Source organism: Mauremys mutica, chromosome 5 (assembly GCF_020497125.1).
Source record: "Mauremys mutica isolate MM-2020 ecotype Southern chromosome 5, ASM2049712v1, whole genome shotgun sequence".
Taxonomy (NCBI): Eukaryota; Metazoa; Chordata; order Testudines; family Geoemydidae; genus Mauremys; species Mauremys mutica.
In genome coordinates, this window is record NC_059076.1 from 65,416,306 (window position 1) to 65,488,394 (window position 72,089).

A 72,089-nucleotide genomic window follows, 5' to 3' on the forward strand; every position below is an offset into this window, starting at 1 on the left:
CTTTATTTGTAAAGACTTTAAAGTTGCTTGATTTGAGAGCTTATATCTTCCATTACCACACACCCAGGGTATGAAAATGTGTTAGTTCACAGGGGCAAGAGCAGCTGACGGCACCAGAGAGTTGTCATGAGTTATCAGAGGCAGACTCTGATGCTTAGGGGAGTGGCTGAAGTGTTTGCAATAAAACAGAACATTGATAATGTTTCTCTTGAAAATCCTGGCAACTTGGGGGCACAGAGGAGAAAGAGCCATATCTCAGCTACTCCAACATGTGTGTCCGTTACTCCATTGTGGTTAAGCTGATGATTAAACAGAACTGAGTAACCATTGTCAACAAATATGAATGGGATTTTTTCATGGGAATATAGTTCAAGAGTTAAGAAACCCTAGTATATGTAAACCCCTGGGAAGTTATCTGCCCTATGAGAATTTACATGGATATTTATTAATAAAATAATTGTTTTGCTTTTAATTGGCGTGACTGTGTAAGTAATCTTTAAAAAAAAAATTTTTAAAGTTAATTCCAGAAGGGCTTCAGGCCACCTTTGGGATATAGTCCGTCTCTGCCCAATACAGACTTCACTCATTTTTCATCAAAAGTGCCTTGAAATTTTGACTTTAGGGTTTAAAGATTACAATCCTGTTTCAGTAATCCATGAGATTCAATATTTAGAGCCATATTCTGCCCTTGACTCATGCACAGAATTCCCATTGATTTTTTTTTATTTGTATTAGCTTTGATCCCAGAGTATGTGCCTCCCTGAAAATGACCAAGGTCAGAAGAACTTTAGTGAAAGCTGCTCACAGTATGTGACATTTGACCAACGTGAGCATTGCAACTCTTCTTGTTTTGGGTGACTTAACTAACTGAACAGCCAATAAAACAAATACTTACTGAGATTTGTGTCTGGGTAGCTTCTGTAATTATTACTGAATGATGGTGATTGGCAGATGGAATAGCAGGGGATTGGCCTGTACACTAAGGTCAGGTTACATAAAAGGCAGCTGCAGCAGGTTTGTGAATGTTAGTAGAATATATCCCTGGGGAACATCACTCAGCGAGTTACTGGATTCTGGAGCCATGAGTGGGTGCCCATTTTGGGGGAACAAATATCAGTGAGTATATTTCTCTATTTACTGAATAATGTCAGTTAACATGATAGATACAATGTGAATGTTAAGAGTAAAATTCAAAAGGAGGATATTAAGTAACTACCAAGGTTTAAATAACTATATAGACAACATTAATGAAGGGAGCTGGACTAAGAACTCTTTTGAGCATTGGCTATTGGGATATACTAGATATGAAAGGACCTAGATACTATAGTGATATGTGTGCTATAAAGGTTGAACATAGATACATGCTGTTTATTTTGCTCATCACATATATTCATGAAACTGAGCCACCAAAGCAGATCAATGCTTGAATTTTAGGCACAATTACTGCGCTGACATTTTTAGCTCTGTTATTTTCTTTAGTAATTTTCTTTTATTCCTAGATTTAATTTTAATAAACTGTCTTTGGAGGATGAGGAAGAAAACAAGTCACAAGAGGGGCTGAATAAAGCCAGCAAAGGTGGACTTATCTATGGCGACTATCTACATGTAAGTGTGAAGATTAGATTATGTTACTGCCCTGATGCCTGTTACAATTTGAGATGTTGACATATGGCACTTTCCTTTCCCTCCCTCTGCCAGCGAAGGCCAACAATCAAGGCAAGTCCTTCTGATCCCTGTTCCACTCCCAGCTTTCAGGATGTATCCACAGGCAACTATATCTCTTGTCATTTGAGTTAAACAAGCTCCCACCCCAGATTCCATGACAGCTCACATACCTGTTAATGTTAATGGGATGCTTGATTATTTTTTAACTTGTTGAGAAAACAAATTGGATTTTGTTGTTTAGACAGGAATTATTTTTAATCCTGCAACTAAATTGTGAATGGAGAAGGGTTGAAGTAGAGAGTTACACTGAGATGCATATAACCTATCACCTTGATAAATCACAGCAAAGCAGAAGATTCATTGTTTTGGCAGATGGTTAACCAGAGCAAACTCTCAGTATGCTCAGCAGGGGCTCTGCAGTTCTCATTAGCCATTGTGATTAAATCCCTGTGCTGTAATCTGAAAAAAAAAAACATCTAAGTGTCTATAAAATGTTGTAAATTTAGCTCATGGACCCAGTTCTTTCATCAGTTGCACTGATGTAAACTGAAATAAGTTAAGTTACTCTAGACTTATACAGAATTTGTCCTAATATTTGCATAATTACTTAATTACATTTAAAAAACAACCTTCATTAAAAGAACAATGTCAGGCACTCAGAATTTAGGAAATGCCAGTAATAAGATTCCCAGGCAACTTTGATTCAGCACGCTTGTGTGTGTCTGCATACAATACAGTCTTTAATAAGATGATCACCAGAGCATTTTTTCTACAGGACTTCTGCCTCACTAAAAATGAATTTCATTCACATATGATTTATAGACTATATTAGCTATTTTCCTTTCCCATCCCTTCCTTATCTTCTTTAATAAAAAGCAAATGAAAAAGCTTTTCAAATGGCTTTCTGAACTATACTGCCTGAAAGAACACACAAATATCTAACAGTCAATAGATGGCTAGATTTTGCCATTTTTCTTCATGTTAGAGATTAACAGATTTTAAAACCACAAGCAACCTTTGTGATCATCTAATCTGGCCTCCTCCACACAAACAATTTCTCTGAATTAATTCCTGCTTCAAGTTCAATAGTAGTGGTTGAACTAGAGCATATCTTTTAGAAAAACCGCCTATCTTGATTTTAAAACTTCTAGTGATGGAGAAAACATCACAACCCTTGGTAATTTGTTCCAATGATTTAATTGTCCTCACTGTTGAAAAATTGTGTCTTATTTCTCATATGAATTTGTTGAGCTTTAACTTCCAGACATTGTATCTTCTTATAGTTTTGTCTGCAGGACTGAAGAGCCCTGTACCAAATTTCTGTTCTCTATGTAGATATTTAGAGTGTGATCAAATCACCCCTTAACATTCTCTTTGATAAACTAAATAGACTGAGCATCTAGACTTCCAGTATCTCATATTTAGGGCCCTATCAAATTCATGGTCCATTTTGGTCAATTTCACAAGCATAGGATTTAAAAAATAATAAATGTCATGTCATGATTTCAGCTATTTAAATATGAAATTTCATGGTGTTGTAATTGTAGGGGTCCCAACCCAAAAAGGAGTTGAGGAGGTCACAAGGTTATTGTGTATGTGTGTGGGGGGCTTTGCAATACTGCTACCCTTACTTCTGTGCTGTTGCTGACAGCAATGCTCTGCTTTCAGAGCTGGGCAGCTGGAGAGCGGCAGCTGCTGGCCAGGAGCCACCCTTGCTTATGCACTGCTGCTGGCAGAACACAGTCTTAAGAGCTGGGTGCCTGGCTAACAGGCACTGCTGTCTGGCCACCCAGCTCTGAAGGCAGTGCAGAAATAAGGGTGGCAATACCAGGGGCGGCTCCAGGCACCAGCGCAGCAAACACGTGCTTGTGGTGGCAAGCCACGGGGGGCGGCCTGCTGGTCGCCATGATGGCAGCAGTCAGGCTACCTTCGGCGGCATGCCTGCGGGAGGTCCGCCGGTCCCATGGCTTCGGCGGCAATTTGGCGGCAGGTATGCCGAAGGCACAGGGCCAGTGGACCTCCCGCAGGCATGCCGCTGAAAGCCGCCTGACTGCCATGCTTGGGGTGGCAAAATACATAGAGCCGCCCCTGGGCAACACCGTGACCCCCCCCCTTAAATAACCTTGTGATCCCCCCTTCAACTGCCTTTTGGGTCAGGACCCCCAATTTGAAAAACGCTGGTCTCCCCCATGAAATCTGTATAGTGTAAGGCAGGGGTAGGCAACCTATGGCACATGTGCCGAAGGCGGCACGCAAGCTGATTTTCAGTGGCATTCACACTGACTGGGTCCTGGCCACCAGTCCGGGAGGCTTTGCATTTTAATTTAATTTTAAATGAAGCTTCTTCTACATTTTAAAAACCTTATTTACTTTACATACAACAATAGTTTATTTATATATTATAGACTTATAGAAAGAGACCTTCTAAAAACGTTAAAATATATTACTGGTACGTGAAACCTTAAATTAGGCTTGGCACACTACTTCTGAAAGGTTGCCAACCCCTGGTATAAGGTAAAAGCACATAAAAGAACAGATTTCAGGGAGGAGACCAGATATCACAGTCCGTGATGCATTTTTCATGACCATGAATTTGGTAGGGCCCTTCTCATAAGGTATATTTTCCAAATAGTACTTTACTCCAAATAGCCCTACTGAAGGTGGGAGAATCATATTTCTTTCATCTACTTCCAGATATAAACAACAGAAAAAAATCAATGGATTGGCTTACTATTAAAAAGAAGAATAAATAAAATGCAACTAAAGACTTGTTGGGTTTTTTTGTTTGGTTGGTTGGTGTTTTTTTTTTTTTTTTTGTAATATTCACATAAGTTCCCATCAGGATCATTTTGACCAAAACCAACAGTGGAGTTTGAGATTATTACAAAAATTCTTTCTTTTAAAGCTGGACAAAATATTGAATGCTCAAGAGCTGCAGAGTGAAAAAAAAGGAAACAAGATCCATGATGAGCATCTTTTCATTGTGACCCATCAAGGTAAGCTGCAAGACAGAAAAAGGTGGTTGTTTGGTGCAATCACACCATTTGTTTGTTTGGAGCTAAAACATGCAGTACAGAAATTGTTTTGAATTACATGAATACCAGCTTTCTCTTCCATTCCCATGCCAACACAGTATTTGTGTGTGTGAGTCCATAATCCATATCTGAAGAGTTTTAGTAGAGAATGTGAATACCCCTCAACATAATTAATTGTATATATCAGAGTCAGGGGCGGCTCCAGGCACCAGCGCAGCAAGCATGTGCCTCGGGCGGCAAGTCACGGGGGGTGGCGTGCTGATTGCTGTGAGGGTGGCCTTCAGGCTGCCTTTGGCGGCATGCCTGCGGGGGGTCCACCGGTCCCGTGGTTTCAGCAGTAATTCGGCGGTGGGTAAACCAAAGGCACGGGACCGGCGGACCTCCCGCAGGCATGCTGCTGAAAGTCGCCTGACTGCCATGCTTGGGGCGGCAAAATACATAGAGCCGCCCCTGATAAGAATGGAGATGGCTTAGTGACCTAAGTCTCAGGTTTAGAACACCTAGACTCCTCAGAACTGTAGGTTCAGTTGTGGTGGAGCAGATTCAGCCATCTAAAATAGTAGAATGAGTACTATGCTGTTTACTGTATTTGGGTCTTTTTTAGACTACATCCTAAAACTGAGGTTCCATCTTATCTGTTTGGACATTACACATCCCATGGTGCTTTGTGTAAGAGGACTGGTTTGTCTTGGTAGCCTGGCCAGGTTTTCCCCTCTGCCCAACTGTTGTTAATATATGCCACCCTAGAGTTCTAAAAGTGAATATATTGTAATTAGGTCTGTTAACAGTCTCAGGTGCTAAATTATTCCATGCAACAATGGTCTGAAGAAGGGAAAGATTCTTTAAACAGCAGGCACATTTGTAAATTAGTATTTCTTACACCCCAATCACATGGAAATAGAACATTAATTTTAAATTAAGGTTTAACAATAAATTTGGAAATTAACCTCCTAATCTACTTGCCTAACTTCTTTCTACATACCAGCAATGCCAATGAAATTAACATTAGCAATGCCTTTCTTATTGCAGCTTATGAACTTTGGTTTAAGCAGATTCTGTGGGAACTGGACTCAGTTCGGGTGATCTTTCAGAATGGTCGTGTAAGTTATGTGCAAATATTTATTGTATGAAAACCCAAGCCTCTTTCGGAAAGTTTGATTTTTACCAAATCAACACATACCCCCAAAATGAGATTTAAGGCTGAAATTCAGCTCTTTAGTGACACCACTTTGCCATTATGATAGTCCACATATTTTGATCTATAAAATCATGCACTGTTCTGAGGACTATATCCTCTAAAGTAACTGACCCACACAGCTCACTCTTCAGGAGCAATTGCTTTGGCCAAACTTCTCAAAAGCTCTGATGATGGTTATCTGTGTGGGGTTGCAAATACTAACCTAGAATTATTTTACTGCCAAAAAAGGATGGCTAGGAGAAAATTATATATAATATACTAGAGGATTTTTTCCTGGTTTATAGACCAGCAATTTATACACTGATGGATAAAAAAAAACACATTACTTATTTTGCATAAGTGGACCAGAAAATTCAGAGATAAGGGACACTTTCAATATACAAATAATAATTTTAAATAATTTACATTTTAAAAAAATCAGTGTGTTTATAGGCCATCTATCTGCCTATATTTTTTTAAAAATATAAATTATTTAAAATTATTATTTGTATGTTGAAAGTGTCCCTTACCTCTGAATTTTCTGGTCCAATTATGCAAAATAAGTAATGTGGTTTTTTTATCCATCAGTGTATAAATTGCTGGTAAATAAAGTAGGAAAAAATTCTCTAGTATTTGGATGTGATTTGATGAAACTGGTGAAGAATTATCAAATCAACAGCAGATGCTTACATGATGAAACCTGAAAAAAAAAAAAGATGAATATTTTGAAGATTTATTAACACTGGCCCAAAGTGAAATTCTTTATACACTTATGAATTGTAATGACAAACTCTTAAGTTTCCTCTGATGTGTTGTCAATCAGAGATGGCTGGCTGTATGTGATTTTAATAATAAACCTGATAGTTGTAAATGAAAATCCAGCACTTGTGGATATTATAAAGATACGTAGCATTGTTTGGAAGTAGACCTGGTAGTAAAATGTGGTAAAAAAGATGCAAAAAGTTTCATGAAAAATTCCCTTTTTTTCCCCTGAAATTTAGTATGTTGATTATTTTTTGTTGAAATCTGAAATTCAGCAAAATTCCAACCACCTCTAAAATGGGATTCATTTCTCCATGAAAGTAATATTTTTACTGCAATGTAATTTAAAATGTTGAAAAATTGGAATTCAGAAACCAGTGGGAGGATTATGAAAAGGATTAAAATGTAGCATTTTCATCTGTCCTTTGATATTTCTTGGTTGTGCTCATTGACTGCCTGAGCAATCTCAAGTGGAATCCTGAAGACAATGGACGTGTTGACACAGAGTTGGCTTGGGAACTGCTCTGCAGTTCCTTCCCCACTCACTTCTCCTGCTTCTTCCTTTATTCCCCCCTTCTGCTTGCTAGCAAGCATCTTCTCAGCTGTGCCACACCACGTTATCTCTCTTGCTTCCTCTGGCCTGCTTCTCCATTGACTCTAATTGAATTACACTGAATGACTTTGGCCTAGAATTTCAACTCTTTCAGTTTTCAGAGTGGTAGCCATGTTAGTCTGTAACAGCAAAAACAACGAGGAGTCATTGTGGCACCTTATAGCTTAACACATTTATTTGGGCATAAGATTTTGTGGGCTAAAACCCACTTTATCAGATGTATGGAGTGGAAAATACAATAGGAAGATATATATAGCAGTACATGAAAAGATGGGAGTTGTCTTACACAGTGCGGGAGTTGAGACAAATCAATTAAAGTGGGCTAGTATCAACAGGATGAAAAATCACTTTTGTAGTGGTAATCAGAGTGTCTCATTTCAAACAGTTAACAAGAAGGTGAGAGAACAGTAGGGGCAAATTAGTATGGGGAGATTAATTTTTTTTTTAGTTCTTGTAGTGACTCATCCACTCCCAGTCTTTATTCAGGCCTAATTTGATGGTGTCCAGTTTGCAAATTAATTCCAGTTCTTCAGTTTCTCATTGGAGTCTGTTTTTGAAGTGTATTTTTTTTGAAGACTTGCCATTTTTAAGTCTGTTATTGAGTGTCCAGGGAGGTTGAAGTGTTCTACTGGGTTTTTGAATGTATAATTATTGATATCTGATCTGTGTACTGTTATATATATATCTTCCTACTGTATTTTCCACTCCATGCATCTGATGAAGTGGGTTTTAGCCCATGAAAACTTATGCCCAAGTAAATGTGTTAGTCTATAAGGTGCCACAACTCTTTCAGTAACTTTTTGAGCTAAAAACATGGGAAAAATAACTCCTTTATAACTGACCCAGTTAGAATGAGTAAGCAGAAAGAGCAAAAAGCCCTCACAGTTGATCTTTTAAGTATATTTAAAGCCTAAAAATATTATTTTAGTTATATGCATGAGTCTACATTAAATACAAAACTTTGCTATTGATTTTTACATGGAATGCACTGAGATACTGCAGTGATGGGTGAATAACACCCTAAAAGAGATTGATGCGTAGAACACACAGGTATAAATGGCATATCGGCTCATCATTCTCAATATGGTGTGACAGACCCAGACCAATGGGGTACAGGAGTCTGGTAGAGGGCAAATATACTGGTCACTGGATGAGTAGTTTTCTGTTCCCTGAGTGACCAGAGCAGGGGCTGCACTAGAGTAATCAGGAACCTGCTAGAACCAATTAAGGCAGGTAGGCTGATTAGATCACCTGCAGCCAATCAAGGCAGGCTAATCAGGGCACCTGGGTTTAAGAAGGAGCTCACTCCAGTCAGGCGAGGAGGAGCAAGAGGAGAGGAAGTGCGTGTGAGGAGCTGGGAGCAAGAGGCACAAGGAGCTGAGAGTGAGAGGGTGTGCTGCTGGAGGACTAAGGAGTACAAGCATTATCAGACATCAGGAGGAAGGTCCTGTGGTGAGGATAAAGAAGGTGTTTGGAGGAGGCCATGGGGAAGTAGCCCAAGGAGTTGTAGCTGTCATGCAGCTGTTACAAGAGGCACTATAGACAGCTGCAATCCACAGGGCCATGGGCTGGAACCCGGAGTAGAGGGCGGGCCCGGGTTCCCCCCAAACCTCCCAACTCCTGATCAGACACAGGAGGAGTTGATCCAGACTGTGGGGAAGATCACTGAGGTGAGCAAATCTGCCAATAAGCGCAGGACCCACTAAGGTAGAGGAGGAACTTTGTCACAAAGGTCATAAATATTTCTTTTCTAATAAGGTGAGAGATGAGAGAAACATGCTCAAGGTTGTTGCTCGAATGCACAGAATTTCAATGATCCTTAAATTACTTGTGGAGCAATTTTCAATTCTAGAAACTATGACTGCATTGGACTTCTTTGATTTCAGGTAAATATTATGTGTTATTGATTAACATCAATGTTTATGTAAATGTCCTCGCTAGAGCTAACAGTGTGGTTTGAATCCAGGACTTTCAGAACTGAAAGCGTGAGCCTCTACCACTCAGCTGAAGGACTAAATCAATTTGCTCAGCACAATGAGCGTGTATTTGGAAGAGAAGTAGCTGTACTAATAAAAGATAAAGGTCAATAATGGTCTCTAACTTGATTGCAAGTCCAATGTATTCTGAGGTTTTTTAAACAGATGTTTGTCTTAATTATTTGTATGTGACTTTGCTAGCTGAGATCACCATTACAAAACTAAAATAACAGTATGTAAATAATCAAAATGTGCTGTGATTTGGTAATGCCAAGTTAAGACTTAGCAATTTCTTTACACTATTCACAGCCACATGTTCTCTGCAACATTTTATGTCAATTCATAAACTTGTGTGGGTGAGAGAAACCTACACTCCACATCTAGAGCATGAGCTAGATGTTTTAATCCATTGGTTCTGGGGCTTCACACATCTAAATTTCATAAGGTTTGCAGTGGTCCTGGATCACTGAAATATAATGTTCCCAAAGCCTGTGGAAAGCAGCATGTTGCTACCAGGTTTTTGCCACCAACCCTCCATCTCTCTTCACTTCCCTGTTTCCCCATCAGGAATTTCTCCTCTCCATCTACTGACAGAAGCAGACAGTATTGCCTGGAAGCTTGTATACTTCTTTCTGGCTGTTGGCCTGGCTTCTGAGATCCATCTGCCTGTCTCGCTTCCAGGAAAGAACTCCTAATTCTTTCATGCCCAAGCTCCACTATTGCTCCATACACCCCCATTCCTAACTTTCCTGTGGTTTCCACTTGGGTCACCAGTGGTCATGTCATCCAGCTCCCATCCCTTCATGGATCCTTTTGGCAACCTATATATTTGCCTTCTAATTCTCCCTAATTCTCTTCATAATACCCCAGAAAACATCACTCATGGTCCTTAAAGGTTGCCATAATCCTTTTCTCCCATTTTTAAATAAAAAAAAACAAACAAACCAGAGAGAGAGAGAAAATAAGTGGATTAAGCATCTATTTTGAGAGATCCTCAACTGAAATTTTCAGAAATGCATTATTGTATAATAGGCAATTATACAACCAAGTCAATGACTTTCAATTCCATTATTATAACCACAGTATCCCTTATTTTTGAACCACTAAATTTGCCAGGGAATGGGACTCATGGCTATCCTTATTAATTAGTTCTTCCAACTTACCAACATGGTTTAATTTTACATCAGTCCCACATAACAAAAACTAGCCATGGTGACACCAACACCTTATCTTTTTGTCCAGAAAAAAACCCAGAAAAAAATTGTTCTGATCTATGGAATAATTTAAACACCAATAAACATATTATAGCTTATTTTAACTTTAATGACTCAAGATATCTTTCTTAATACCTGTTTGGCTATGTATGTTTAGAAATAAATTAATATTCATATTAAATTTCCTTCTGAACATGTTTTTTTAAAATATTGATTTCAATATATAATTTGTTATTTTCTTAAAAATAAAGAAATCAGATTTTCATTGTGATATCTGGGTTGCAACAAAGGAAATGTCAATGTTGTGGTATATCAGAGCTTCTGTTTGATATGCTTTTAATGTTAGAAATGTGTGTGTATATATAATATATATATATTAGCTATGGATAGGAAAACCACAATATACCCTTATTTTTTAAATAATATGTCATTACTCTATCTTTTTCCATACCCAAAGAGATTACTTAAGCCCAGCATCAGGTTTTCAGAGCCTGCAGTTTCGCCTATTAGAGAATAAAATTGGTGTCCCACAGAGCCTGAGAGTCCCTTATAACAGAAGGCATTACCGTGATAACTTCAAGGGGCATGAGAATGAACTGCTGCTTAAATCAGAGCAGGAGCCAACACTTCTGCAGTTAGTGGAGGTAAGTGTTTAAGTGTAGACCTGCCCTATTTTAAATTCGTATTCTTACCCAATTTTTGGAAGGAGAAATTGATTGAGAGATAAATTCCCAGTTTCTCAAAGGTATTTAGGCATTTTATTTAAATCAATGGGAGTGAGATGCCTATTCACTTTTTGGGCTGAAGTTAGATGGGATTAGAAGTGGGGAGTTTGTCTTCCAACTATAGGATCATTTAAGAGTAACTCATGATCTGTATCACCTATTTGCTTTGTTATTTTATCTTTAAGGCATGGCTGGAAAGAACACCAGGACTAGAACCAGAAGGATTTAATTTCTGGGGAAAATTTGAAGTGAATGTGTTAAAAAGTCTAGAAGAAGAACTGGCAATGGTTCAGGTAAATTATGTGTCCTTAGTCTATCAATAAGCATAAGATATGTGATAAAAGAAGATCCTGCCATTTTAGTTAACATTTTAACCCAATCACTGTTCCTTTCCCTTGGTTCATTCAGTCTTAAACAAACTTTGTTTTTAAGGAGCAATGGAACTATGCACTTGTTTCAGGCATATATGGACCAGTTTATAATCTGACTTCTAAAACGTGTGCTATTTGAGTGATTTTTTGTTTGCAAAAAACAGGGTTGAAATCCTGACTCCAGTGAAGTCAATAAGAGTTTTGCCATGACTTCACTGGGGCCAGAATTTCACCCCAGGCACTTGAGTTTGAAGATCAAAGTGCAACTCTTATAAGAACAAGCCCATGGGAATCTCTATGGAAGGAAGTGTTTGCATACACCATTGTGAGGTGGAACTGTGCTGTTTCACATAGCTTTACTAAATGGTACATATGGGTTTGACAAGAAGGGATTTCCGCATACTGATATTGAACTTATTGAACTATATATGAATATTAGCATGAGAAGAATGTTCTGCTTTTAAAAACAAATCTTTTAGTTGCTCAAGATGATAAAAAATATCTAGATGTGAGTGATTATGTATCTAACAAAATGCTCTCATGAATTTTGAGGATTCATTTTTGGAATTGAATTTCTTTAGGTCAAATCACATATTTAATGAAAAAAATAATTCTATATTCAAAATCTGGGAATTTTTGACCAGCTCTAAGATTAATATCTTTCTAAATGTTGGGTTTCTTTTTCTTTCTTCATGCAAATGAAGAAACTATAAAATCAGACTTCTAAGAACTTAAGGACAGATTTTTTGTAAAAAAATAATTAATTATGTAATTGTGTTCCCGTCTTGTGCATGCATTGATCTCAACTAGGTATGAAAACTGGCTAACTGATGTGGTGATTTAGGTACATTTGTGCATGCACTGGTTGTAATAATTGTGTTTTGCATAGGCAATGGTTCATCTAACTTGTTTGAAAACATGGTCCTTACACAAAATGTGTAAATTCATAGTAGTATGATGCTGAAAATTGCAACTGTATAATAAATAAATCAAAAACTGTAGGCCTCTTCTAAAAATAATGTTGTTTTCTATTTTAAAGGCCAAACAAGAGTCAGAGGAAAAAGAGGACCTACTGGCTGAACTTCAAAAACAAAAAGAGATTCTTATTTCATTATTTGATGAAAAACGCCATGAACATCTTCTTAGTAAAGGTAGGTTATGTTCACATCTGGAAAAAGGTAGTTTGATAACAGTAACTGGACCCTTTGTGAAAAGAAGCTTAAAATACAAGGAAGAAAGTTATCTTAGAAAGTTACTTGTGATTTGCTTTTTTTAAATCTTGAGTTTTATGATGATTTGGCAATTTTCCAGGTAATAGTGGAATTCAGTATACAGCTACTTTTGAAACAACTCTGATGTATACTTTTTTCCTACCATATATTTTGTATACTATAGTGGACTCTGGATATTTGCAGGAAAATTAACGCAAAAACTAATAAAATCTGTAATTTTGCAGGAGAAAGAAGACTCTCGTATAAAGCATTGAAAGGAGCTTTAATGATCTACTTCTACAGGTACAGTAAGGCAATATTTCAGCAAGATTTAGTGGGAATGGTGACAAAAGGAAGAAGTCCAGGGTAGATGATGTATTATACACCACAAATTGTGGATGTACACAATTTGCAATTTGTTGAAAAGCTATTCTAAATCATATACTGTACTTTAGTAGGGTTCTTAAATTCTCCTAAGGCCAAATTGCTATAAACATGGAACAAAATGCAACTCACATTTTAGGAGGGTGAAAGAACCTATTAGAATACTGATTTTTTTGTATTGGTAGAAGAAATGTAGGGGGAAAAATTACCAAAGTCAGTGCTGTGCACACTTGAAGTGGTACTTTGACAAACATGGCATAAGAAAATATCAGTAAGGTAATATAACTTTCTTTGTCTTGTATTTCATTTTTCAAGAGAGGAGCCTCGCTTTCAGGTTCCCTTTCAGCTTCTTACTTCTCTCATGGATATTGATATACTCATGACCAAATGGAGATGTAAGTTTGCCCTTTATTGTGGTAGTATCTCTTTCAGGTACAAGATTGTTTTTCCCTTTATTACTATAGTTGTAACCAAGGTGTGTTCAATTAGAATTCAGAAGACCTCCTCCCCTTCTTATTCTAAGGACAACTGCTTTTGCTTTGATCTGGAGGGCAAGTGTGACACCTCCTTAGCTGTTGATGCATGTACATGGAACAGCCATTGCCTTCCTTTTGAAACTAAACCGATCACCTCCACGATGTGCCTAAAATTGGGACAACATCTTTTTATCTAAGAGAACTACTGTATATTTCCCAGTTTCTCCCCACACCTCATGACTTTTCTCTATCCAAACATTCTTTGCACACTCTTACCCCCTGTCTACATAACAGGGTGAAACATGTTGCAATCTATGAGGTGACAGTTAACAGTACTCCTTACTCAATATGCAACATGCTGAAGAGTGATAAAGTCTCCCTGATGACCTAGTGGGTCACCCTCCCTATGACCTTTTATCTCTGATGTCCCAGGAAAATGGTCATAAGCACTCCCCTGAACCTGAGTACCTCACATTAAACTGATACAATACAACTTATCTGGCCAGCTTTAATTGGCATTTCAGTGGTCAACACCATTATAACCAAACCTTTGTTTATATCCTCAAGCAGCAACTTAATATAAAAAGTAAGTTATAAATGCCAAATTCTATTCATTTCTGTTGCTTAGACAACCATGTCTGCATGGTGCACAGAATGATTGGCAGCAAGGCTGGCACTGGAGGATCATCAGGCTATCAGTATTTGCGCTCAACAGTGAGGTAAGCATGAAGAAAAATTATTTAAACTTCACAATATTCTTTACCACTCAATCTGCATACAGTACATTACGTTAATATGAATAATACTTTTCATTTAGTCATATCCAGATAAAAAGTATTTTAGTATTAGTGAAAGATTCCAGAAAAAAGAGCATAGGCCCAAACTTACTGACAATAAGCAATTAATATTACATAACCAGTGTCTACCGACACTTTGAACATTGTGACTTTATATAAAGCTTTATATAAAGCTGTGTTTAAATTGTGACCTGTTATCTTAAAAGCTAAACTATTCTTTGAATTTAGGGACTGGGAACACTTGAACATATGCTGGTAAAAGCTATTAGCTTTACTGTTTATAGCTTTTCGGTTCCTTTTTGTGTTTTGTCAGTCAACTTGTGAGAAAGAAGAGTTTTTTGGGGTTTTTTTCCCCCCCAAGCGACAAGAGGGGATAGTCCATAGAAGTCAATGCAGATGTGAAGATTGATTTATTACAATAATTGAGAGTGGGAGGAGTATCTAATTAATCAGTTACAGTTGTCATCCTTCAGAATTGTTGGTCTTCCCTGCTGTGCAAGGCACAGATGATCATGGATCTTGGCTCTGTTTCACTGACCAATTCTCCAGTGCAGCACTTCAGATGGAAAAAATAGCTTCCTGCCTGTTGCGTCTGTCATAACAGAAACTAAATGGGGCTGGAAGCTTCAGCCTCACCTAGCTCTTTCTCGTTCTGGAATATACACAGTTTCAGTCATTTAATATTTTCTAATCTTCAGTCAGTCAACTCTAAAGCTTACATTTGTACCTACACCTTGACAGTTGAATTTTGTGCCTGGAAAGCAAAATGCAAAAAACCCTTTGGATTGTTTGAAGAATACATGAACACATGTCTTCATCTAGCTGGAATCTTTTTGTTTTGTTTTTTTGATAGAAGGTATTATGCAACTAGTAGTTTCAAACACTGTGGCTTTTGGCAACTGCTCTAATATTGATTTAGCTCACTCCCCTGAAATGATGTTTGAGATAATTATCTGTAATTTTCATCAAACTGTCGAAGTAGAAATGTACCAGGTTTGGGATTTTAGTAAGAATGTAACTTGAGCTAGGGTTACAAAAGGCTCTTAGGCTTTTCAGTGAACCTAAATTTCAAGCCTAAAACAGCTAATGACTGTGAGTAGAAGCCATGAAAAAAACATGGTTTTGACATGAAGGCAGTTTTGGTTGAGTCTCACTTAGTGGCTCATTTAAGAATGAAAAATCATAGAGATTGAAACCACATGAATCCAAATCAACTTTGTGTCATTCAGCTTTAGTCTGAACTGCCACATTTGGTGGAAAGAATCTGAAATCATTACAGTGGATGTTTTCAGTTAGAAGATCATGGGGGTTGGCTTGTGCAGTATATCATTCAAACACATTGGGAGTCCTCAGGACCTTTTGTAATGTAATTTGATAGATCTGAACCAAGATTAGGCTTTGTAGAGGCCAATTATGGCATTTCTAGGCTACCATATTAAAGGTAATGCATCTGATTTTATTTTTTCAGTGACAGGTACAAGGTGTTCGTTGATTTGTTCAACCTCTCAATGTTTTTGGTGCCGAGACACTGGATACCAAAGATGAACCCAACTATTCATAAATTCCTTTACACAGCAGAATATTGTGACAGCTCCTACTTTAGTAGTGATGATTCAGATTAAAGAACCTTCCATGGTGATCCATTTTTAAAGAACTTTGAACTGTTATATGAACTGGTTTTGACCTTTTGTGAGGTCCCTTAAATGTATTAAATGTTACAAAGCATGTGTATATATATTTATGCACGCCAAGCTGTAAGATGTAAAGCATGTGATGAAATTCTGGACACATTATAAATAGTATGGTTTAGAGATTATACTAACTACTAAATTTTCATATTGAGGTATTTTTAAAACATTACAGAAATAAGAAGGCACAGTTTGCTGAAGGAAACAGTATACAGAGATATTAATGACACTTAACAATACTGGATCAGTTGTATTTCTATGGTTAATGCTAGGGATTCATTTTGCTCAGTATCTGTTATCAAAAATCACAGGATTTCTAAAATTTCTTTTAGTTTAAATAATCCAATTTACTTTTCTATATTTATACTTATTTTTTGCATTTCTGGTAGCTTGGACAATGAAAGTGCACTAATCAGTTTTTCTTTTGTTTAGTTCATTTCTCATCAATTTCAGGTTTTCATGCACTAGAAAATGCTTTAGGATGATGATTATTTACTTTTAAAATATGCCCCTGCTGGGCATTTTTATTGTACTGAGATTTTTATACAGCTAAATTTTAGAAAGTCTAAATATTAAGCCAAACTGGACCTGACAGAGTTCCTAAGTAATTTATATGAAAAGAGAAAAATCTTTATTCTTATGTCATAATAAAAATGTGTAATAATGCATAACTGTAAAAGAGTAAAAAAATAAATATCTGATATTCTGTTAAATACTTGTTATATTTATATATTTATCTTTGTCTCATACTTCATTTTTTCACTTAAAATAAATGGCTGTTAAAATCGTAAAGCTCTTTTTTCTTATTATTAATTATTTTTATTTTAAAAGGAATTTAGTAGTATAAATTAGTTCCAGAATGAAGGCATTAGAAAGAGAAGTCCTTTTTATTTATCCAAAGTACTGGTATAGCAAGGGTAGCAGTAATACAAAGTTCCATTGTACCATTCTGCCAATTTGCCTCAAATCAGGACTAAAACACATTACCTTGTAGGGTGTGAAGACAGTACATATTCCTGTCCATTAAATCTTTGTATTTGAACAGGTGAAGATTTTAATACTCTTCATGCTTGTTCACTGAGAAATAGACAGACTATCAATAGCAGTCAGATGGCAACAACTTTTAAACATAAGACAACAAACAAAAATTCATTATTGCTCTTATCGAACCTCAGATGAAACCTGTACTGATGCTATTCTTCCAATAAGTAATAAATGCTACTGCTTAATTGTCCTGACCAGTCTTTTTCATATTCAAGGAAAACTTATCTTAAAGCAAAGGGGCTTCATTAGAAAGCACAAAAAATCCTGCATCTTGGCAGGGGGTTAGACTAGATGACCCTTGCGGTCCCTTCTAACCTCTGGTTCTATAATTCTATGAAATAATAGAAAAGTGTTCCAAATGGAGGCATTGTACTCAGCCTCCTTTGTGTTTTAGTTTCTAAAGTCTGCCTTTCAGGAACTGGCTGCTATTGTAACTGCCTGTAGTTAGAACCCTTTTTGGTAGTTCCACTGAGTGGCCTTACCTCACTGGTTTGCAAAAGTGAAGTTGCACCCTCGCTCTTGTTAGCCTAGACACGTGTATTGCTACTAACTCAATTTTGCTAGCAGAACAAGTTACCAGCAAGACAACTTAAAGTAACAGTACTTTTGCACTCAGGAATTTTCCCTCCTATATTTTGATAATCCAAGATCTGATTAATAGATTCATAGACTCCCAGGCCACAATTGACCATTATGATCATCTAATCTTACCTCCTGAATAACACAGGCCACAGAAAAGCATTCAATATTGATTTTAAATGGTTAGAGAGAGATAATCCACCATGCTAAGTAGTTCTAATGAATAATTACTCATTGTTAAAAAATTATGTCTTATTTCCTGTCAGAATTTGCCTAGCTTCAATGCCTAGGCACTGGATCATGTGATACCTTTCTCTGTTAGGTTGAAGAGCCCATTATTAAGTATTTGTTCCTCTTATAAATAAAGTAGGTACTTATAGACTCTAATCAAGTCACTCCTTTACCCTTTCTTTGTTAAGCCAGAATGACAAATGGAGCATAGCATCAACACAAACAGTAAATATTGTGAGACACAGGATAAACTGGGGAGAGTTAGCAAAACTGTAAGTAAACAGAAACAGCAGCCATTACTGGAACTTCATAAAGCTTTTCTTATCCCTTTAGCACACTTGAAATATAAGAATAGGATACAAGTGAATGTTCAAAATTCTTTATTTAGAAAGAATATTGTTAAAACACATATTCAACATTGTAATTAGCAAACCTGTTCAAATTTAACATAGTGCAAAATATTTGTAAAATCTCTTCACAATTCAACTAAAAGTTACAAATGTGTTTTTATAAAAAATGTAAATATTGATTCACAATTATTTCTACACAGCAAAAATTGACTACCACAGACAAGAAAAACAAAAATTTGCAAAAGTTACTAAATAAATAAATGATACTGGAAGGCTTTAAAATTCAGAAATGAAATTGCTTTCTATTCTTATGTTATACAGATCAAAAAGTTCAATGCCTTCATAATCACATTTGAGATTTCCTCTGACCAACACATGGAGAATAGAGATAAACGGGTCTTGAACAGAAACTAATCCAGCAATCTGTCTCTAGAGGGATGATCTCTGTGACAAGCCAGTTAAAGGTGCTGGTTAGGGAAATACAGAGAGAAAATGAGGTATCTCAGTAGCCCTTCTTTATTCTCCTGCTAATAATTAGCAACAATTGATGATTAGCCCTGAAAAAGGATGGACTGTTAGAAGACAGATATTAATATGCAGAACACAAATTTAGTGACTTATAGGCATATTTTAGCTATGACAATCATAGTCTGAATTTGCCTTTGGCAGAAGTGTAATTAATGGAGGTAGAGAAAGGAGACTGAAGCAGGTGCCACTCCAACACTTTTTAAAGAATGAAATGGCCCATTTGCAACCTTACATGCAAAGAGAGGGTACAGCAGATATGCTTTCATATCTCAGATTGGTTATTGCAGTACCCCTAATTGGCTAACTGCTTTCTGAACTAATAGGTAATCAAGTACATTGGAAGACAAGATTAATTCATTCTGAATTCTCCAAAATGCCCTGGCACTTCCTCCCCAAAATCTCCTACCTTGAAGAGCATAAAAACTAGATTTAATAAGACATGAGAGGCAAGGGTCAAAGACACTCAAAGGGAGAGGGTGAGCAGAGATGAAGTTACGTGGTTACACAAGAAGGCATATATAAATTTTGATGGTTCCATCACTATGTGGTGTGCTCTCTTTCCTTCCCCATTCTTCTTTTAGCCTTCACAATACAAGTGAGTTGTTAGGAGAAATGATAAGGTGGTTGCAACCTGCTTGTTTAGGTATATAATGCAGAGTGGACCATAAGAAAACTGAAGCGGAGAGGCAGAGAAACCAGAAGAGAGAAAGTCCATGCTATGCAAACAGCACCTGCTGTCAAACAAAGTTACAAGAAAAGCCAATTCAGGCACTTCAGAAAGTGCAGGAGTGATAACAAAGAATTGTCATTTCACACAAGGTTTTTGAAAATGAAAGACACATCATGTTTCTCCTCATATTAAAGTGCCTTCAGACTGCACCCTGCCATACCACTAGATTTCTGGATTGAATACTTTCAGCAAACATTATCTCATGTCACTTCTTCCCTTGTTCCATTTCATTCTGAACCAACAGTGATGTTAGTGACATTCTAGGACTCACTGCCAGGATTTGTAAGTGCGCATTATTTGGGACCGAGAAACTTCCAGTGCTCCATGCCTTCCATCTAGGGTTCTCATTTCAAATATTTCAACAGGCATTGCATAAAGCTCAAACTTCCAAACTGACCACCAGAGTGCGACTCTTGTTTCATCTTTCTTTCTCAGAACCGAGGGTCAAGTGTATGGTATTCTGCAGAGTTGTCTGTGCAGCCCCAATCAGATTTAGGGTCACAGACTCTGGAAGCTGAAGCATCTTCCTGAATTCTGGATGCACTATATCTGTAATGCCCAGCAGACCAATCCCTCATACTAAAATAGTTCTAAAAAATTTTGAAGTAAAATATCTTCATATTGAATAAGTGTAAATTTACAGAATACCAGTATCTGCCAAATGACTGCCAGCAGGGTGCTTTTTTGTTTGGCCAGTCGATGTCAAACAAACACAGATGAAACTGTATCTGCTATACCTAGAAGAAGTAAAACACAAACTAGATGTTGAATAAGTATTAAGAACGCATCTATTTCAAACTAAACTTGCTGTCCTGAATAACCAACTGAAACTTAACCCCCAAAGTCCTACTTCATGAGACACTATAGGTGAAATGCAAAGAACAAGGAAACAAAACTAAACTGTTTTGCCTTTTACTCCTTTATATTGTATGAAAACAGCTACAGTTCTGACCTCCCCACACAAAATAAAAGGGTTCTCCTTTATTTTCACATTAAAGCTCTTCGGTTCTTTTCTTTGGGGAATTTAATGCAACTCTGGTGAACTTACAATGTGTCAACACAACTGGATGTTGAAATGTGAGCTGTAGTTTTCCTAGTCTAAAACTCAAAATCCTTTCCCTTTTCCCCTGAGGACTGGAAAAACTGCTTGTAAAATTTTACCATTCCAGTGTGTTGTCATGTTCTAGGTCCTCCGCAGACTACACAGGGCCCATTATAGAGAAATTTGTGTCTCCGGTATAGCATGTTTTCTGGGGCCCCACCCTTCCATTTTACTCCCATTTCATCCCAGTTACAGATATTTGTGGGGGACCCTACTACAATTGTCCGTCCTTTCCTACTCTCTTATTAGCACTCCTAAACATCCTTCAGGAAAAAGGTAGTGGACAGATAGGGTGAGTTAAACAGCCCTGTGTAGTGAGTGGTGGGCATGCCATGTTTTCACCACCAAAAGCTCCAGGAGAGAAAGTGACTCAGCAAACCTTCCTGAGGATGCCCAGGATGCAGGAAGTCCCCACCCCTGTTCACACTCATTTCAACCCTCTTTGAGTAGCTGTACTTCTCCCAAGCTTGCACCAAAGAACAGTCCCTGTATTCTACTTGAGTGCAATTGTGACAGGCTCTTGTCCGAAATGAGGAGGGTGGGAGATAGAAGGGAAGGCTTCTGCATCCATGTAAGGGCCTGTCACAATCTAGTCCTAAATCAGGAACTAATGTCTAATTCAAAAAAAGAGAAATTATGAACAGAGAAAAACTAAGATTAATAGATTAACAGAATTTCTACTGCTCCCCTCTGGTGAATTTAGGGCACAGGCAATTTGGTTTTGTTTCTTTCTGAGGAAGGTTAAGAGACAACTGGGTTAACGTGAATTAGTGATTTACTGAGCTTTAATTTTACTGATTGTTCTCTTGGTCCACCTCTACAGTTGGCTTGCTTTAGTTATCATGACTCAAATCAACAGTGTTACCAGGTAGCTAGTTCATACAATAATAAATGAATATTATCAAATTTAAACAGCTAATTAAGGGCCCAATCTTCCTTCCTTGGGTAAAGAATGGTGTCCCTAGCCTCTGTTTGTCAGAGGATGGAGATGGATGGCAGGAGAGAGATCACTTGATCATTGCCTGTTAGGTTCACTTCCTCTGGGGCACCTGGCATTGGCCACTGTCGGTAGACAGATACTGGGCTAGATGGACCTTTGGTCTGACCCGGTACGGCCGTTCTTATGTTCCAAGTGGGACTGGGTCCTAGGGGCCTGATTAGTGTTGCCCTGATCTTTGTGTAATCACATCAGTGCAAAGTGGGTGCAAAATGTTAGCCAGTCTGTTTTACTCACTTTGCACTAGTGTAATTGACTACCCAAGGTACTGAGCAATTGTGAATCAGGACCTGTATGTGTGAGATATGGGGTTTTATGGTAGGTAAGTCCAAAAAACTGACACACCTAACCTCAGACTAACAAACCCAACATTGCATTAGTTGCTGTTAGGATTCCTGTACAAAAGGTAGACAGAATAACTACTAGTCCAATTATTGTAATCAGATGTGAGACCCTCATTTGGGAATAAGGGTCTGATCTCGTGAGCTGCTGATGAGACTTCATCCCCTCACAGAATCAGACCCTAAACAAAGTTCAAAATAAAAATGGCAGATGGTCTTTGTCAGGAGACTTGGTGAAGGGTAATTTAGGGACTATTCGTGCAGGAAAACCTACAGGCAAGAACCCTGTATCCTTTGCAGAATCACTAAGCTGCACACAGGTATAAGAGTCCATGTTTGCAGATTTGCTTGCAGGACTGAATCCTTGCATAATAAGGTTCTCTGTGCCCATGTAATTTAACTAAACTAACGTGTACTTTAACTTGTTAGAGCTTTAAATTTCCGAAGTGCTTTATGAATATTAACTAATCATTTAAATGTATGAATTAGCTCCACTAGCAAAGATTCAGAGGGGTAGCCGTGTTAGTCTGTATCCACAAAAACAATGAGGAGTCTGGTGGCACCTTAAACCTAACAGATTTATTTGGGCATAAGCTTTTGGGGTTAAATAACCCACGTCTTCAGATGCATCTTTTTTACCCACGAAAGCTTATACCCGAATAAATCTGTTAGTCTCTAAGGTGCCTCCGGACTCCTCATTGTTTTTAGCAAAGATTTTGTTTTATTTACGTGTTGTTTTTCACCTGCATTCATCTCATCCTCTTTTTATAAATAAAGTGATTTTGTATTTTTACAATCTGAACTTCTAGCTGAAGTGTTTTCTAGCTCCTTTCACTTATATGGAAAAATATAGCCCAGCATGTGCCTTTACTGTTCAAACCAACAGTTTGTTTGTTTGACTTACCACAGACATTACTACCTATTTTAATATGGGCATAACCATTTATTCCCCATGTGCGCCCCCATGAGTTGCGTACAATCCAGTAAGGGATGCTACCTGTAAAAGGAGAGATTTTTTTATTAATAATTAAAGAAAATACGACATTTGGGAAACCTGATAAAACTCTTAATGCATTGTCTAATTTATCAGTCATTATAATGTTTCACAGTTTATGCTGACTTGATGTAATGGTAGTGGAATCTACTATTAACAGTATAGCCAACAAGCAGGTGTCATACTGCTGCTGGTACAGCATAGCCTCATTCTTGAGGAACTAATATTGAAACACTATACTTATATCATATACTAGATTGACAGAATTTGTGCTAACTTGTATTCTTATTGCTATGTTGCCAAGGGGGCTCTGCAAGGGTGCATTGGGGGTCTGTCTGCATGGATCACATTGCAAGTACAGAGCCTAGATGGGCTCAACATTTAATTATTTTTGTTTTAAGACAGATAGCTTAAATATACTAGTTTCTAACCACCTTTTTTTTTTTTTATAAAAGCCAACATTATTCAGTGAAGCAGAATAAATATAAAATCCACAGTTTTGTGACTATAGCTAATGAAATTTTACCTGTTCTATCAAAACCGGTAATGAGAATAGCATGATTTGCTTTTCCACTGGAGCAGTGATACTGTATGATCCCACCCAGATAATCCTGCCAGCTCACTGCATCTACTGTCACTGCCAAAGGTCCACAGTTAACAAGCTTCTTCATCATTTCGTCTTCCTGGCCACTACGAAAAAGATAAGAGTCATAATCCAAAACTGTTAAACTTTAATGTGTCAAAACAATCTCCAAGTCACTCAGCTGATTCTGTCCAATGTAATATTCAAATAACCAAGCTGTTTCCTGTGAAAGTTAAATTTCACAGGTTTATATGTCAAGACGAAAACAGGATAAGGTAGGTGATACAAAGCAAAGAATTTGCCTGTATTAAAGAAATGATAATTAAGTAGATTTTGGGTACAATTGCAGGGGAACAGCAGGTACTATGTAGCTGTGATTCTCCTCTTCCTCATTTAGAATGTGGCTTTTGACAATCCATGAAATATGTTAACACACTACAAAGAAAACCTTAATGAGTCTTTAATATGTTTTTTGAAGCTTAAAGCAGCTTTCCTCCCGAAGTGTAGGATTTGGACAATTGGTAACCAAAGCTGTATTAGAATATGTATTAAACATTACATTTTAGCTAACAAAATGAGCAATTCTAATGAAATATAACTAAATGTGTTAGTGTAAAAGGGTACGTTGTACAATGAATGTGTTGGTAACATCACTGACCAATCATTAATAGGAATTTCTAAATTAGTTTGCCCACTTGCACTTTTCTATGGTTATTTTAAATGTACTGCTCTCAGAACAAAATCAGTTAAATCAAGTGATTAACACACTCTCACAATTTTTTTTACTGGAGTTATGCAATGGCCCTAAAATATTCTCAGCCACTCTAAGTATGTTTAATTTGGTTATTACCAAAATTATTCAGTAATAAAGCTATGGAATTACTTATTTTTAGCTATTTGTGTCTGGTTGTCATCCTCCTACTACTGGAATGATTTTTCACATGGTGTTTCTGAAAGCAAACTGTATTGTTCTAACAATTAAAAAAATTAGAAAGTCAACTTAATACAAAATTAAAAAGAAAACAAATTGTCTTTACCAATTTCAGTCAATAGCAGCGTTTGCTCAAGTCACAGGCTGGAAAGTGAGGGATGTTTGCAGTGGAAAGGAATGCAAATAGATATAGACTGAAGTAATCAAATGCTTACTGATTTTTTTTTTTCATCGAAGTTTGATGACAGCAGTAGGATCTGTTGTTCATGAGGTATAGGTGACAACATTCAAAAATTATACGCATAAAATTGAAACCAAAGAGAGAGTGCACTATGACTTTTTAGTAGCTGAAAATGATTTTTACTCTGATTCAGACCTGAAGAAGAGCTCTGTGTAACTCAAACACTTCTCTCTCTCACCAAAGAAATTGGTCTAGTATCAGGTATTACCTCACCCACCTTGTCTCTCTAATATCCTGGAACCGACATGGCTGCAACAACTGCATTCTACTCTTACTGTGATTTAAAGAATCTGGACCACAAATGCCCAAATGAATATGATTTTATATACAGTGGCAGGATTAACATATACCTGCATGATTGACTAATGTCATCAGTAAAAACAACCTTTGGCTGCCCAACGCAGTGAAGGCTCTGACTTCACTTCATAGCCCATGGACACAGGAAAAAGGTACAGCAAATAAAAAGAATCAATAGTGGTTACCTGAAGTCATACGCAGTATAATCTGTGATTGAAACTCCAATATCAGAGGACTGGAAATAATGGCACAGTCCTGTTTGAGCTTTAAAAGTGTATTCAGAATCTTTCACCAATTTTACTTGTGTCTGTAAGAAGATATATTAATGAATGTTTGGTGCTAAAGCCAAAAAGGGTATAAAAGCTGGTGTCTTGAGTAATCTCCTGGCATTGCAGAATTGCAAGTGGTGTGGAGCCTGTGCATTCATGTATACTAACCCCCGATAGAAGTTTTAAGAATCACTGACCCCTCATGAGTACTTCTGTAAAATATTGTATTTACAAACAATTCATCTTATATGGCCAAACCCTCAAACCAGCATCTATCAGAACAGCTGGGGCTGAGCTGGCAGGGGAGCACTCACAGAGAAATCCTTCCTCTCCAGCCCCAGTGCAGCTGTGGACCTTCTACACAGGCTACTTCCACCTATTTGCTAATGAAACACCATCTGCACGCCTTTTATGCCTTTGGTAGAGGGCAGAGGGTCTATGCAGCAATGTCTCTACCCATTTCAGCTTCCTGAGCTGACATGCAAGGAGCCCATGCAGAATGGGGATGTACACTCCATATTGTCTGTTACAGCTCCATTTTGTTCTTATAGCTGTCCCCTTACTCCATTTTGTTCTTGTTCTCCTCCTGTGGCCGCCCCTCCCTGGCTGTTAAGTTGTTTACCAGGGCCACTGCCCTTCTCAAAGGGAGGGCCCCTTAAGTTGTTTAACAAGAGCCATTGCCCTTCTCAAAGGAATGGCCACTTGTGCTGCATGCTAAGTGGGACCACTGCCCTGTTCAAAGGGTTAGTCTTGTTATCACCTTGTTAAACCTGGGCTTGGTGTAGGGTAGGCAATGTCCAGAGCTGCAAGACCTATTGTGTTTTTAAGATCCTGGGCATGAGTCATACACCTCATGTGCTTTTGAGTCACCTATTGCACAGGACTCTGCCCAGGCATGTCTCTGTGGCTGCCTGCAGTCTTTTCCCTGCCTTCTCTCCTCCCTGTAAGAGGGGGAGCCAATCGGAGTTACTGGCGGGAAGCTGCCTGGGTTCGCCTTTATAACCAGACATTTTCTGAACAGACTTTAGAAAGGTTCCTGCATTACTGCCTGGTCTGATCAGCCAGGGGTTCTGGGGGTCCTTTCTCCGCTCTCGTTTTATTTTTGAGCGTACCCCCGTTTTTAACCCCCCCCTCCCCACGAAGAACGAATTGCTGCCTGAGAGATCTCCTGATTATCTAGACCGTACCATGCATTCTAACCCCCGATAGAAGTTTTAAGAACCACTGACCCCTTCTGATGTTCTTGCTGCTTTTGCCTCTGCTGCTGCCTTGGGTGCTGGTAAGAATCCCTCTGTGAAACTTTCTATACTTTTATTTTATTATTTTAGCTGCTGGCTCTGTCTCCCCAGCACACAGACTCAAGCTAAACCTTGGTCTGTGTTTTAAACCCTCTCTCTTAAACTCCGTGGCACTCTGCCACTAAAAATAAGTTTGTGCCGCTGCTAAGCTCTGCTCCTGTGGGCTTTGCCTCGGGCTCACTGCTTTCAGCTGTATCCACTGCTGCAGCCACCATCCCTTAGCTTCCTTGGGGGCTGCCTTGGGAGCTGTATTCTGGGCACATACCACTCTGCCCTCTGTAACTTCCCCATAGCATAAGGTGCACCATAGGTTTTGTTTTTTCTTTCTTAGTTTGATAAGTCATAGTTTGTTAAGATTGTAAAGCTTGTAAGACTCACCTGCCTTGCTATAGTTCGTTGTTTTATTGCTCCATATAGCTGCTTGTTATAGTTTGCTTAAAATTGTGATATTTGTTGTTTTGCTTAGTCGTTGGTTAAGATAGATTTAAAAAGCCATTGCCTGGTTGTATTCTGTATCTGTTTTGTTACTTTGTATAAGCTGCTTGTCATTTTATATAAGTTTGATTAAGTTAGAAGATAGATACGGTTTTTGCTGCTTTTTCCCCCACGTCTGCATCACCCTCTGAACTTCCCAAACCCCTTGCTGCTTTTTCCCCCACGTCTGCATCACCCTCTGAACTTCCCAGACCCCTTGCTGCTTTTTCCCCCACGTCTGCATCACCCTCTGAACTTCCCAGAAGTCCTTGCTGCTTTTTCCCCCACGTCTGCATCACCCTCTGAACTTCCCAAACCCCTTGCTGCTTTTTCCCCCACGTCTGCATCACCCTCTGAACTTCCCAGACCCCTTGCTGCTTTTTCCCCCACGTCTGCATCACCCTCTGAACTTCCCAGAAGTCCTTGCTGCTTTTTCCCCCACGTCTGCATCACCCTCTGAACTTCCCAGACCCCTTGCTGCTTTTTCCCCCACGTCTGCATCACCCTCTGAACTTCCCAGAAGTCCTTGCTGCTTAAACTTACAGCCTGTTTGTTCTCTGTGTCTTCCTAGCCTGCTTGTTCTCTGTGTGTCTGTGTCTCTGTGCTCCTACTGCCAAACCTCAATTGTATTGCTGAAGTCTAGCACAAAACCCCATTGGTTACTTTTTCCTCTCTGATACACCTCACATTCTACATTTACACCACTGAGACACATTTTACCTAAAATTGTTTGTTATTTAACATATTTTTCCATAACTGTTAGTTGGTTATATGCTGCTGTGACACACCTTTTTACATAGAAATTGTTAGCTACCTGTTACTTTTATACTTCAGTGTTAATTGTTTACCAACTGTATTGTACCCCACTGTATTGTACCCCACTATTGAAACCCCCTATACTGTTCACCAAAAGAAACTCCTCCCCAATTGTCTACCTTAACAAACCCCATACCCCTCACTATTGAATTTTCCCTGTTTTTGCATTTTCTTAATAAAGTTTATTTTGCACCCCACCAGTGTAGTAATTGTCCCCCAAGATCCCATATACCTGCTGGCAGGGACACATATAATGAAAAATTATATTTCTCTTCTGGAGCTGTTACTATCCTGGCTCACATCCACCTTATTCTTCAGGATGAGAGAGCTCTTTAAATAGAATAGTTAGGCATGTAAATCTATATTATGACAGTTAAATAAATGGCTTATTTTACAGTGGCATGGAGTGCCTGCCCCTTCTGTTTGTCTGAATGGGATCTTAGGTTCTTAACACCACTGAAAATCTGACCCTAAAATTCATGGTGAACTGAAATGAAGATGCTGTTGAATTCCAGAGGCTGATTTGCTCATAGTGCATCCCTGGGGGCTGATTTGTTGCATTCATAAGCAATGCATTTAAATCTTCCAACTTATACACAGCTTCAAACTTTGGTTACTCTGCATTCCATGTGGAACTAACTAGGTTCCAATAAGTTAGACATGCTGTAATCCATGCACATTTTGTGCTACCTGCTGTTTTTTGTTTGTTTTTATAAAATACATTAATATAAAAAACCTATAAGGAACAGTTTAAGATTTATGAAAAGACTCAGACCTGATTCAGCCAGCTGAGAGCACTAACAGTAGAGCCACCATGGCAGCCGTAATTGTTGTATGAACAGTCAATGACCTGCTGTACACTGAGTTCTTCCAGTATCTTCCTTTTGATTGCATAGGCAGATTCTATTCCACCCACAACGCTGAAAGCCCAGCAGCCTCCACACTGGGGGGAGAAAAATCCAATATATGTCATTGAACAGTTTTCTGCCTATAACTGCTAAACAAAACAAAAAAAGAAAAGGAAGTAGTTTAAATATAGTATGTTTCTTCTTATTGTTTTAATTATTGAAGCATCAGCCAAAAATCACTGTAAACAGTGTCTTCTTGTATCCAATATCATGTTTTAAAATTAACGTAGCCTTTTTACTATTTGTTCTAGAACTGTGAATTTTCTTCTCCATGATTTAGCATTCCTAATTTCCTATTCTAAGAACTCTTTCTATACTCCTCCCCAATTTGTCTTTGCTAACACTAAAACAATCTCTTCGGTATACAGAACCTAAACCGCTCTCTGTCCTATGAATAATATTCTCCTAATCTGGGTTTTGACTCTTTTGTTACGCTGGACCTTTTTTTTTTAACTAAATAATTTTCTTTGGTTTAGAACTAGATGGAATTTTTTTAAATTAATAACATGATGTAATTAATAAGGATATATGTAGTTTATTTTCAACAGTTATGTTTAAATAATTCTTGTTACAGAAAGTTGCTATGTCTAGTTTATATTTTGAAAAGCAACAACTGGGTGAAAGAATGAAAGGACAATGCATAAAGTGTGAGGCACAAGGCATAAATGATCTGAGGAGCATGTTTTAGGGTATGTCTGCATCACAATAAAACACCCATGGCTGGTCCAGATCAGCTGACTCAGGCTCACAGGACTCGGGGACTCTAAAATTGCAGCGTAGACGTCCATGCTTGGCCTGGAGCCTGGGCTGCGAGACCCTCCCCAAGCAGGGATTCCCAGAGCCCACACTCCAGCCCAAGCCCAGACATCTACATTGAAATTTTATAGCTCCGCAGACCGAGGCCCACAAGCCTGAGTCAGCTGACCTGGGTCAGCCACGGGTGTTTTATTGCAGTGAAGACATACCCATAGGGTCTATTATACTATGAAGAGTCAAAAGAGAATAATACTGGGCCAGGTTCTCAGCTTTAATGCAGCAGTGAATGAGGGGCATCAGAGAGTGAATGATGACTCCCTGATTCTCCTCCTGGTCTTCGATGCAGGTTAGACCAGCCTAGTGTTTGCTTCAGCCAGCTACAGTCCCCAAGGGACTGTAACCAGCTGGAGATAGCTGGAGCCAACTTTGCTCTGGCTACCCTTCTGCCCAGCCACTGATATGTCCCTGCCTGCTCCCAGCAGTCTACCTGTAGGGTTTATGGAAAGGGAGGCACTGGAGTTGAAATCTACATCCATTGGAGACTTCCCCACACTGAGGGAATTCCCAGCAGAGGGTCTATGGTCAATGGCTGCTCCCTTTTGAGCCACTAATAGATACAAATAACAAGGCGGAGTAGTAAATCTGTCTCATTCTGTTTAGAAAAATACAAAGGCTTGAGCATGTTTTCTTGACTCTTTGGGCCATGGTTGTCATACTGAGTGGCTGTATAAATTACCTACAAATTTAGGTGGTTCTTAAACCATAGAAAACAGCCTCTTTTTTTTCTGGTCTCTGTTTTTCTTCCTTTTACTTTTACAGGCACATTTTATTTGTGTTCCTTATTGCTGCCACAACCAGCATGATTGTATAGAGCTCCTTTACTGTAGATCATTTACATACCAAGAGTTATATTAAAGCAGAATGCACAAATGAACATGTCATAACTTTTGTTATAATAAATACAAAATTTAAGATATTTAAATTAAATTAAAGAAAGCCTTCTTGTTGCCAAGAAGGCTAATGGCATTTTGGGTTGTATAAGTAGGGGCATTTCCAGCAGATCGAGGGATGTGATCATTCCCCTCTATTCAGCACTGGTTAGGCCTCATTTGGAGTACTGTGTCCAGTTTTGGGCCCCACACTACAAGAAGGATGTGGACAAATTGGAGAGAGTCCAGTGGAGGGCAACAAAAATGATTAGGGGGCTGGAGCACATGACTTATGAGGAGAGGCTGAGGGAACTGAGATTGTTTAGCCTGCAGAAGAGAAGAATGAGGGGGGATTTGATAGCTGCTTTCACCTACCTGAAAGGGGGTTCCAAAGAGGATGGATCTAGACTGTTCTCATTGGTAGAAGATGACAGAACAAGGAGTAGTGGTCTCAAGTTGCAGAGGGGGAGGTTTAGGTTGGACATTAGGAAAAACTTTTTCACTAGTAGGGTGGTGAAGAACTGGAATGGGTTACCTAGGGAGGTGGTAGAATCTCCTTCCTTAGAGGTTTTTAAGGTCAGGCTTGACAAAGCCCTGGCTGGGATGATTTAGTTGGGTTTGGTCCTGCTTTGAGCAGGGGGTTGGACTAGATGACCTCCTGAGGTCCCTTCCAACCCTGAAATTCTATGATTCTATGTAAATCTGGGGATGTAGATAGTTTTAGTCAATCAGACTGGAGATTTAAAAACCATAGCTGTACCAAGTACATACTTTTATATAACTCTATAGCTTGTAGACATTTTAACTAACCTCTACACAGGTAAAGATACTCAAATATACTGTATATGGGAATAATTCCTTTCCTTATACTGGTGTGTAGCGGGGTGGTTACCCACTCCTGCCCTGAGGGGTTTAAAAGCAGCCTTGGAGAGGGCTGTAGCTCTAAAAGCTGGGCTGATTGGGGAAGCAGCCACAGCTGGGCCACACCTCAATCAGGCCACAGCTGGCCTGTATAAAAAGGCTGGGAGCCAGGAGCTCAATAGTCTTTCTCTGCCTGTAGAGGGAGAAGGGCCTGGCTGCAGGGAGCTAGAGACAGGGTACCTGAGTGGAGCAGGGCTGGGGAAAGGCAGAGGAGCTGGGGAGTTCCAGCCTGGAAAGCTCCAGGCTGTGGCCTAGCATAAGGCCAACAGGTACTGGGGGTTGCAGAGGGCAGCCCAGGGGTAGGAAAGACAGCTGGTCCAAACCCAGCCTTGCCAGTGATGAGTAGGCTGATACTGCAGTCTGCCTCAGGGTGTGGGGGCTAGATGATGATTGGCAGTAGCCTTATACTGAGGTGAGGTGGGGATAGTGGGTGGGGGTTTCCTGGGGAGAGGAGACCCTGAGAGAAAGGGGTTACTGCCAGGGGGCAGCACCCCAGCTAACAGGGCACTGGAGTCGGGAGAAGGACGGAAGGGGCAAGCAGTAGTGGATCACCGGCCTGCAGAGGGAGTTCTGGGCTGGAAATCAAGCTAATTCCCTGAGAGACCAGCAGGAGGTGCTGCAGGGGTGAGTCTGCATGCTTATATGGTGTAATTTAAAAATCAGTACATAAGCAAAATGTATATTATATAAGGTATTTTTGTTCTGATCATACATTAAAAAGTAATGTTTGTTGCCTATAATCAAAGGAGTTTAGAAGTCCTTTACATATTCCAAGAAACTTCATTATGCTGTAAAATCTAGCTAATTAGAGCTTTGTCTTATCAATACTTTTACATCAGTTGGATTTCCTCTTTTAATGAATTTACATATTTATTGGGTCTATGTTGTTGGGGTTTATTTTTTTCAGACGAGCCCTCCCATATACTTGTGAAAACAAACTGTTTAAATTTCAAAAGGCTTTCCTGTTGCATGTCAGCATTGCATTCAAAGAACTGCTCTTGAGTCAATAACTCATACAGTGGCAGAACTGATCTCAGTATCAGAAGTTCCATCCCACAATGGGACAAAATATTGACTTTTTTTGACAGAACAGAATGTTCTGAAATATTTGGATTCAGAAGCATTTACGTGTTTTATTTTGATATTTTTATTGAAACAAAATATTTTAACACTCCCAAATCAGAACATTTCATTTCAGTTTTTCACAGCAAATCAAAACGTTTCATTTTAACTGAGTTCAGCACTAAGCTGTGTCCATCTGAGCTACAGGAGCATGTCAGGGTTAGGGTGCCTCATGACCCATTTGCTCTCTTTGGGATAGACCCCTTGGTCATGTTTTGATTTAGGATGACCAACTTGAAATAAAATATTTCCTTTAGATTTTCTCAAAGGACAATAAAAGATGTTGGCAACATTAACATTTTCTCCACAGAAAATTTTGATTTTGCAGAAGCCACAAAAAAACATTAGACAGAAAATTTCCAACTAGCTCTAGTATGGAGATACATGGTAGTCACCTCATTTAATGCAATTAAGGCAGTTCCAAATATTTTATTGCCATTGTTTTGGGAAATGATCCCTGTCCACCTGTATATCCCCTTCTGATCACTATGATGATAGTACCCTTTTTAATGACATTTTAAGCTTAAAATTCATCTAGAAGGATCCTAAAATGTACATAAAAATAACATCCACCATTGAAATGCAGCCATCTCTGAGGCTTTTTAGCAGAGCACAGCAACATTGCTGTACAGCAAACAAACAGACACTGCGGGTGAGTTTTAGGTAGGCAAAATATAATCTCTATTTGAATTTGAACAGGATCCTTAGATTAAGCCCCCCTACAGTCAATGCCACTCTACAAATTAATCAGGCAATGATGTACGCTGAGATGCATCATATGCCTTGTAGATCTCCTTTTCAAGCCTGAGCATAGTACCAGGAATAGTCCAGGCAGGAGAAATTTATTAATCCAAGTCTATAATATGTGCAACAATAAAATACTGAATGTTAGGAAGAAAAGAAAACCCAGAGCTTACTGTCTGCTGATTTCTCACTTGGGTGACAACATTCTTGTCCCTCCAGTCAAACTTTGTTGGTAACGGTGTTTCCTTTCTCTTCAGCACTTCTATGTATCTGGGAACTCTGTAAGGTCTGCTTCTTAAATAAATAGCTAAACAGAGACAAACACAGCTATTACAGTTTATAACATTACAGAAAGAACACTAGAAAGTTATTAAAATCTATTTGTGAGCTGTAGTTTTGAGTACCATACCGCATTTTAAATTCTTTTCAAATATATAAAGATAAAATTCAAGTAATCCAAAACAATCACTATATTCTAGATCAGGGATCGGCAACCTTTGGCCTGTGGCCTGCTAGGGTAAGCACCCTGGCGGGCCAGGCTAGTTTGTTTACCTGCTGCGTCCGCAGGTTCGGCCGATCGCAGCTCCCACTGGCTGCGGTTCGCTGCTCCAGGACAATGGGAGCTGCGGGAAGTGGCGCGGGCCGAGGGATGTACTGGCCACGTCTTCGTCGCTCCAGTCAAGGGGCGGCAGGAAGCGCGGCCAGTGGGAGCCGCGATCAGCTGAACCTGTGGACGCGGCTCCAGGACAATGGCAGGTAAACAAACCGGCCTGGCCCTCCAGGGGGCTTACTCTGGCAGACCGTGTGCCAAAGGTTGCCGATCCCTGTTACAGAATATTTTAAAATAGATCTAGATTTCTAGCAAAGGGGATATCTCTGGAATTTGAGTGTGGGCCTCTCTATTAGGGGGTTCTATTAGAGCTGGTTTTAAAAAAAAAAAGGCCAAAAATTGATTTTTGGAAAACAACCTGAATTTTTTCACTTTTAAATTTTTCATAAAACTTGTTATTTTTCATTTTGGTGCAAAAAATCCCATTCATTCTTAATTTTTCCCTTTGCTTACTTCTTCCACCCCCCCCCACTGGAAAAAGGAGGGAGAGAATAAAAACAATGAATAAGCACTAAAAACAAATGGCTGTCAAATGAAAATTTTCATTAAAATGTTAATTGCAATTGAAACCTCCGTTTTTCAGCAAAAATATTTTTGATTTGTTCTAGATCTTACTAGCCTGTGCCTGTGTCTATTTCACTCATTTCTGTCTAGGCCACCATTTTTCCTTCCAAAAGGCTGATGGATTGAAAAAACTGCCCACGAATTTCAATAGATAAACCCACCACGACTTTGGCCACCACAGATATCTAATTGCAAACAAGTATGGCAAAGTTTTTTCCAGTGTAGATGATGCCCAGTTTTCAGGTGCATGAAGTGGTGACGAATAGCTTCACAAGGGAAGGATTTATAACATAAGTGTATAACATATACATTTATGAATGCAGTAGGCAATAGCCACTTAAGCCACACGTTTATCCAGGCCTAGTGGACAGGGACTCAGGAGATCTGGGTTCTATTCCTAGCTGTGCCACTGGCCTGCTGGGTGACATTTGACAAATCATCTTGCCTCTCTGTGCCTCAGTTTCCACATCTGAAAAATGGGGATAATGACAGCTAATGATGAAAAGTACTGTAGAAGAGCTAGGCATTATTACTGTGTGATAGAGGTAACAGTCAAGACAGTTTAAGATTAAGGCAAAAGACTGATTTTTTTTTTTTACACAAAGTCATGGGCATTAATTCAACTCTTTTTTTTTTGTATCAGATTTTGTAAAATTGTTTTTGTATGTCTGTACATAAAACCATACTTTGACCTTCCACATCACATATAGTTTTATTTGTGTGGTGGTGCTTGACAGAGATTTGGTGGGTTGGCAATAGACCTTTCATCCAAACCTCTTTCACAGATTGGCAATTCCATTGTGTCACCAGTGTGGTCAGATACAAAGCCCACTGATGGCAGTGGTAGTCTCTCTCTTTACTTCAGTGAGCTTTGGATCAGGCACTAAATTGGAAAGCCAGTCCTACAAAGCCTAAAAATGATTTAACACAGCTAGACCGACATACATAGCAAACGTGTGTGTTTCTTTAAGGACCATCACAATGCAGAAGTATTTTCAATCACTTTTAGAACACCTAAATGTTTTCTCACTCAGCATAAAATCAGTTCAGCACAATTCTTTTAATAGTTTGTGTGTAACAGATCAACCTTTCAACTTGATAGCTGTAGCTAAAGGACCTTCTTATCACCAACAGAAACAGACAACAGTCTGGTTTCTGAATCAGGTTCAAGTTCTGTGACAATCCAACCTTGCAAACCCAAGCAAGTGTGGAGAGCACTGCTATAGCATTTAGACATACTTACAAGCAGAGACTTTAATCAGTACTAAATATAGTTAACTGTTTGCTAATTTGAAACAATTCAATATGACACAAGAAGAGGGGAGGGCAAAAATTACAGAGCAAAATAATAAAAATATGAGATTAGTAGCATGCTAGTTCTTTACCTTTAAAATCTTCAGGAAACAAGTGAGAAAACTGATTTATTCCGTAGAAAGCAGTCGTGTTGTCATCTGATGATAAAGAATTCAAACTCCTAATTCTTTTAATACTTTCCTAGAAAAGAAAATTACAAATTCTTGAATTTCTATTCCTTTAAGAAATGTAACCATCTTTCCAGGGCTTGTAGAGTTTGCCCAACATCTACATGTCTGAGTACTAAGCATATTAACCACGGTGAAAACCACCAGTGCTTACAGCATTTAGGGACAAAACAACATTGTGTCATCTTTATTATGTGTTGTATTTAGCTGTAACATTCTCTATCCAAGCAGCAAAGAATCCTGTGGCACCTTATAGACTAACAGACGTTTTGCAGCATGAGCTTTCGTGGGTGAATACCCACTTCTTCAGATGCATCTGAAGTATTCACCCACGAAAGCTCATGCTGCAAAACGTCTGTTAGTCTATAAGGTGCCACAGGATTCTTTGCTGCTTCTACAGAACCAGACTAACACGGCTACCCCTCTGATATTCTCTATCCACTTTCTGTGTTTTTAAACTGTCTCTTACTTTTGTTGTAGCTTCTTTTCATTCTTGGCTTCACTTTACTTTTTCTTTCTTCTATAGAGCACAGTATATCTTTTCTTCTGCTGCCTTTGGTATCTCATTTTTTCTTTTCCTTATCTCTTCCTAAAACCCTTACATCTTTTTTTCTTTCTCTACATCACATACCACTTTCTCTTTTATTCTCTCCTCCCCTATATATATATATATATATATATATTTCTCTTCTTCCACTATGCCCTCCCCCACCCTAAGTATAGGTTCACAATTAGATATTTAGAATACTTTGGAAACTTTATTTTGGGTCAAGCAAATATGGCCATTTTGAAAAACAGAAGATGTAAGTTATCTGGTACCGGGGTTGCTGATGTTCTTTGTTTTTTTGGTTATGTTTCGTGGTTGTATGCCTTTGTTTGGTGTTTAGATATTATATTCTATACATGATTTGGCTCAATTTATTCAGCTGTGGGCTATTGGAAATGCATTTTCTAATATTATGGATGGGCAATTGTTTTTGAAGTTGTAATTTGTTTCTTGTTTCTAACACATTTTATGTACCAATTGTATCTCTCTCATACACATATACATACACACAATCTTCTTTCTTCTAACTTATCCCATCAATTCCTCATCTCTCCCCTGCCCACTCCCACTTACTCATCCAACCAACATATTCATTCACACTATGGACTAGAAAAGTTTAACACAAACCAGAGAACAAAACCTAAAAGGGACAAAGGCTGACATGAAGGAAGCCCCTCTGCCTAAGTGAGAAGCCAACTCTCCGCCAACCTGCTGAGAGTCTTACCAGTGTGCTGAATCTAATCTGTAGATTGGCAGGAAAATACTGCATCACTTTGTACTCATTGACATTTGGAAGGTTTTCTATGCAACGACATGGTTGGAAACTTAATTTGTATTTAAAACAGAGATTTAAGGTACCAAAGAAGCTGATGACAATTACACAGGAAAGCTCTCTACTTCGGCAAGTCAATATTTCAAACTCTGTTAATCTGTTTATTATTTATTAAGCATTCAAAGTGAGCATATTCACGTTCAAGACCCATTTATCATTACAATCCCTGTCCTGAAGAGTTTATGGTGTAGAAGACAAACATAGAAAGAAAGCTGGAGAACCAGTGGAAGGTTCAAACTTCTTCAAAATATTTTTCATTGTTTTTTCTATCGTGGACTTGCAAAAGCAGTGGATCTTCAGAAGAATTTTTGAATCTAAAATCATGCCTTTTTCCCTCCTAGAAGTAAGGTTCTATTTTCTTAGTATCTTGCAGAAGCAGCATACTTTACAAGCAAATTTTCAAACTCTTATGGTCAAACGTAAGGGTTGTGGGCAAAAAAAGGGTAAAAAAGGGTCATGGGCAAAGTAGGGTCTGTGGAGCATAATGCAGATTTATATACTAATACAAAATGGACTGCAGATATTTGCTCTGGTAGGTCTGGGTTCCTAAAACTGCTGCCTAAGGAGCTTCTGATAGTTTAGAGAAGTAAACAGTGCACAAGAGGATGTTATAAGGGGAAGCTGGCCACGAAAGGACAAAATGGTCTGCAAATTGAAAAAACTGAACAAGAACTGCTGCATCTGATGACAAAAATTCATGTCATCTCTGGTACTTGCTCACTGATTAACTTATGAGTATCCAGGCAGCTGACTTGGCTACTTATTTGAAAGAATATCAAATTGGAATAGCAGGTCATTTCTATTTTTAAAAGTGATCTACCAGCCACTGTGATTTATGGATATATGGTACGTTGAAATACCTCAGAAATCAAAATACTCAACAGTTTGAAGATGCGTCAGAATATAAAGCGGTAATTATGCACCATAGAATATTGTGAAAAGTATTGATGCTGAAAGATCCAGCAGTTACTGCTCAACTGTATGTAACATTACAAAATTATTTTTAAAATATTGGAGCGTGTCAGTCCACATTAAATAAATGCAAGGGACATGTAATTGTTATACATTTTATATCCTATTTCCTAGATTCTGAGGAAGAAAAAATCATGCTACAAGACGCTCACTACAGCTGCCCCAAGAGACCAGGAAGAGGGCTCCTTGACTGCTTCATACATTTGAAGGGAACTAAGGGCCAGATTTTAAAAGTATCTAGATGCCTAAATACTTTGAAAAATCTGCCCCAAATGATCAGGAAATGTGAATTTCTAAAAGCTTTTCATCAAAGTATCTCTTTATAAACTACAAAACTTAGTAAAACAATCTGACTTGTTTTACAGCCACAAATTTTAGGATGAAACCTTAAAAATTTGAGAATCTGGCGTGTGTGTGTACACAAAAGATCCCATGGCACCACTTTCCATAAAAACAAGGATTTTCCTTTTCCCTGTTTGCATAGTGCTGATCTCCAGTTACCTCCCCCGTCAAGCCACACTTCTGGTCAGCAAAGCCCCTGGAGTTGGAGAGATCCTCTTATAGAAGAGGTGTTGACAACATTACACTCTCTGTGAGAGGCCCTCATCTTTGGCACTTCTTCCATCCCTCCACCCCAAATCTGTTCACATTCAGCTCATGCTGCAAAGTGCAACTTTTTACCCAGGCTTTTAGAAAGGGAGGGGTTTTGAAAAGGGCTTGCATATACGATACGAGGGTGTTTTGGGCTACGGTTGCAGTAATATTTAATTTGCTCTTTCTAGTTGGTCATTTTGGGGTGTTGCAGAAGCTGCTAGTCATTTTTTATATTTGTATTTTTTAAAATATTAGTTTGCAAGGTCCTTTAGGATGAAAGGCACCTATGTACACTAATAAAGGAAAACAGCACTATTATCTGAAAATATGAGGCAGGGAATGGGCAACAGGGGATGGATCATTTGATGATGACATGCTCTGTTCATTCCCTCTGAGGTACCTGGTATTGGCCACTGCTGGAAAATGGGATACTGGGCTAAATGGACCTTTGTTCTGACCCAGCATGGCCATTTCTTATGTGGCCTCTATGAGTCAAGAGTTTCAAGACAATGAGAGGGGAGCTGGCAGAGTTCAAGTATACAGAACTTAGTCCCACAACCTTACACACTGGGAGTGACTATGAAATTCCAAACTTTGACAGGAGTCTGCTCTGCATCAAATCTGGAAACTAGAAGTGGAGAGTAGAAAATGCCACCATCATCTGACTGAGAATGGGGCAAACTCATAGGGTTTTGTTAGACCAAGGCTGACACCTTCTGGGAGAAATGAAAAGTACAAGTAGTAGTTTGGGGAAATCTTTCCTCCAAACAGAGTCAAGGTTTTGTGGCCCAGGAAATCCGTTGCCATGCCTCTATTCTTATTTTGAAGGAAAATTTCAGTTTTCCTTTTCTTTAAAATGTCAATGCAAACTTTAGTACACAAGGGTGAATGAGACCCAAAGTGTTTTCAATCCTCTGACTAAATATCCTTTCCTTCATGAATTGATCCATTTGTAGTCACTTACAATGTTACAATTCTACTCATTCTCCAGTCATCCATAAAATTCCTGGGGGAAAAAACAGGGTAGACAAGACATGATAGATCCAATTCTCCACTATGTTTTGCCTGGTGTTATCTATTTATATCTATCCAAAGAATGCATAAGCTGTAACCATTCTGATTTGCTGATATTTCACACCCACTTAACACATTTGTAAATCATTACACAAGGTGAAAGATAGTGGAGAATAAGGCATATATTTAACGTGAAAAGCCAGGCATCAATTTAAAACAATTTTTTAATTCTTTCTTTATACATCTAAAAGCAAAAAACCACAATTCCCTCCTTTTCCATATTACCTTTAAAAGATGTGTGAGGCACATAAGACTTGTCCCCATTTCACCACATACTACATAATCCCCCCACCACACAACACTGATTGAATTGTAAGTACTGTATACTCCTTCCTGGCAGCTATAGAATCAAGACTGGCCAGATATTCACGATGGTGGGGGAAGGAGGAAAGGGGAGTCTGGTGCTTGGAAGAGGCTGACCCTTAAAACATGGGCTGTGGGGCCAGGGGGAATGTTTTAGTAGCAGTTTATGACTATACAGAGAAAGCTTTGGGAGCTGAGGTGGGGAGAGGGCAGTAGGTGGCAGGTATGGAGGCTGAGCAGCCAAAAGGCAGAATGAATGGTGAATATGGAGGCTGAGCAACTGCCAGGCAAGAGATCTGGGTGGCAGGTATGGAGGCTGAGTGGCAAGCTGCGGGGTAGCAGCTATGGAGATTGGATGGCTGGTTGGCAGGCAGGCAGGAGGGGTGGATCATGGATGGCAGGTGTGGAGGCTGTGCAGCGGGCAGGATTGGGGGTGGGTATGGAGGCAGGGGGTGGCTGGCAGGAAGGGTTGATGGTGAGTTGCAGCCAGGAGGGGGTGGCTGGCACCTAGTGGGCCCCCTTCCTGACCAACTCTGGCAAGCAGAGGCAGTGGGTGGGAGGCCCCGGGCAGGATAGGGGGCCCGGGCAGGGCGGCTGGCTCTGGGGAGGTACATGGGCAGGGTGGGTGGGGGTTGCTGGCAGGGAGGCGCTGGGGGTGGCAGGTGCAGCAGGACGGGGAGGTTGCTTGGGGGAGCTGCAGGCAGAGATGGGGCGGGGGGTGCGGCTGGGGAGGCCGGAGCCGACCTAACCCCCACGCAGGGGTGAGCGCAGGAGCAGTCGGTACCTACCCGCAGGGCGGCCTCCTCCCGCCCATCCCGGCTGCCCCAGCGAGCCCGGGAGAGGTTCCGGGAGCCGGGCAAGTCAGCGCGGCCGCCGCTGCTCCCCCGTGGCTGGATCCCCGCGGGCTGCGGGGAGGAGCCGCCCCCGCCGGGGAGCAGGCGGCACAAGAGCCAGAGCCCCAGCAGCTTCATGGAGCCCGGGGCTGCTCGCCGCGCCAGCGGGGCGGGTGGGGGGGCGCTAGTTTCCCTTTCACTTTCCGGGCTCCGGCGACTCCTCCTCCTGCCGCTGCGGACGGTGGCAGTGTGTGGAGCACAGCGCTGGGAGTGCGCTCACTGGGGCCACCCCGGCTTTAGTCTGACTCCGATACTTTCAGCAGCCTCCCACTCCCTACTGTAGCAAGGGACAGCTAACCTCACGCGGCAGCCCTCAATCCAGCCGGGAACTCTTGGGGGTGACAGGTTTCAGAGGGGAGCCCTGTTAGTCTGTATCAGCAAAAACAATGAGGAATCCTTGGGGCATCTTAGAGACAGGGCCGCCCAGAGGATTCAGGGGGTCTGGGGCAGCGCTTGTACTCACCCTGCGGTGGTCCGAAATTCCGCCAAAGACCCCGGAGCGACTGAAGAGCCCCCGTTGCCGAAATGCCGTCCAAAGACCCAAATCGCTGCTGGGCCAGGGCTCGCGGGGCCCCTGCGGGACCAGGGGCAAATTGCCCCACTTGCCTCCCCCTCTGGGCAGCCCTGCTTAGAGACTAACACATTTATTTGGGCATACGTTTTCATGGGCTAAAACCCACTTTATCAGATGCCTAAAGTGGAAAATATGGCAGGCAGGTATTACACAGCACATGAAAAGATGGGAGTTGCCTTTCAAAGTGGGAGATTAGTGCTACTGAGCCAATTCAATTAAGTGGAACTAGCATATTCTCAACAGTTGACAAGAAGGGGTGAATGCCAAAGTAGGGAACATCACTATTGTAGTGCTAATGAGGCCAATTAGCTTCAACTTGGGGGGTCTGTCTGTAAGCAAGGACCCCAACCTGAAGCTAATAGTCACCAGCAAATACACACCACACAACAAAAACCCTAACCCAGGAACCAATCCCTGCAACAAACCCCTTTGCCAACTCTGTCCGAACTCCTATTCAAGGGACACCATCATAGGACGTAACCACATCAGCCCCACTATCAGGGGCTCATTCACCTGCACATCTACCAATGTGATATATGCCATCATGTGCCAACAATGCCCCCCTGCCATGTACATTGGCCAAACCAGACAGTCTCTATGCAAAAGAATAAATGGACACAAATCAGACATCAAGAATTATAACATTGAAAAACCAATAGGAGAACACTTCAGTTTCCCTGGACACTCAATAACAGACTTAAAAGTGGCAATTCTTCAACCAAAACAAACTTCAAAAACAGACTCCAATGAGAAATTGCAGAACTGGAATTAATTTGCAAACTGGACACCATCAAATTAGGCCTGAATAAAGACTGGGAGTGGATGGGTGACTACAACAACTAATTTCCCTTTGCTGATACTCACACCTTCTTGTCAACTGTTTGAAATGGGCGACCTTGGTTGCATTGGCCTCATTAGCACTCCAAAAGTGATTTTCCCCTCCCTTGGCATTCACCCCTTCTTGTCAACTGTTGAGACTAGGCAACTTTGTGTCATAATATCTGCTTTTAAAATCAAGCTACGGCTTAATGCTGATGACCATTTGTGACATTCATTGCTTCTGCTGACAATATAGACATAAATGAAAAAAAATGCTATCTAAATGCAATGCAAAACTTGTAAATTTCAGTTTTGGATTACTATATAAAAAGTGTCTACTTACAAGCATTTGTTCAGGCATCAAAAGTCAGAAGTTACTTGTCATAGTAGCACCTCCAGTTATTCTGAGATGAAATATTGCAACAAAAAATAGCTGCCTTTCCCTCTCCTCTCTGCCCCCAAAAGGTGGGAAAACAAAGGAGAATAGGGTAACTGAATAAACTGTCAGAAAAAAATAATAATGAAAGTAATTAAAACTGTCAGTCAATGTTACAGGGCATAGTTCTATTACCACTGATTAGAAGGGAAGGTTGAGGAATAGTTTGGTGTATTGGATGGAATAAGAGGTACTGGAAAGGGATGTTATCCCTGTGGGGGCAGAGTTAAGGTTGTGGTTAGTGGACTGTGGTGTACACCAGTTGTGGTAGTGGAAAGCTATATGTCTGTGCAGAAAACAGTACAGAGTATGTACACTCATTTATGTCCTTTCAACTGCCACATTCTTACTCTCCTCAATGCTAACACTGGTCTGACTTGCCATTTGCCAGCTAATGGTTGATGATTTGCTGACTGTGGAACTGTAGAGCAAGTTGGTATTGTAGTTGTACTCCTCACTGAAGTGCAGCTACCTGTTTGGTAGGGGTAGGCAGACGAGGAGCCTGGTAGATGAAACTCTGTAGAGAGTTCAGCTACCAGCTGGTCTAACTCTGTAGTTCTTTAGCTGGTGAATCTCCTTTGGCTTGCCAGTTCCTATTATTAATCTGATAAATCTCATCATTACAATGGGATCGACTAAATTAGCCTACCTTCCATAGAGATACTGTAACAGATTTAAGACCGATGAACTATGCATTCTTTTCCTAAACTTTGAGGAAAAGCTTAAAAATCATTTACCCAATCATGCTGTGAAGACCCCAGTTCATGCTGGAACATTATTTGAACTTTGTTACAAGAAATGGACATTTGTTGATATGTTGTAGGACTACTAAGGCATGCATATTTTGAGTTTGTTCAAGGTTTCCTTATTCTGATTTAAGATTGTTTGGACTACAAAGATTATTGGACATGCTAGACAAGCTGCTGTAAACAATTTAAATGCTTTCCAAGGAATGTGTAGCATAAAATCCAGAATAACCCAAAGAGTGGGCAAGGGCTTATTTCATCTATGTTTTTACTTTTGTTGGGTTGTGTTTTGTGTCTGTCCTTTTTTGCTTGTCTTTATTTTCTGATCCACATTATAAGTATCAAGCCTACTGAATGTCAGGCCAGCATGTTTTTCAGGTTTTATCAATGTACCATAGCCAGTCCAAGGGCTGGTTTTGTCTGTTTCTCAGACACCGTCTCTGTGAGTTCCTACCAGAGAGAGAGAGAGAGAGAAACTGTACCTAGCTGTGTGACTACACCTTCGAATCAGCCTTTCCAATCAGATATTAGGTGGTTCAGAGATCCTGGCTACTTGAGGAAAAAGCCACCACTCCAGCCTGCAGCTGACAACGGTTGCCAGCTAACTCCCACCAGACTGCCAAAGAAGCATCTGTTCTTTTTTCCTTTCTCCTCTTTTTCTGATGTTTGCGTTTGTTTGTGTTTGGTTGAAGAAAGTTACCTGACAAAACCAACTTTCTAACTAAGTTGAGCACATTTTGGTTGTAATGTGAGTAATATTGAAAGTTGAGAAGCAAAAGTTGGTTTTGTAGTTTGCAATTTTTCTGACATACTTGGGCTAATAGTGAAGAAGATTAACTTACTATTTGCAATTAAAAAGCAAGGCTGAGACAGTTGAAAAGAACCATAATATTAGACCTGGAATGCAGAGTAAACCTCAGAATAAACCAGTAATCACAATGGAATCCACAGACGTTCTTGTCGTAGATAAGTCTGCCAGCGCTGTAAAGTGATCATATCTGGGTTTATGACCTCTTTCTTAACCCCCCACATAAGTAGTGTCCAGGGTTGTGACCATAAGTGGGAAAGTGTAAGACTAGAGTTCACCAAACTCAGGTGATTCTGGCTCAGCAGAAGAGCTGTCAGGGGACCATTCCAGCTGCTTAAGTTAGAGCAGTGCTGGTTTTGGTACTGTAATTCTCTTTGGCTAGAATATCTTGAGGCACATGCAAGAGCCTGGAGAATTTGAACCATTCGGATTCTGATAGTTGTTTCCCTGATGTAAATCCAGAATTGATTTCAGTGAAGTTACCACTAATTTACAGTGGTGTAATGGAGAACAGAATGTGGATGAACACATAATAGGGGATTAGAATGGGAGCTGGATATCAGGAATAACATCAGTGGTAGCAAATGTAGAGATGCAAAGGTTAAACAGATGAACAATCAGTTATTGCAACTGCAGTTTCTGCTTTTAGAAATACTATTGGAAGATGTTCCAAGGGCTCAATGGAATCTGACATCATTTAGACAATTTGATGTGTTCTGATCTGCCATTAAGCCTGCCTGATATTTCAGGTGTATAAGTGTAATGATCTTTTTCTAATTCAACCGGTAGATATTTTGCACTGGACAGAAAAAAATGCCTGCTCCATGTGTCCTAGTAGATAGCTGGATTGGAATGTAGACAATTAGCCAAGATTTTATGATGGAAGGTGTCCTGGCTCATAAGCTAGTTGTCTACTTTCTGGTTAGGAACACACACAAAAAAATGCTTGACGAGAATCCACATCTCTCCAGATCAGAGATAATTTAGCATAATGTGATTCCTGATCTTGGCCCAAAGAGCAGACTGAATGTGATCACCACATACAAGATCACTGAAATTATTAATCAAAGAATTACAAGGCAGTTGATCTGAAAAGATATATCTTTAGCAAATTCAACTTATTGCAGTTCCCTGAGCAATTGGTTGTATCTTGCTAGTAAGCAAATAGATACATAAAAGTTTTTTCTTCTTCTTAATCTTTGTTTTCTAGGGTGTAATGATCTGGATAGCCCGATATCATCAAGTTCCAATTCGTGCATTTATTGTTGCTGTCCTACAGGTTGCATAAATCACAATATTTTTTAATCTATTAGATAGGACACATTAGTAGAAATGCCAAGAAATGAATGTCCATATACAGGGAGAAGGAGCTGGAGGAATGTTTCTTGCCTTGAATGCAGAGAGTGGAGATATTGAACTTTAACAACCAAAGTCTATAACCATGATTTTAATCAGACAGGATCCTCTGCATTAGGGGACTTACCAATCATTCTGTCCTCTCTGTGGGAGTTTAGGGCAGCCCTGACTCTCTAATGAAATAACCATGAAGAAACTATGCACAGAAAACTCAAGGATTTTCTTGCCTCCTTTGAGGGTTTCTTCCCAACATAGGAGAGATTCTGGCTCTCTGTATATTTTCCCCTCTCCAGTGCCACAGTAGAATGAATTGAATTCAAGCTCACAATGCAGAAGCCATTTGGACTTTTTGGTTTAAGTGCAATGCTATTTTATTTAAAAACATAAAATCACTTGCATTTATCAATTATCAATATTTTAAAAATAGAGGACATAGTGCTATATTTGCTCAAGCAGATCATAGTGCTCTTAAAATAACTGAAGAGTAGATAGGAGCACTGCTGCATATGCCCAAATGAATCTTCAGAAAAGTTATTTTCTTCTTCCTTTCTCTTTCTGATAAGTCATTTTCAGCATTTAAGACTATATAGAAATAATGAGGACTTTAAAAAAGTATAAGTTTGATTTTATTTATCATTAAAAATGCCCACTGGATTCATTTTATTGCAATTTATATTTTAGCCATGGAACCTGTCATACAAATATATATACAAAGCCATGGAACAATCCATAGAAATATATATACAAAGTATTCATTTGAAAATGTTCATGCCATGTCATGTCATTTCTATAAGAGTATTGTACGGTTTATAATTATTGTGAAATTTTTGCAAGAAAACAGTGGATTAACATTTACATTATTCAGCATCAAGATATAACAAGCCATACATATCTTCAGCATCACCCCCATCTGGTTAAACTACCTCCACAAAGTTAATCAATATTTATAAAATCAGCCTTTCCTGATTACTATGTCACATGACCCAATGTTACTTGGTAGTGTAATTATAACTGTCAGAGATAAGGCTTCTGTGAGAATCTTGATTTTGAATTTCCTGACTAGTGGGTTTAAAATCTCAGATTTAAAATAGCATTCACATCATTTTTGCACTGAATAATATAATTGCACATGACAGTTCATTTTTCCAGTCACTTCAGAAACAGCACAAAGATGTACACATTTAAATATAACTTTGAAATTAATTCTAATGCAAACTTTTATAGTTGTTCCACTATGTCATGAATACTGTGGGCCAAATTCTCTTCCAGCCTAACACTATTGACTTCAATGAAGTTTTGTCAGCAGAGCATTTGGCTTTATACCAGTGCAACTGGGAATCTATTGTTTGCAAATGATGCTTACAAATTGAACTCTATTTGCTTAATATTATATATATATATAAAATCTCCCTAAAATAGACTATTTGGTGCTACCTGATGACTACACAAAATTGTTTTAAATATATGCCTCAGCTGTTCTGCTGAGGAAAGATATTTTACTAACTCATGCACAGACAATCTCAAGATTCAGTATGAAGGAAATATTTTACTAAACACATGAGGGCAGCAAAGGACTTTTGAAAATACTTGTAGAAGGTGCTGTTATAAAACTCACCTTTATTGGAAAAGTACATGTATATCAGGCTAATTTACAATAAAAATTCTGTGTGGCAGATCAGGAGGAAACTGTGTTTCTGCTGGGTTTGCCCTCTGTATGTGCTAAACAGGTGTGTCTTGCTCATGGGGACAGAGAGACAGTGTTAATAGTAATGCTTGTGTCCTTCTCTGATGACTCTCAGTTTTATTGGGGAGAATGGAAGAACATCAAATAACAGAAGGTAGGGAACTGACTGACAAAGCAAAGTACTGATTTGTTGTTCTGCTTCACAATGCTTTCTTTTTTCATGCTGTTTTCCTTATAGATATAGATAGATACAGATATAACACTTAATTGTGTACTGAGTTACTCCAGTGTAAATCTGGATTTATTCCATGGAAATTAAAAGAATTTCACTAGTATAAGTAAGATCAGAATCAAACCCATAAAGAGGGATACATAAAACTGTGATATAAAATCATCTTGACATGAGTTTGTATAGACTGTATCACATAGGAAAGCCATGCATCAATTACACAGATAATCCCAAACAAGCACTGTTAAAACCTTTTTACTGTACCATTCTATTGTGTATTTTATGTCACAATATTTTACAGAAAAACTAGTTTAAGAAATGTGTAAAATTATATTTGGTTGGTTTCAGCAATTAATTGATCATATTGGTGTTTTTCCATATCCTTTTACCTTCCTGGAAAGCTATGTCCTCTTCACTTCAGGGATCCAGCTTCATAGTGTGGAAAGAGACCTGATAAATATTACATTTTAGGAAGATGTAAAGCTGATGTTACAGTTTTACGGCTAATACCTTGCTATGAGCCAAGCACTGTGTCTGATTACAAAGGGGGAATCCCCAACTTCTTGATGATATAAAGTACCCACTTCTGTTTTGTCTTGAACCTCAGAACAGTGTTATTGTGGGTGGGGGGTGGGGGAGAAGAGGCGCAATTCCACATCAGCAGAGGGCAAAAAATAAATATTTTGTAGCCTATTTTCTTTTAAAATGCTGCTGTTTAGAAGATACCCAGAGCTTTAAATAGTTTCAGCTAAGATTTGTTAATGGCCAGAGTGTGAGGAGATCAAAGATAAGAATTATATGCAGTTTTTACTTTATCATAGCAAATGACACAGAAAGGTAGATTTACAAATTTTAATGCAATAAGTTATGTCTGAGATGATGAGATATGCTCTGTTAGAAGGTGTTAAACCCATAGCCAATAATGAGCTGTGTTAAATAGCAACTGCTTAAGGCACTTGGTGAAATAATGTTACCTTCAATTCTGATAGGGAGTTAAGCAGCAGTAAACAGGTCTATTAACTTTTATGAACAGCAATCTCATGGAAATAAGATGTTAAAATAATGTGCAAAATTTGCCAAATTGCTTCTTTTTGTACTGTACTGTCAGCAACCTTTCAGAAGAGACATTTTATGTCCACCTGCAAACTCCCAAATTACACACCTGGAGGCAAACTGTGGCTTGGTCTACACTAGGGACTTATGTCAGGATAACTGCATCACTCAAAGGTATGGATAGTTATCTATCTACACTAATCCCCAGTGTAGACAGTGCTATGTTGACAGGAGGGTTTCCCCCTTCAGCATAGCTACTACTGGTCGGGGAGGTGGAGTATCTTCGCTGATTGGAGAAGCTCTCCCATCAGCATAGGTAGCATCTTCACTAACTGCTACAGCGGCGCAGCTGCACTGTTGCAGCTGTGCCACTGCAGCTGTCCAAGTGTAGACAAGCCCTGAGCAATTTTTCCTAAGAATATTTGTTGTAATGAGTTAGTAAGTCTAAGGGCTTGTCTACAGTACAAAATTAAGTCGACCTAAGTTAGGTCGACGTACAGCCACTGCAGTAATTAAAGTGGTGATTCACGTCCACATTATGCTTCTTCTGTGGGTGGTACACATCCTCACCAGAAGTGCTTCCACCGACTGAAGTGAGGCATTATAGGACACTGACAGCTGGAGCCTGGCAGCCCTGAGACTGACAGCCTCTGCTGTCAGCTCCACATGGGGTTCTCAGCTGGGGCTCCCCCGGACCCCTGTGCTGACAGCCCAAGCTGTCAAATGGGTCCAGGGATCACAGCTGCCCTTTCCCCACCCCAGGTTGGGCTGTCAGCACCAGGGTGGAACGGGAGCACCTGTGAATCCCATGCGGAGCTGAAGCCAACTGGCAGTGTACGTAATGCAGTGTTGACACTGCGTCGCCCTAAATACATCGCCCTAAGTACTATGCCTCTTGCGGAGGTGGAGTTATTAAGTCAATGTGGTGGGCAACTTACTTTGGCGGGAGCACCATTGTAGTGCAGACACTTACAGTTCAACATAAGTTGTCTTACATTGTCTTAACTAATGCTTTGCCTGTTTTGAGAATATGCCTTATGCCAGTTACCAATATAGTTACACTTATATAAATCCTGAGTGTAGACAAGGTAAACCAAAATTGCACTCCTGGGGTTAAATCCTGGCTTTATTGAAGTCAATGGGAGTTTTGCCATTGAGTTAGATGTGGTCAGAATTTTATCCTGGACACTTACCCAATATAAAGCTCCATGATGTGAATCATGAATGAAGGCTGAGACTGGGACTTATTCTCAGTGTAGACAAGACTAATAGGTATGTCTACATAGCAAAAAAAGAACCGGGGCAGCGAGTCTCAGAGCCTCAGGTCAACTGACTTGGGATAGGGGCATGCACATTCCAGGGCTAAAAATAGCAGTGTAGAAGTCCTTGCTCAGGCTGGATCCTGGGTAGGGTAACCAGGTGTCCAGTTCTGGTCGAAAAGGGACCCTGGCGGCTCTGGTCAGTGCTGCTGTATGGACCATTAAAAGTCCGGTCAGCGGTGCTGTGGAGCTAAGATAGATTAGTCCCTACCTGTCCTGGCTCTGTGCTGCGCCCCAGAAGCAGCCAGCAAATCTGGCTGCTAGGTGGGGGGCAGAGGGGCACGGGACTCCATGCACTGAAGCTGCCCCAAGCAACGTATCTGCACTCCCATTGGCCAGGAACCACAGCCAATGGGATCTGCAGGGGCAGTCCCGGAGGGTGAGAGCAGCACGCAGGGCTGCCTGCCATGCCTCTGCCTAGGAGCCAGACATGCTGGCCACTTCTGGGTCTCAGTGCAGAGTCAGGACAGGCAGGAAGCCTGCCTTAGTCCCGCCGCTATGCCGCTAACCAAGAGCTGTGGAGGTAAGCCTGCGTCCCAACCCTGTGCCCCAGCCCTGAGCACCACCAAACCTGGAGCCCCCTCCTGTACCTCTCATCCCCACCCCTAGATGGAGCCCTCAACAGCCCTGCATCCCAAACCCCTCCCCCAGCCCAGAGCCCCCTCCCACACCCTGAACCCCTCTGCCCCACCACCACCCTGAAGCCCCCTTCACCCCAAACCCCTCATCCTTGGCCACACCCCAGAGCCTGAACCCCAAGACAGAGTCCGAACCCCCCCTGCACCCTGTCTCAACCCACAATCCCCTCCCGCACGCTGAACCCCTCATCCCTAGCCCACCTCAGAACTCACACCCTCAGCCCCACCCAATAGCCCTCACCCCCTTCCGCACCTCAACCCCCTTCCCCAGCCAGTAGTCCCCTCCCACCCACTGAACCCTTAATTTCTGGTCCCACCCCAAAGCTCACACCCCCAGTTAGAGCCCTCCCACCCTTCTGCACCCAAACCACTGCCCCATCCCAGTGAAAGTGAGTGAGAGTGGGGGAGAGTGAGCCACTGAGGGAGGGGGAATGTAGTGAACGTGGGGCAGGGCCTCGGGGCAGGGCAGGGGTGTGGTCTCAGGGAAGAGGCGGGGCTAGGGTGTTCTGTTTTGTGCAATTAGAAAGTTGGCAACCCTAATCCTGGGCTCTGAAACCTGGGGGGGTGGGGAAGCATCTCAATCCCAGGCTCCAGACTAAGCCTAAATGTCTATTATTCTATTTTTAGCCCCACAGCTCAAGTCTTGAGAGCCCGAGTCTGTTGACCTGGACTCCGACTTGCTGCTGCAAGGTTGTTGGGATTTTTTTGCTCTACTTAAGTTCTACTTTGTGTTTGGTAGTTGCAGTTGAACAACTATATTAGATATGTTTCTTCTGACTGCTCTTGAGCAAGAAATTACTGGTTTCAGTGAGCATCACTTGTAGTGTGTCTCTAATTAAACACAATTATAAAAAATGAACACTAGACATCTGACTTAAATGTAGGAAATTCTTAGTTAAGGCTTCTTATTCCAAACTTAACTCATACCATTGTGCTTGGGTGGCACTGTGCTTTGAGAATAAGTTGAGAACAAGCATGCCATCCATGCACTAATACTATACTGTATTTTAATTTAGGGTGTATTTTTTGTTTGTTTGTGTGTTTTAATATCTTTCAGGGTTAGCCAGAGTACATGGATCTGGGATAAAATTAAAGCTGTAACTGAAAGGATGTTAGGGTGACCTCTGTGGATTTGGTAATGTTTAGCTCTTGCCATAGATTCACACCCCTGAGAGCCACAGCTATGCCACAGCTATGCCAACCTCACCCTGGTGTATACACACTTAGAGCAAAAGAAGAATTATTCTGTTAACCTGCTGCCACTTGGATAGGTGGATTACCTACAACAACAGAAAAACCCCTTTCATTGCTGTAGGAAGTATCTACATTATGGCACTACAGCCACCACAACTATTAAATAAACTATTGAAAATTGCTTATTAAATATTGTACTTTCCCCAACAATTCATTTACAGCTCTAGTACCCTGCTGAGAGGTGAGGAAATAAACTACATGACCCATGAGGTCCCTTCAGGTCCTTATTTCTGTTATTCAATGATTGTACTTTCAGTTGAATGCCATCTTTATTTTGGGCTATTCGTTATTCAGGTGTTGCTATTTGGAAAAAACAAGCAATAAAAATGCACCTCATACAAAGAGCTCAGAGTTATTACACTGATTAAAAAGTGGGAGCCAAAATTAAAGGCAAATATTCATTTACTATACTGAAAGGCAGAATGCCCAGAGGCTGAGATAGGTTTTCCTTCACTGAAATGAATGCAATCATTTTATGAATAAGAATTTGAGCGTATTTGCAACTCAGAAGGAAACACCAAAAATGAACTAAGCTCATATAAATTTTAATAGCATGAAAGTCACTCAGCCAAATCAATTGTGGGGTTATTTATTTGTTGCATATGTTTGGATTTAAATAATATTCAAAATTATTTAAAATGAAACATTGACTGTGTTGTAAAATTGATGCATTTTCCAATGCTGTAAACAAATATGTGTTCTCACAATTATTTTGTGGGCTTCATTCTGAATTTACATGGATGTAAAACAAAAATAGCTCCATTGATGTCAATGAAATTGCCCTGCTGTAAAATCAATGTCCTAGAGAGTAGAATCAGGTCTTGTGTATTTATTTAGTTATGGACCTTGGCTTGCAGCTTCAGTTGTTAGGAGGAAGGGTAAAATCTTTTTACAGCCTCTAGTCTTTCTCTTACAAAACAGCAATTTCAGCTTTCTGTATAATTCCCTAAATGGTAGTGCAAGTGAGGTTTCCCAGAAGATTAAATTACATTGTTTTGAAAAAATCAGATGATGTCAGAAACCATTCCACAAAGAAACAAAGTTCCATTAATTACTGAGGAATATTTACTCTATTTGGGATTATTTTAAACATTTTAAGAATGTATTCCACCCTTCCTATGTTACTAGGTCTTAAAATCCCAATTTTAAAGGAATTCTGTCAAATCTATCAAGCTTAAACTTAGATCCATCAGCATTGTTTTGGTTCTTGAATATATTATACATAGTAGGGGCTCTGAAAGTCACATTTTCAAAAGAGCTCTTTTACCGTTTAGATTCCTAAATGATGTAGCCAGATTTTCAAAAGCTCTCAGCACCAGTCAGCTCATGTTATTTGCTGTTTTGATGTATAACTGAACAGATGGAAAATTGGAAAAGCAACTATCTTTGCACATGCCTCCCATGATGGAGAAGAAACCTATTACTTCAGGTTTGTTGTAATTGGGTCCTCTAGCTAAGAGGCTGGGAGTTTATTAAAGTTGCAACCTTCTGTCATGAGGGAGACTTAGGAGAACATTAAAAAAGATCATTCCTAAAAAAAGGCTTTCAAGAAATATCTCCATCTTAATAGAGAAATAATTTGATATTTTCATTTTTGTCTCAATTTTTTTCTTTTTGTATGTTTTAATTACCAAACAAAGTATAAAACAAGAGTTTACTCTGTTCAGTCCATCTTATCTTATTGGATGCTTCAGGGCAGTAATAAAATAATTTGGCATTTGAAACATCACATTTGTTTCCACAGAATTGCTGATGCTAGGTTTTTGAGGGAAAAATCCTTAATATTAGAGTGGTCAGAAATGTTTGAAATTTCAGTTAAAAGTAAGAAATTCTTTTTGTCAATACATGTTTTCTGTTTTCCAAACAGCTCTAGTTAACACATACTGAAGGAGCATACTGCTTATGGAAATATATTTGTATGAGTGTTCTTTGTTTGTCAAGCGTAAGCTAATATAAAAGTCCATCTTTAAGTTGTTGGGGCTATCCACCTTGACAATAGCCCTTTCAGCTGTTGATGTGGTACTAGATTGTAATAATGCTGGTGACAATGTCCTGTTGTATTAATTATGATATTTGCCTTTGCACAGTAATCTATGGGGCTACAGAAATGAAATTCACTAACAGGTGTTAATGTGTAATTATGATCAGAGTACATTCCTGCTTGTCTATTTAAGATAAAGCATTCTGTTTATATTTCATGGCATGTGGCCATCTGGCTTGGACTCGGCCACTGCTCTGCTTGTTGACAGGTTACCATGTAGAGAGAGTTTCTTTTTCATTTCTGGTGTTAGATTTCCTATTGTATAATTTAATGTAACCTGAATTTCTCTTAGTTATGGTTGAAGAGGAGAGTGTTGTATACACACCCTAACCCCCTGGCCTAAAACAATGTCAATAACCCTCTTTAGCTTGGGTGGCAGCAGAAGGTGCAACAACAATTTTGATTCTTCCTGACTGTAAAACAATGCGTCAGCTCTGTGGATTGTTCAGACGTCATCAGTTCAAGGCCTCTAAGAACTGAAGAGTGGTGCCCACCTTATTGTTCAGCCTTCTGCAGCTATGTCTGATACAACTTGCTCTAATAAATGTCTTAATGTAGTAGTAGTAGTATTTAAGTTTGATGATACATGATTTTGCTATACCTTCAATGTTTGATTAAATATTAAGAGGCTGCTTTTCCACTACCAGGTACTTTGTGTCATCATTTATCCCCCCGTATAAAGTGAATGCAAAGTGGGTGTAAAATGCTTCCAAATCAGATTTTTTATACCCACATCATATAGATTTAAGGGATGACACTAGATGCCAGGCAGTGGAATTTATTTGAGTGCAATTTAAATGTACTTTGAGTAATTTATTACCATTATGTCAAAGGAATAATATCAACATGAATCATAGCAAATGCTGATGTAATTTATCTATCCCTGTTTTCCTGTTAGCAGGAAGAATAGGTAATTCCTAAAATACAGAATACATTCTCTTCTATATTAAAAGCTCAGACTGACTGGCCCCAACAGTTAATAATTGAGATGTTCTTTGCCTTAACCGTGCATTGTAATTTGGAGCTGATTCTATCCTGAAGCATGTGGAACTAAAGACTGTTGAGGTCAGTCCAGAAGAAAAAATAACTGCTTTAGTAAGAGTACTTAATTAAGCCCAGCTCTGAGAATAGAGAATATTTTAAGGTGCATTATAAGCAGATCTGATTAAGGTTGCCATAAGATTTTTTTCTTCCACTTAAGACTCCCAGATCACAACTCTGCCCTCTATAACTCCATATGAGCAGTTACTAGCACAAGTTCCTGCAGAAACCAACTTTTAAATTCATTTGATATGAACATTTGAGCATGGAAGCTTAAAATTTGTTTTCCATGTTCATTTGTGGTAGCCAAGTTCATTTGCACAAATGTTTATGAAAAACAATCACAAACAGGGCACAGACATGTCAGAAGTAAAAACAAAACCTCTTTAGAAGATTTGAACAAATATTTGTGGAAAACATTTTTCAACATTTATTCAAATATACATAAAACTAATGTATTTGTCTCAAACTGGACTTTCACTCCAGCCATTTCAGCCAGAGTTTTAAAAATCACTGCCATCTCAGACCACTGATATGTTCAAATTTTCCTAATAACTTTCACTCTTTCAAAAGGGTTGTTTTGTTTTGCTATGTTTTTTAGGAGTGTGATGTTTCTAATTATGCTTAATGCAATCCTTTACATTTGAAACTAATCTTTGTAGCAAGCTAACTGCAAAATCTGCATGTAATCCAATAGGACTTTCTACAGCACTAATTAAAAGAATATATCATCACTAATACTACTTTGATTGATTAATTTTTTTGGTTGTCTTGAGAAGAGGAGATAATTCTTCAATCTCTAATGCAGGTCAAAATATGAAATAGATTAGCACTCTTTGAAGGACGAATCTATTTGTAATAGACATATGGGTGAATCTTACCCAATCTCAGTTATAGTGCTTAACTGCAAAGACAAGCTTTAAACAGACACTGGTCTGTAAGTCATTGGTAAGTTTTTATATCTATATCTATATCTTGATATAGATATATGTATATCAACTTTGCCTGTTTAGCTTTCCTAAAGTACATTAAGAATGTCTTCAGTGGGTTTTGGCCTATAATCATTTTGCGCGGGAATGGCCCTTTTGTTATTAAAACACCACCTTTTTGCACTAGAAAGGGGAATCTGATGAGACCATAACAATCTAATATGCGCACACTGCTTGACACATCAAGCATCTTTTATGAATGTATTCAGTTCATTGAAGTGTTAGGCCCCAGGCTGTGAAATTGTCTTCAGTAACTGTAAGGAAGAAAATAGAGTGATTCAAATGCAAATTTAGCCCCAGAATACTGATTAGTTGCAAGTGATTTGTTCTTATGGAGCTTACATGTTTTTGATATCCCACTTTGGTCCTTTCCAGTGCAGCTGGGTCTTTGCACCTATTCTAGAGTCTGATGATGCAGCATCATCCCCATGAGTCTAAGCATCAGCGGTGGCTCCAGGCACCAGCGCTCCAAGCACGTGCCTGGGGCGGCGAGCCATGGGGGGCGCCCTGCTGGTCCCTGCGAGGGAAGGATGGGTGCAAGGATGTTTTGCCCCAGCCCTGTGGCAGCCCTCCGCCCTAAGGCGCCCCCCCCCCCGCAGCAGCTCGCCCCGGCCCGGGGAGCCATGCGGCAGCTCCCCGCCCCAGCTCACCTCTGCTCCGCCTCCTCCCCGAGCATGCCATCTGTGCTCCACTTCTCCTGCCTCTCAGGCTTGCAGCGCCAATCATCTGTATGGCGTCACAAGCTTGGGAGGGAGAGAAGCAGAGTGGGGCAGTGTGCTCAGGGGAGGAGGCGGAGCAGAGGTGAGCTGGGGTGGGGAGCAGTTTCTCTGCGGGCCGTGCCCCCCCAGTTGCTGCAGGTGGCCCTTTCCACGCCCCCCTGTCCCAGGTCCCTCCACCTAAATTCCGATGACGACTGGGGCGGCTGAAGATCCGGCTACCACGGTCGCCGCCGAAGGACCTGAAATGCCACCCCCCAAATGCCGACCCCCAGGCCGCCTAGGTCACCTAATAGGTTGCACCAGCCCTGTGCGAGGGTGGCAGTCTGGCTGTCTTCTGTGGGAGGTCCATCATCCCGGAGATTCAGCGGCAATTCGGTGGCGGGTACGCCGAATCCTCAGGACCAGCAGACCTCCTGCAGGCAAGCTGCCGAATCCGCAGGACCGGGGACCTCCCGCAGGCAAGCTGCCAAAGGCTGCCTGACTGCCTGCTTGGGGTGGCAAAAAAGCTAGAGCCGCCCCTGCTAAGCATAGTGTAAATGTATATCTGGTGAATGTGTCCTGCATACTGTTAAATATGTACATCATTGTAAGATATTTAATCACACTCATAGTAACTTGGGAGAGGAATAATTGAAAGGAATGATTATATTTTGTAACTTTTTTTTTTACTATTTCATTTTTAGTAAATGACTGGGCGGGTACAGGAAAAAACACTTTCTGTATGAATAAGTTAACTTGACAAACTGTGGTGGTCCGGTAATGGCTTAGATTGTACTTACCTAAAAGTAAAACATCAAATTAGACCTGGTAATGCATTTTCGGACAGTCCTTCAATAAATGATGGAGTCTCACTGGAACTGGATTTAGAAACACTGTTGCTGATTTGTAAATGATTTATCTTCAGTTTCTTTTGAACAAGAATTTGTGAGAGAGCAGGAGACAAAAATATGTCCAGTACTATTTCAGGAAACAGGAACTGAATAATTATTGTATTTCAGTGAGTGATATATGGGCAAAGATTTCCCCCTGTTTAATAGTAGTAATATGATTAAAGGCCATTGGATAGTATTTTTTTCTACTATTCAGATTGCCAGTTTTCAAGTACTATAAGCAACTATGTTATTTTAAACATAACTTGCAGAAGAATTACCAGTAAGTGGCATCTCCCAGTGTGTTAAAAATGATCTAAAGAGGATTTAAAATTATTGTTAAAATAGTTTCATTGGGATGGATGTGAGCTTACTGACTAGTATACAGTACTTTTTCTTTATCATGCTGGATGCTCCACTCAAGAAACAGTGGGGGTGAAAATGCCATACTGTTCTCACCTACTATATATACACGAATACATACAACATAGCTTCTTACATGCACAAATATCTGTGTATCTACTATATCTGTATAGACATCAGTGAATTATTGTCTATATGCAAATAAAATTTAGTAGCAGGGTTATCTAATTCATATTTTGCAACATTTTATCTTGCATTATAAACCAAAGCAGTAAGATAAACTTCAAAGTAATAAAAGGAATACCAAAGTTCTGTTTAAAATGATGTTCAAGCGGGTTGCTATGGAAACTGCTGAGAAAAGGTTACACTATTCTTATACCATTCTGTGTTAGTTTTTCAGAAAACTGTTACATAACTGGAGTTTTAAAACAACCAGAACATTTGAGTGTTATATAAGTCTTTTAACATTTAACTCTATCCACGTTCAAACTAGAATGCATTTTAAGGTCAATAATGGTTAAATAATGAAGAAGTCTATGTTGTGGATTTTAAACAGGGCTGGAAAACAAACTATTAACACTTTGCAGCTGAAATGGTTGGTTCTAAGGTCATGAGCTTCTTAGAGAGAATGTTAAAAATTGACAAGTCTGAAGGTACACATCTGTGAACAAAAATGTAGGCCATACTTGCAGGTTGAGACTCTTATCCTACGAAGCAGTATCTCTGAAAAATATTTGGGGTTCATAGTGGACAATGAGACAGGGGAATCTTGAGTAGGAGCAGAGAGATTATTTTAGCTCTGAAATTTCACTGATGCGATTGTTGCTGGACTACTGTGTCCTGTTATGGTGCCCACAATTCAAGAAGGATATTGATAAATTGGAAAGGGTTCAGAAAAAGAGCCACAAGTTGATTAAATGATTAGAAAATATTCCTTATGGTGATAGACTCCAGGAACTCAATCGATTGAGCATAACAAGGAAAAGGCTAAGGGGTGGCTTGATTACAGACTATAAGTACCTACATGGGGAATAAATATTTAATAATGGGCTCTCCAATCTAGAAGAGAAAGGACTAACATGATCCAATGTCTCAAAGTTAAAGCTAGACAAATTCAGACTGGCACTAAGGTGAACATTTTTAATGGTGAGATTAATTCATCATTGGAACAATTTATCCAAGGTTGGGATGGATTCTCCATCACTGACAATTTTAAAATCAAGATTGGATGGTTTTCTAAAAGATTTGGTTGAGGAATGATTTTGGGGGCAGTTCTATGGCCTGTGCTATACAGGAAATCAAAGTAGATGATCACAATGGTCCCTTCTGGCCTTAGAACCTATGACTCATTGGGTTTGACTTGTTGTCTTTCAATACTCTGCCTCCATGGACAAAACACTTGCTTTTGAATGAGTTCTTTATTTAAAGAGCTTGCTTGATCAACCAGCACAAACAACCTGTAGGTTTTGATTTAAATTCTGATCTCAGATGTGCTGCTGAGCATTACAGGAGCTGATTTTACAATATATGCCCCTCTGTTTGGTCTGTGTGATCAGAACTGAGCTTTCTAAAAATGTTTCTAGTTCTGTACCAGGCTTAATATCTTAGATGAATTGCAGATATAAATAAAATTGACTTGTTTGTTCTTTTCTGAGGTCTATATTATACCCTTCCTAGGGAAAATTCATGAAAGAGGGATAGAGGGAACAGGAAATTCAGCAAGGAGTAAAGGTTTCCTCCTAACCTCAGTGGAGGGGGTTATGAAGCACCAAATCTGCAGAGCCCAGGGACCCAAAAGGATCACTGCTTCCAACCCACTGGGTCTCTGAGACTCTGCAGGTGAGAACTGATTCTTTTAGGTGCTTTGTCAATCACATCATATCCTCTTGTAACAAGGCTTCATCAGGTGCTGTGCCCCCAGGCACCATGAAGTGTGGCTTCTCTCCAGTTCCTCCTCATTCTGTCCTGGTCATGTCCCTTTCTGACTCTCAGAACCTTGATTTTTACACAATTAGGATGAAGGGGCTTCTGTGGACTCAGCAAGTAAGGGGATCACACTGCAGAGTCTTATGCTAAACCTGCTTCCATACCTGTCCCACTTCAGCTACCTGATCTAGTTACCCTTCTTTCCTAATACTGGTCAGAAGAATAAGGCCATGATTTTGTGCCACCATAAGAACAATACTGGCAGCACTGAAATACGTGCACAGATTAATTTATTACATTTTTGGGCCTCTTTTTAATCTCATCATGAATTCACTTTATTAAGTCAACATATGAAAATGACAGGGTTTTAAACACTGCCATAATCTCATCAAATCTCTCCTGGTGAACTAGAAATGTACAGACTATTCTGAGATGTATAAACAAGTGCATAAAAGATTAAAGCAATTGAGACAGGCATAGAGGATGTGATGCTTTCATTTCCTTTAAGAGTTGTTATCCCAAGGGGAATGCATTAGCGAAGACAGATAGTGAAAGTAAGGAGTGTTCTGTGTGAAGGGTGACTGAATTTCAGATAGTGGGTTATACACCACAGACTGACATTAATTAGGTGCTTGATAATTTGTGAGAAGAAGGCAATCTCTCTGGTCATACCATCGAGATGCCAGTTTGAACATAGTGGTGAATTTTCTCCCTAGAATCTCCTCTCTTCTCAGGCCTGGGTGTATATCATAGATCCCCATAGACACTGGAAACATTTTATGCAGAGATGGTCTTATAGACAGCCTGCCTTCCTGCTTGTGATTCCATAGCATTCTATGGCTACTACAGCAATTGCTTCCCTGGAAAAATAACATTAGGAAACTTTAATCTATTTTTCAGCTTTTTAAAATGCAATATAGCAAGAGGAAATAATAAGGAGTCGTGATTTGCCAGTTCTCTGACATGCTCACACAGAACCCCAGGCTCACCCCTAATTAAGTTGGTCTGTGTTCCTCTTCAGAACTTGAACATCAGCCCAAATTCTGGAAACCTGGACTGATGAAATTTGGACAGCATCCTCCCACCCTACTTGCCCCATTCTTCTCAGGTTGACTCCTACCTCTCCCAGCCCTTAGGGCTTCCTTATAAACATTAGATATATTCAGAAGGACAAAGAGGCTTTTCTATGGGTCTTCATCATACTGTGGAGTTCCAACCCAACTTTCAGAAGGTCACCAGGCAAAGTTGAATTCTCCTCACAGTCCTACTGTACAGGGGAGATTTTGGCAAACCAGTAAAGTGCCTAAAACCACTATTGCTTATTGCTAATAATAGTCAAGTAAGCAGGCCATACTGAACCACTCTTGCTTATTGCTAAAAGTAGCCAAGTCAGCAGGTCATAAATTGGTCATGCAGTGGCCTCAGCGTAACCAAGGCAGGAGGGGAGGGGGTTTTGGGTGCCACAGACAGGGCAGCTTGACCCCACATCCTTCCTGCTAAGAATGTTGAAGTTGCTGATCTATGTATTTTAGAAAAACAGGAAGTCTGTCTATATGTGCCCCCGGGAATGTTTGTCAGGGCCCCAAGGCATGGACACTGAAAAAAAAAAATCTGGTAAATTGATGACCATAAAGAAATCTCTTGCTTGATCTTTAAAAACTGCTTGCTTAGCAAATTTTTTTTGAGGGATATGTCATTATGTTACTAATGTCTAAATAAAGGGAAACGTTTGAGGTAACCGGGCTTCTCAGAAGGGGCTTTTCAGGGATACTCCCTCAGGACGCATCTTGGGGTCCCCACTGGCAGACGGAAGTTTGGCCAGCGGAAGCCTATCACAGTGCCACTCGAAGGCCACACTCAGCTTTGGTCATTATCGAGGGTTGGGGGTGTTTTACTAACCTGTTGCGGATGTGTGTAAGTGCTTGAGATTAAAGTTTAGCTTTAAGTGAAAGCACTCTTGTGTTGTCCTGTTTGTGCCAGCCATCTATCCTTAATTTATTTCCTGACACCACCTCACACAGAGTAAAAGTAACCAAGAGCTTTGGGTTAAAAGCACCCTGGGTAATACTACCATGAGAGCAAATATGTAAATATATAGGTAAATACTATAAAATTAGCTTATACAGGCATTTCTTTGGTAATCTATCTCCATAGTGTCTGAGTACCTCCAGTGTGTCTTGACTCCTCCATTGGACTTTTGTGACTCATATTAACTGTTATGAATGTTGTAGTCCTTTAACATATTAAAATGTGACATGCTATGACTCCCATGAAACATCTATGTTCTTTTCATGCATGTAGTAAGGGTTTTTTGGAAGTGGCCTTGCCCTTGAACAGGGCAATGGAAAATCAGGTCTGGCTTTGTGGGCAATCCCTGCATAATTGACTGAGTCAGAATAGTTCTTCACACTGGCAATGAAACCCCTTAACTTCTAGCATCTGGCTGTTATGGAACTCCCTATACCCAGCTGTTCTGGCTACCAGCTGGTCAAACACTCAGTCATTGGCAAGAGAAGCAGAACTGTTTTCCAGCTCACACTTTTCCAGTAGGGCCATGGGCCCCTTGAAGTCCCTTTCTATGATTGGAGTTTAGTGGGAGGATCATAATTTTTCCAGCCAAATAATATTTTTTGTTGCTCTTCTCTGTACTTCCTCTCCTTTTGATAATGAGGTTGCAATGACTTTTTACATGAATCTTATGAAAAGTGATCCTCCTTTTTTGGATTAGAATTAGAATTTGCATTTTAATATATGAACTATTTGTTTTGTTCAGCATTGGAGAGGATAGCAAGCAGTTATATTTTCCTGTAAGTCAGTTCAGTTATCTAGTACAGTGGGACAAAATAATATTAATTTTACAGATAGGTTTGGGCTCCATCAAATAATAGCCAAACGAAAAGCGAGTACTGTGCAACTTGTCATTGTCTTTCAATTTATCCCAAACTCTCCCCAACTCTGGTTTTTTTCCTTTCCCCTCAGCGAAAGGGTAACTGTCATTTTCGACTATTGGTTCCTTGACATAGACAATCTTTAGGTGCCTCAAAACTGAGTTAAAAAATGTATATGCTCCCACTTCATGAAACAATGAACTTCCCACACACAAAATCTATTCGCTGGTTTATAATGCTGATCTTCCAAAAGATAACAGTACACTTTGAATTTGATTTAATAAATAGTTATTTACACCATTGTTCACAATTATAAAGGTTAAGTTATTAAATTTCTTGGTTGCCAGACATCTTGGATGTCTTTTAATGTATTTTTTTACCAGTTTAAAGAGAGAGACACAAGGTAGTTAAAAGAAACATGACATTTGTTTAAATTTTTCCAGTTATTATATTACATGATTTCCTGGGGCAAATGAAAGAACAGACTGCTCAAGATTAATGGGAAAAGAGGATATCAATATCATTTGTACTTGTGGTGGGATATATGATAAAGATGAAGAAAAGTGAATGAATAAAAGGACAAAATTCACCCATTTATCATAGCAGAGCAATTAAGCCTGCTACTAGCAAATAGGTCATCACACTGTCAACTGATGTAATGGAGAATCTTATAACAGAGATGGATACTAATAGTAAGTACCTGTCAGCACATACACATAGACAGAGAAAGATAAGAGAATCTACTGTAACTGTAAAGGGATCTTTCAACTTTAACAACTTGGACACTATCTGATTAGTTTAATATGAAATGTTTGCCTGTGGGTTAATTAGATTTGTTACTGTCCTAGTGTGCATTTGTGACATTGGTCTCTTTAATGCTTTTAGCATTCATCTCGCCCCTCGATATAGGTGTCTGAATGTCTGACAGAATGTACATTTATACTTATTTTTCTGTGTAAGTGGTGTCAATATTTTACATGCTCAAAACAGCTATCACAACTAACAGAATTCTGCTTTGTGGGCTTGGAGGAGAACAACCCTCCTAAAATAAGTCTGTCCTTTCTCTATACACAAGTTGTATGTAAGATAAAACATACCTCTCTAATGTCCCTTTTCCCACTTGCCCAGGTTAGGATCATTATTTTATTCAGACTCCATTTCTAGTATATTAATAAGGGAACATTTCACCTTGTTCACATTTAAAGCTAGGAATAGTTTATTGAAACTGTCCACCTTTCAACTCTCTATTTTTCAACTCTCCACCTTCCTCTTTGTGATGGCTTTCATCTCAACAGACCCTGTGGCAGAATCTCAAATGACTTTCCCTATTTAAGGCTTTACCTCTTTCTGAAGACCTCCTGCCAAAGTATTCTAACTTTGGAGCACTCTGTTCTATTCATGTTTCCCTATATATCTAGGACTGACATATTCTTCTGTAAGAAACATAAAAATGGGGTTTAAAATGGTTCCTGAAAACATGGATTGAACATTGTTATTCTAGCCAGTTTGAATAGAGACCTGTGATAGGGTGTTCACCTACACCGAAGAGCAACAGGTTAATGGAGGCCTCAAGGGCCTACCACACCCTATCTGAGAGAGGAGCAGTGACAGTGAGTCCTCCAAAACAGTCTAGGGAGGCTGCATAGGAAGCAGCCAATTGGAGGGAGGCTGCATGGAGCAGCCAATCAGGGCCCAGTGGGCTCACATGATAGGGAGCTGCAGGGCAGAGCAGGTCAGTGGCTGCTGGGTGTTCAGGGAGTGAGGACTGTGGGCAGGTCTACACTAAGGGCGGGGGTCGAACTAGGGTACGCAAGTTCAGCTACGTGAATAGCGTAGCTGAACTCGAAGTACCCTAGTTCGAACTACTTACCCGTCCAGACACCGCGGGATCGAAGTCCGCGGCTCCAAGGTCGACTCCGCCACCGCTGTTTGCAGTGGTGGAGTACCGGAGTCGACCGGAGCGCGCGGGGAGTTCGAACTATCGCGTCCAGATTAGACGCGATAGTTCGAACTCCGAGAAGTCGAACTCACCGCGTCGACCCCGCAGGTAAGTGTAGACTAGCCCTGTGTCTCTGAGAGAATAGGGGAGTATCTTGGATAAAGCAGCTGCTAGCAGGGACTGGGGGAGCAAGAGGGAGCTCCTGACTGTCTGCAGGAACTAGCTGGCTCAAGGCCATGAGGAAAGGGCAAAGAAGGTGCTGGAGCTTGCGGCAAGTGGCCCAGTAAACTGAAGCAACAGAGATGAAAGTTAAAGAGGTGCAGCAGGAGGTTGCTATCCACAGGTTTCCTGTGCTGGGACCCAGAGTAGTGGGTGGGCCTGGGGAAGTGGCAGGACTGGACTGAGATACCTACTCCAGAAGGGGAGAAACATGGATGGTGACATGGCTGGAGGGCTGAGTCATGAAGAGGATGCTGTAGTACTTGGACTGAGGTAGGTCTGCAGGTGGAGACGAGATGAGAGAGGCACCACCTGGAGAGGGCGCACCAGTTGGAAGAACTAATCCCCATGACGGCCAGCAGGAGATGCTGCTCTAGTGAGTGAATCCCATCAAAGGACCATTTTAAAAATCTTTTGACTTCTACTTTTGAACTATTCAAAGAAATTGTTTTAACAGTTTATAGTATGTTTTTATCACAGTATCACATTATGTCGTGGAAGGTGGTGCTTCAGTGGGCTCTGGATCAAGTCCTCAGCACCCCTGCTCCTAAATTACTGAAGATCCCTAACAAACACATATCTTGCTCACTCCTTGTGTAACTGTTCTATGGGTAGTTTATTAAGAATTCTTCCTTTCTCAAGATTTCATTCTGCTTTATTCTTACAACTTTTTTTTTAATTAAAGAAAATTGGTAGGGAAAGGTCACATCATTTGACTCATCCTCCATTGTATTGGTTTATTTTGAAATTGAAAATCATATGATCAATATCAGAAACATGCCTGTGTTGACTTGCTAATATTATAAATAAGATGAGACAAATTCATACTGATGTAACTCCATTGACATTAATGTAGGCACACTAGGGATTAATTTGGCATTATATTTCTTCTTTGAGTGATTTCTCATATTAATTCCAATAAGGTGTGTGCATGCTGTGTGCCCAGTCATCGGAAAGTTTTTCCTCTAGCAGCACCCATCAGGTCGGCTGTGGAGCCCCCTGGAGTGGCGCCTTTATGGCACTCAATATATGACCCTGCCGACCCGGCGCCTCCTCAGTTCCTTCTTACTGCCAGGGACAGTTGTTGGAACTGTGGTAACTTGCTTAGCAAGCTCTCCTCGTTTTCCCTAGCCTTTAAGTTTAGTGTAGTTGTAGAGTTATCTCTAGCCCAGTTCAGTTTAGTTAATTAGTTTATGGTAGACAACAGATAGCTGTTGGGAGTGGAGGGGTTCCCTTCCACCCCGACCGCATTCTCCCCTTTGGAACTTGGGGTATGCCTAAATCCCAGAGGTTCAAACTTTGCAAGTCCTGCAACAAACCCATGCCAATGGGTGACCCCCATGGCGCTTGAGTAAAGTGCCTGGGGGAAGCGCACCAAGCGGACATGTGCAGGATTTGTAAAGGGTTTCACTCCAGAACAAAAAAGGAGCGGGACTTCTGCCTAAAGCAGCTCCTTATGGAGGTAGCACTTAAACCGCAACCCACATTGGCACCGCAAGACCTGGCACTGAGCTCATCAGTGCGCAGCACCCGAACGGCAGTGGCATAAGCGGCACCACGGAAGGACTCTGCAAGAGACCCGTAGTACTGATGCTCCCCAGCACTGAAACTTGTGGGAACGGCCCAGCACCAGTCCCATTCCCCAGTGCAGAAGTGGCACCGGAAGCAGGGGAGGAGTGGATCTCCAACTCCGGGACCCACTCCTTCAGAGCCGGCCAGTGGGGTACGTCCCAGGAAGGAGCACCCAGTGCTGAGAACTTTGGAGCTGGCACCGTCGACTTCAGCCCTGCAATGGGGCCCGTCAAGTCTGGTGTAGTTGGACTTCCCAAGACATGGGATTGAGGAGGTGGAACTTCCGTCACTCCAGACACCTTTGAGGCCGTGAGGACCTCATCACCATGACGGCACTGTGGTCCCTGGTCCTCCATGTGACACCGTATTGAGACAAACCGGCAATGCTTTGTCCTTCATCACCATCAGTGGAGGCAAGATACTGCTTGGAGTCTCGGCACCACTCGCAGTCTTGGCGCCACTCGCAATCGCGGCGCTGGTCGGACTTGTGGCATCACACTATGTTGTGCCAGTGGTCCCAATTGCAATGCCAATCCTTGTGCTGATCCCCGTTGCACAGCAGGTCCTGCTCCCGGCACTGGCCATCTTGGCACCGGTCTGCATCTCCGTGCAGACCTTGCTTACGGTACCACTGCAGGTCGCAGTACTGCTCCAGGTCGCGGCACTGCTCCCAGCCTCATGGCGCCACTTCCCCAGCCCAGCTCTGCTTGGCACTGCCCTGGCCATCACAGTCCTGGTCTCCGTCTTTGGACTCAGAGGTGGAGTCTAGATACTTGGAGCGGGGTTGGCACTGGTTGGCTTGGGGAAGACCTAACATGGGGGCAGAGCCATGGCCTACGCAGTGTCAGGGACCAGTGCAGTGGCCATTTTGGACTCCGTGGGCATACCACCAGGCCCAGGGCACCCAATCCAAGGGTTCCCGTTTGGCAGTGTCTGAACCAAGGGTGCTGGAGGCATTGGCCAGTTGCCCCACCCCTAGGGGTGCTGAGGAGGTACCAGCCACACTACCTCTCCTGGAACTGATCCCCATCCCTGTGCCAGATCCCGGGGTGGCTGGCCCTGAAATAGAGGCAGGGTAGGAGGCCCTTGGGGACCAGGAGGGTCAGGAAGACCTCATTCCCCCTTTAGCCTCCTCCTCATCCTCCCCGGATGAGGCGATTGCGGGCATCTCTGCCTCAGGACCACTCCCCGTAGACAGCCATGCCCACCAAGACCTCCTATGTAGGGTAGCATGGAATATGGGTGAGGTGGTAGAGTCAGAGGACCCAATGGTTGACATCTTGGCCCCGGAAGGCCCATCGATGGTGGCTCTACACCTTATCAAAACTATCCTGGCCAACACAAAAACCATTTGGCAGACTCCAGCCTCCATCTCTCCCACCGTGAAGGGTTTGGAGAGAAAGTATTTCATCCCCTCTAATGGGTACGAATACCTCTTCACACACCTGCAACCCTGCTCATTGGTGGTGACTGTGGTAAACAAGAGGGAGAGGCAGGGACAGCAATCCCCAGTGCTTTAGTCAAAGGACACCAAGCCCCTGGATTTGTTTGGGCACAAAGTGTACTCCGCTGGGGATTTGCAACTCAGGATTGCCAACCAGCAGGCAATCCTGAGTAGATACAGCTTCAACTCCTGGAACTCGATGCTGAAATTTAAGGAGCTGGTGCCTGAAAAGTCCAGGGAGGAGTTTGGAGCTATCATGGAAGAGGGCAAGGCAGTGGCATGGACCTCTTTACAGGCCTCACTGGATGCTGCAGACTCGGTGGCGCGTCCTTGTCCTCTGGAATCACTATGAGGCATAGCTCATGACTGCAGGCCTCGGGGCTTCTGCCCAAGGTCCAACAGACCATGCATGACCTGCCATTTGATGGGGCGGGCCTGTTTATGGAGCAGACGGACTCCAGGCTGCATAGCCGAAAAGACTCCTGGCCAAAATGAAATCATTGGGTATGCACACCCCTGGAATCCAATGTAAACATTATAAGCCATAGCAACATCAGCAATGCTCCTGTCCTCCTCGGCTGATGCAGGAGTTCTATAGGAGAAGGGGCAGGAATGGCAGACGTAAGCCTTCCCACCCCCTGTCTGGTAGGACCAAGGGCTCGTCAGGCTCAAAGAAGGCCTTTTGAAGGTGTTTCTGAGGATGGCACCCCAGCCATGATTCTGGATCCTTCCCCTTCTTTCTTGAATCATCTGTCCCACTTCTACCATGCTTGGTCCCAAATAACATCAGACTGCTGGGTTCTTTGCATGGTAGAAGTGGGATATTCTCTCCAGTTCTGCTCCTCCCCTCCCAAACATCCACCCTCTTCCCCATCCCTCTTCAGGGACCCTTCTCACAACAATTCCTTATCCAGGAGGTGCAGGTGCTCCTCACCATAGGAGTGGTGGAGGAGGTTCCTCAGGAGCTATGTGGCAAGAGATTCTATTCCTGATACTTCCTAATCCCCAAAGCCCAGGGGGGTCTCAGACCCATTCTAGACCTGCGGGGGACTCAACAAATTTATGGTAAAGTTGAAGTTCCGCATGCTCTCTGTCAGTACAATTATCCCTTCTCTGGATCTAGGAGACTGGTACTCCGCCCTCGACATGAATGATGAGTACTTTCACATAGCTATTCGGCCTGCACACAGATGATTCCTACAGTTTGTGGTCAACCACAAACATTATTAGTTCATGGTTCTCTGCTTCCGACTGTCAACTACCCCGCGAGTGTTCACCAAGTGCATGTCATTTGTAGCAGCCTTCCTCCGAAGGAGGCAGGTGCAGGTATACCCCTACCTTGATGACTGGCTGCTCAGGGGGCACACCGGGGAGCAGGTGAAGGCTCAAGTCCGATTAGTCAGATCCACTTTTGAGAGACTTTTGAGAACAAGTCAACCTTGTCACTGACCAAAAGAATAGAGTTTATCAGGGCAGTGTTGGAGAAGCTAGGGCGTTTTTGCTGGAGACCCAATTCCAAGCCATGACAGACATTATTCAAGGCCTCAGGTAGTACCTGACCACTACAGCAAGGGGATGCCTGAGTCTTCTCGGCCACACAGCAGCCTGCACTTACATGATCTGTCATGGCAGACTGAGGTTCAGGACGCTTCAGGCGTGGCTCACTTCAGCCTATCGCCCAGGGCACGACAGGCTGGATTCAGTGGTCACGGTGCCAGAGCAAGTACTTGAGTCCTTCCAGTGGTGGCTCAACCCTCAATCAGCATGTGAGAGCGTTGCCTTCAATAGCCCCCAGCCCTCCTTGTCCCTGGTAATGGACGCATCAGCTCTGGATGCGGCACGCATTTGGGAGACCTCCAAATACAGAGCTTGTCACAGGTTGAGCTCTGCCTACATATCAATATCAAGGAGCTGAGGGTGATGCAACTAGCATGCCAAATCTTTCAGGCCCATTTACAAGGCCAGTGTGTGGCAGTTATGATGGACAACACCACCGCCATGTTTTTCATCAACAAGCAGGGTGGGGCCCTTTCTTCTCCCCTATGTCGGGAAGCCCTCTGGCTATAGGAGTTCTGCATAGCCCACTCCATTCACCTGGAAGCATGCTATCTACCAGGAGTTCAGAAAACATTGGTGGACCACCTCAGCAGATCCTTCCACAATCACAAGTGGTCCATCTGGCCGGATGTCGTACACTCCATCTTCCAAAGATGGGAGTGTCCCCAGGTTGATCTGTTTGCCACTCAGAGCAACAGAAAGTGCCCAATGTTCTGCTCCTTCCAGAACCACAGCCCAGGCTCAATCACAGACGCATTCCTGCTACCTTAGGGAGGCCTCCTGTTCTATGCCTTTCCCCCGATCCCTCTCATAAACAAGGTCCTACTCGAGGTCCTACAGCGATGGGGTGGAGATAATTCTAGTGGCACCAGTGTGGCCTCGACAACAATGGTACACCATGCTCCTGGAGCTGTTGGTGGATCCCCAATCATGTTTCCACTCCTCCCCAACCTGATCACTCAAGACCAGAGTTGTCTTCATCACCTCAATGTCCAGTCCCTCCACCGCATGGCCTGGAAACTTCATGGCTGAACCCCATAGAGCTTCTGTGCTCAGAACAAGTAAGAAAGGTCTTACTCAGCAGCAGGAAACCTTCCACTAGGGCCATGTATCTGGCAAAGTGGAAAAGGTTTTCTTGCTGGTGTGACCAGTGTCATACACCCCCACTTCAGGCACCTGAAACAGCAAGGCTTGGCAGCATCATCTCACTGCTATCTCGGCTTTCCATCCTGGAGTATCTGGACACACCGTCTTTGCCAACCTCATGGTTGGTCAGTTCGTTAAGGTTCTGGTCTGGCTACCTCCTCAGAATAGACAGCCTGCTCCTGTGTGGGACCTTAACTTGGTCCTCTCCAGACTAATGGGGTCCCTATTTAAACTGCTGACAACTTGCTCCCTTCTCTACCTGTGGTGGAAGGTAGCTTTCCTGGTCACCATTACATCAGCAAGGAGGGTGTCTGAGTTAAAGGCCTTACCTCTGACCTACCTTATACGGTTTCCCACAAGGATAAGGATAAGGTGCAACTCAGGCCTCACCTGGCCTTTCTTCCTAAGGTTGTGTGACATTTCCATACTGGCCAAGACATATTCCTGCCTGTTTTTTATCCTAAGCCTCATTCCAGTAGCTGTGAGCAAAGGCTGCACTCTCTGGATGTTCGGCAGGCGCTAGCCTTCTACATTGAGCGCACTAAGCCATTCAGGAAGTCAAACCAGTTGTTTGTAGTAATGGCAAACCAGATGAAAGGGCTTCCAGTCTCATCTCAAAGAATATCTTCCTGGATCATGTCCTGCATCCGCAAGTGCTATGAGCTGGTCAAGACACCAGCCCTGGCTCTTATGGCACACTCCCCAAGGTCACAAGCCTCATTGGCGGCATTCCTGGCCCAGGTCCCAATACAAGAAATTTGCAGGGCAGCAACTTGGTCCTCGGTGCATACATTAACTTCTCATTACACCATCATCCAGCATGCCAAATATGATGCAGCTTTCGGCAGAGCGGTGCTCCAGTCAGCGATTCCATAACTCCGACCCCACCGCCTAGGTAAGGCTTGGGAGACATCTAATTGGAATCGATATGAGTAATCACTTGAAGAAGAAAAAACGGTTACTCAACTTCTTGTAACTGTTGTTCTTCAAGATGTGTTGCTCATGTCCATTCCAATCCCACCCACCTTCACCTCTGTCAGAGTAGCCAGCAAGAAGGAACTGAGGAGGCGCCAGGTCAGCAGGGTCATATATTGAGCATCCTGGAGGTACCACTCCAGGGGGCTCCACAGCCAACCCAACGGGTGCTGGTAGGGGAAAAACTTTCCGACAACTGTGCACATGGCACGCACACACCTAATTGGAATGGATATGAGCAACACAACTTGAAGAACAACAGTTACGAGAAGGTGAGTAACTGTTTTTTACTTTTCACAGTGATTTATGAGCAAGAGACATAAGAAAATTAATTAT

General features: G+C 41.0%; 2 protein-coding genes across 2 annotated transcripts; one reads left to right on the plus strand and one right to left on the minus strand.

Moving 5' to 3' along the window:
- The first annotated feature begins 1,029 nt into the window (after nucleotides 1–1,029).
- On the plus strand, nucleotides 1,030–16,886 carry TDO2 (tryptophan 2,3-dioxygenase). The gene is made up of 12 exons (XM_045019383.1): nucleotides 1,030–1,116; nucleotides 1,500–1,605; nucleotides 4,571–4,661; nucleotides 5,730–5,800; nucleotides 9,011–9,138; nucleotides 10,900–11,086; nucleotides 11,353–11,460; nucleotides 12,578–12,689; nucleotides 12,995–13,052; nucleotides 13,449–13,528; nucleotides 14,238–14,328; nucleotides 15,875–16,886. The coding sequence occupies exons 1-12, from the start codon at nucleotides 1,082–1,084 to the stop codon at nucleotides 16,026–16,028; spliced, it is 1,221 nt and encodes a 406-aa protein (XP_044875318.1). The 5' UTR covers nucleotides 1,030–1,081; the 3' UTR covers nucleotides 16,029–16,886.
- Nucleotides 16,887–18,385: 1,499 nt separating this feature from the next.
- Nucleotides 18,386–41,273, minus strand: CTSO (cathepsin O). Its single transcript, XM_045019979.1, has 8 exons — nucleotides 41,045–41,273; nucleotides 35,839–35,947; nucleotides 33,453–33,586; nucleotides 28,675–28,842; nucleotides 25,228–25,349; nucleotides 23,517–23,680; nucleotides 22,901–22,993; nucleotides 18,386–20,293 (listed from the first exon to the last, which is right to left on the minus strand). The coding sequence occupies exons 1-8, from the start codon at nucleotides 41,225–41,227 to the stop codon at nucleotides 20,259–20,261; spliced, it is 1,008 nt and encodes a 335-aa protein (XP_044875914.1). The 5' UTR covers nucleotides 41,228–41,273; the 3' UTR covers nucleotides 18,386–20,258.
- Nucleotides 41,274–72,089: the final 30,816 nt, after the last annotated feature.

Coding starts and splice junctions, on each gene's coding strand:
- TDO2 (XM_045019383.1), top strand. CDS start 1,082: ATGAGTGGGTGCCCATTTTGGGGGAACAAATATCA. Junction 11,087..11,352: donor CACTTCTGCAGTTAGTGGAG/GTAAGTGTTTAA, acceptor TTTATCTTTAAG/GCATGGCTGGAAAGAACACC. Junction 14,329..15,874: donor TATTTGCGCTCAACAGTGAG/GTAAGCATGAAG, acceptor TTATTTTTTCAG/TGACAGGTACAAGGTGTTCG.
- CTSO (XM_045019979.1), bottom strand. CDS start 41,227: ATGAAGCTGCTGGGGCTCTGGCTCTTGTGCCGCCTGCTCCCCGGCGGG. Junction 35,948..41,044: donor GGGAGGAGGCCGCCCTGCGG/GTAGGTACCGAC, acceptor TTTCTTTTCTAG/GAAAGTATTAAAAGAATTAG. Junction 23,681..25,227: donor TATACTGCGTATGACTTCAG/GTAACCACTATT, acceptor TCTTTTTCGTAG/TGGCCAGGAAGACGAAATGA.